Raw genomic sequence first — 71,681 nt, 5'->3', positions numbered from 1 at the left:
TTGAAATCGTAACAAGTAGGAGGAAAATTCTTTGCAAAAATATTTGTTTGCAAAAGAAGAGCATCTCCTGTTTATCATGGTGCATTAAACTGTCTCGTCGTACACAAAGGAGAGACACTGTGGTCTAGAAAATTAGATGAGATGCTTCAGTCTGAGCTAAGTAGTTGCTGCTCTTCACAATTTCAAAACAATAAAATACAAATCCAATCGAATATTAGGTCATAATCTGCTATGGCTCAGTGTGATAGGACACCCCCTAGTCTGCATTGCTCCGAGTGACACTCTTCAGTGGATCCCCAGCATCCACCCATAGCGAGGTAGGTGGGAGAGGATTGTTATTCGTCCTTGACAGAAGGAGAAACGAAGTCTGAGAAAGGAGCAGTGACTTGTCTTAGCTGATGCAGCCAGTCAGTAGCAGAGTTGCTCTCAAATGAGCTACAGACCAACAATTGTTCCTAGTAATTATTCAGCAATTATTTCAGAAGAATTGGAATGTTCGAGAGGATCATGAACTGCTCCGAGACAATGAATGGAGAGCAGCGTCCACATTGGTCAAACATCTAACTGGTTGTGACTTATTTGCTTGGTCATAAAAGAGAACAACAAAGACCAGAGTTTCCTCCCTGTTAATACCCCCCTCCTCAGCCAATCAAGGTTGGGACTTTGAGGGGTGGGAGGCTAAGAGTTCACATCAAATAGCCCAAAGAATGGCCCTGGTCACCACCGAGGGGATCACTCTCGGAGCACTAGTCCAGTCTCACCTCTCTGTGAGGGCCTCCCACAACCACCCCCCCGGACCCCGCCCCACCCACAGAGCTCCTGGTGGTGGCAGGAGAGCAGAGCAAAAGGACAAAGGAAGCAAGAAGAGAAAGGTAGGAGGGACAGAGGAAAAGGGAAAACAAAAAGGAGAAACCCCAATGTCCCTAGTAATTCTAAGGGACAAAGTCCTAGGTCGGAAATAAAATGCTGCCCCCACAAACTAGTGGTTTCCTTTCCTAAAAATCAGCCGGCACCTCATGGATCAGACTGAGCAGGTTCCAAACTTCTCCGAGGCTCTTACCTTCTATACAGGGACGTCTGTTTTTGAGCAAAACCACTAAAAGAATAGGAGAAAACTCCGAAGAGGGTCCTCCTTGCGCTCACGTACGTGCAAGTGAATGCTCTCTCAGTCCTCCAGGAGAGACCTCGAGAAGGAGATGTGCTGAAGCAAAGCCACAGGGATCTCCGAGGTTGCCCCTGTCCTGCACCCCTGTCCTGCCTGGCTGATGTCAAGATCTCTCTGTGAGGTCATCGCCTCCCCACCACCTTTGTCCAATAGGCTGAGGTCCTGCCAAAGGCCCTTGTGATGTCACTGCCACACCCACCCCTCCCCTGCAGTGCTGATGTCCTGCCCCTGTCCAGCCACATTGGATGTTTGAGCTGCTTCCCCTGGATCACCCCACTCAATGACTCTTCCTTGTGGGGATGACACCAACCACACAGTAAAACATCAGAGGCTTCTCCCCATGCTATGCTCAGTTTTTCATAAATTAGCAGACTTTATGGACAGAAGAGACAATTAGAGCATGTCATCTGACCCTCTGCATATCACATGCTTTCTGTAGCGCAAAGGAGCTAGTTTTTGACTACACACGTTCCAGAAAGGCATCTAGTCTTCATTAGAAGACATCAAGAGGTGGGGAATTCCCACCACTTCCCTTTCTAGTTTGTTCCTTTGGTGACTCATCCTCACGGTTGAATATGTGTACCCTCTTTTGAATACGAATTGGTCTCTTTTGAGTTTCCAGCCACTGGGTCTTGTTATGCTTTTCTCTGCTAGATTTATGAGTCCTTTAATACCTGATATTTTCTCTCCATGAAGTCACTTCAACACTTCAATGACGTCACCTCCTGATCTTTTTTATCATCTAAACAGGCTGAGCTCTTTCAATGGCTCACAAGCAGGCATTTTTCTCCAGCCCTTGAAATGTTTTATTGCTTTTTGCTGCCCCATCTCCAAGATTTCAAAATCGTTTTTCAAAGGTGGAAGCCAAAACTGGATGCAGTATTCCATGATCAGTCTTCCTCATGGTGTGTCACCTCCCTATGCTCCTCACTGCTCTTTTCATACATCTAATGATGGCGTTAGCCCTGTTCACCGCAGCATCACCCTGGGTGCTCATTTTGAATGGCTTGCCCAGCATGGCCCCTAAATCCTCTTCACAGTCAGTGCTTTCCTGGATACACTTCCCCACTCTGTAGGTGTGGCCTGCATGCTTTGCTGCTAGCTATATGACCCTTCCTTTGGTTATTTTCAAATGTGTTTTCTTTGAATGGGTCAAGCTTCTCAAGGGATCCAATTGCTCTGTGTCACTGCCCTGTCCTCATCATTAATTACCACGCTACTACTATTTCATCACCCATCAATGTTAGCAGCAGTGATTTTTTATTTGGGTTGCAGTTCATTGATATTTATTTTCAAGAATTAGTCCCCGAGAGCCTCTTCATATCCCTCGTGCCCAGAACCTGCTCCACACAGCACAGTAAGAAAAGGCCGCCCAGCCCAGCTGTGTCATAGGGGCTAAGCACAGAACAACCTTAGGAGCTTGTGTCATCCATAGCTTCTGAACAACATGTGGGGGTCATCAGCTTACAAATACACTCTGGACTGGTAGCGTAGACAGGCCCCAAATGTTTCTAAGTGTCCCGCCTTGAAAAAGAGGAGAGAAAAAAACAGAACCTTGATTAGCTTTATTTTATAGTTATGGAAACTGAGGCAGAGAGAAGCAAAGAGATTCGCTCATGGTCAAAAAGCCAGCAATAGAAAACGGCAGATCTGCTGATTGTCAGTCCTGGGCCCTAGCCGTGTTTGTCCTGGCGTCTCTGCTTCAACTCCAGCAACAACCCGAGTCGAGGTTTTCTTCGTCTCCATGTCCTTTAACTTCACGTCACTGCAGAAGAAAGATTGTTTCTGACCAGCTGGCTCGAATGCATGGAGATGTCTTTCCAGAAGACGTGCTCTGGCTCAGTCCCATGTCGTAGGTTTTCTGGAGGAAGCACTCGGTGACGTTCTAGGGCCTGTGTTGCACAGAAGATGGACAGAATGGTCCCTTCTGACCTTAATTCTTCTCTTTCGCTAGGAGGGTAACGCTGGACATTTTCTCTCATTCACTTTCCTTTGGAATAATTTCAATCCCGTCCAAAGGATTTCCTCTTCCATTGTGTCTTCAGCACCTTTCCTAGCAAACAGTTCCTGTTCGAGCACAGGTTTCCAGTTTCAGGCTGTCCCAGGGTGAGATGGCCATGAAAGGGGTAGTAGCTGAACTGAACCTATCCCCAGGTGAAGGGAATAAGTGCAGGGGCAGAAGGAGAGGCCCCGAGATAGGACAGATTCTTCTGCTGGGCTAAGGGTATAGTTGGATGCACTTCACTTCACTTCATCGGATGCATTCAGTGGAAAATACAGTGAGGAGATTTATATAGGTTTCAGAGTAACAGCAATGTTAGTCTGTATTCGCAAAAAGAAAAGGAGTACTTTTAGCACCTTAGAGACTAACCAATTTATTCGAGCATGAGCTTTCGTGAGCTACAGCTCACTTCATCGGATGCATACCATGGAAATATACACACATATATATACACACAGAACTTGAAAAAATGGGTGTTCTCATACACACTCACTTCAGATGAGCTATTACCAGCGGGGGCGGGGGGGGGGAAAGAAAACCTTTTGTAGTGATAATCAAGGTGGGCTATTTCCAGCAGTTAACAAGAACGTCTGAGGAATAGTGGGGGGTGGGGGTGGGGGAATAAACATGAGGAAATAGTTTTACTTTGTCTAATGACTCATCCATTCCCAGTCTTTATTCAAGCCTAAATTAATTGTATGCAGTTTGCAAATTAGCTCCAATTCAGCAGTCTCTCGTTGGAGTCTGTTTTTGAAGTCATTTTGTTGTAATATAGCAACTTTTAGGTCAGAGTGACCAGAGAGATTTGAAGTGTTCTCCAACTGGTTTATGAACGTTATAATTCTTGACATTGATTTGTGTCCATTTATTCTTTTACGGAGAGACTGTCCATTTTGGCCAATGTACATGGCAGGGGGCATTGCTGGCACATGATGGCATATATCACATTGGTAGATGTGCAGGTGAACGAGCCTCTGATAGTGTGGCTGATGTGATTAGGCCCTATGATGGTGTCCCCTGAATAGATATGTGGACACAGTTGGCAATGGGCTTTGTTGCAAGGATAGGTTCCTGGGTTAGTGGTTCTGTTGTGTGGTGTGTGTTTGCTGGTGAGTATTTGCTTCAGGTTGGGGGGCTGTCTGTAGTCAAGGACTGGCCTGTCTCCCAAGATTTGTGAGAGTGAAATGGCCCACCTTGATTATCACTACAAACGGTTTTCTTTCCCCTCCTCCACTCTCCTGCTGGTAATAGCTCATCTGAAGTGAGTGTGTATGATAACACCCATTTTTTCACGTTCTGTATGTATATAAATCTCCTCACTGTATTTTCCACTGAATGCATCCGATGAAGTGAGCTGTAGCTCACAAAAGCTTATGCTCAACTAAATTGGTTAGTCTCTAAGGTGCCACAAGTCCTCCTTTTCTTTTTGCTTAGATGAATGGGTCTGTAGTTGCCTGGATCACTTTTTTCCCTCTTGCTTTACTAGCATCGGACACTAGATGGGGAGGAAGAGCCTCACCAGCTCTATAAAACCAGCTGGGGGAAGGCTGGGAGCAACAGGTATCAGAATAAGCTAGACCCGGGCTTCTCAAACTTTTGGTTTTGCTGGCCCCACTTTGAAAGGCTATGACAAACCCCAACACCCAAACAGTCATAGCAAGTAACTGTACGGACTCATAGAAATATACGCATGGTATTGCCACCCCTACTTCTGGGCTGCTACGGGCGGGGCACTGCCCTCAGAGCTGGGCAGCTGGAGAGGGGCAGCTGTGGTAGCCCTCTTCCCCTCCTGCCCCCCTCCCCTGAGAATATTTTTGTGATCTCTTGACCCCTCCTCCCCGCTCCAAAGCCTTGCAACCCCCTTTTGGGTCAGGACTCCCAGTTGGACTAATGCCGAGCTAGACAATCTCAAACCATGAACTAGTTCCCAGGCGTCTCTGGGCCGATTCTCAGAGGAGGCAGCTCCCAGAATCAGGCCCTCGATGGCTCTCCCAGTGCAGCAGGCCCTGGGTGCAGCGATCCATTTGAAACAGGAACCCCTGCAAGATGCTCTCTGCCTTCCGTTCCTGACCCCTCCAGGGGCCGAATGCATCTCCCCCATCCTCAGGCAGAGCTCAGAGCAGAGTTAGCAGCAGCAGCCCCTCCCCGGCGAGAGCTCCAAGCGAAGGCAGGGGCCTGGCAGAGAGAGGAGAGGGGCACAGGCAGGTCAGCGGAGGGGTGGAAGGTGGATCCCACCTCAGGAGATTTAACAGAGAGAGGAAAGTGGGGCTGTGAGTGCGCAGAACAGAGACACCCCCCAGGAAATCCCCCCACCCCAGACACCGAGATCCCGGCCTGGCAGAGGGGTTCGCTCCCCAACACTTACTCACGACAGCTGCAGCAAGGGGTCCCTGTGGGGCGGGAGGAGCTTCCACCCCGCTCCGGCTGGCTGGATCTGGAAAGAGAGAGAGAGAACAGGGAGAGGAGAGTGTGGTGAGGAGTTGGTGCCCAAGGGTCCCCCTGCCCCGCTCCTAGCTCTGTAGCCCCATTGCAGGGGTATCTGTGGGTGTGTTCTGGGAAGGGCCGGGGGCTCTGCTCCACCAGGGCTGAGAGTGTCAGAGCAAAGTAACTGTAACACTGCTGAGTCCCCCACAGCTGCTGGGTTTGGGCCACTGCCAGGGCCCTCTACACTGGGGTTAACATCTGGATCCTGGCCAAGCTGGTTCTAGCCCATGTGGCCAACCCCCAGTGACCAAAAATCACAAGTCAGAGCCCCCCAAAACCATCAGATTGGCTTAAACAAGATGAGATTTTGAAAACAACTGTGGGTTCTGTTCTTGATCTCCTGGTGGTGCAGCCTTTAGGGGTCACCTTTTCAAGCTTTTCTCCCCATCCAGGAGGGCTAGAACAAGAAAAACTTCTGACAAAAATGGCCAACCCCACAAAAATCTTCTACCAGAATCAGAAAAAATTAGTCCAGAATGATTGAAAACAGAACAATTTTTGTTTTTTTTCCAAGAAGACAGTGAATGTTTTTTATTAAAGCCGACACTTTCCACAAAAGGTTGCCTTGAATCAAACACCCAATTTTTCCAAAAAAAAAAAAAAAAAAAATTGAACCATTTCAGTGGTTCTCAAACTTTTGTCCTGGTGACCCCTTCCACACAGCAAGCCTCTGAATGCAACCCCCCCGTTATAAATTAAAAACCACTTTAATATATTTAACACTGTTATAATGACTGGGGATGAAGCAGGGTTTGGGGGTGGAGGTTGACAGCTCATGACCCCCAGTTTGAGGACCCCTGGACTACACTGAGCATGCACAGACAGAGAGCCAGAGGGTTGAAAGGCTGCTGGGATGGACAAGACTTGTGGGGCTCTGAGAGACTGCCCCCCCCCGCCACCCCACAGCAGTGTGAATTCAGCTCCAACCAGGGGCAGGAATCTGAAATCAGTTAAACAGCAGAGACTTCATGCAGGCAGAGGTCCGGCTTGCCGGGCAGGGACAGCTCCTTCCCTTCCAGAACATGGGCATCAGCAAAACTCAAGCATCAGAAACCTGGGAATTAGAGGCGAGGGACAGAGGGCCCCCCCGCTCCCCCAGCCCGGAGAGGGGGAAGGGGAGGGGAGAGGGGAGACAGAGGCCCCTCCCAGCTCGAAGAGGGGGAGGGGGCCCCTCAGTGGGAGCGGTCGCCAAACGGCGATGCCCAGCCCATGAGTCGGGGTTCCGGCGGGGGGGGGCTCTGGAGGGGGGGGTTCCAGCCCCTGCCCCCCAGTGTCCCGGAGCTCCCCCAGTAAGCCCGGCATGGGTTGCACGTTTCTCACTGGCTCAAGACCCTGAGGGGAAAAGGACCCTGCCAGATTTACTTGGGGGTGGGTCTTTTGCTCATGGGTTGTGTTATGAATCCTGTGGGTGGTGTTTCCCCAGCACAATGCCGCATTGTTTCCCTCCTTTATTAAAAGGCTTTTGCTACACTCAGACTCTGTGCTTGCGAGAGGGGAAGTATTGCCTCTTGGAGGCACCCGGGGGTGGTTTGTAATTCTCCCAGGTCTCTGGGTGGGGGCTCGAGCTGGTTTTGTATTGCGTTATTGAAACCCCTAGATACTCAACCTGGCCCTTGTTGCTGCTAACTCTGACGTGCAGAAGGGTTACAGTTACATAGGAATTAGATACAGTGCTCCTGTCAGCTAATTTCCAAGTTATCTGCAAAAAAACCCTAGATTTTTCAGATGCCTAAGTAGTACCTGTTAAAGTTGCCCCCCACATCTCAAATGGCACCCCAGCACCCCCCCCCAGCATGTACTGAAAATTGTTCAGTCCCTGTCCCAACACATAACACCCCCCCCCCATGTATCTCTACTTTTCTCCAGCTCCCTCCATCCTACCCCCATTTTCCCTGCACCCCTGGGTCTCTCCCTGCCCCCAGATGTCTATGGGGCTGTCTCTCCGAGGCCCCATTCCGGAGAGAAGCGTGTGGCAGAGTTGAGAATGAATGCCAAGTGATAGTTACATTCCACAATTTCCAGGGAAACTTTGTTCCCTTGGGTTTGTGGCTGGCTGCTTCTTGGCTCTGTTCCCAGCACTGACATGCTCCCTGGGCTGCTTTTCTGGCCCCCCTGGCTGGCATGACCCTGTTCCCCAGCTCAGTTTGGACCCCTGCTTTCTCCTTAGCTCGGCCCCTCTCTCTCTGACCCAGGCAATTCTGGCTCACACAGAGGATGGGACACCACTGGCCTCCTGACTCCCTGAGTAACCTGCCCGCCCTGTCAATCAGGCTGACCTGGCGCATTGGCCTCTCCCCATTGTTCCTGGGGACTGGCAGTCTCAGGGTCCTGATTTCCCATTGACCCTTCCCCTTCCTTTTGGTACTGGGAGCTAGCTAACCCAAACACCCCCACTGAGTTTTAGGAAGTGGACAACAGTCGCCTTACATCAGGGAGACTTGTACCCCCAAAGGGAGCAATGTACCCCCAACTTCCTTAAACTGATGTGGCTCTCAGCCACTGTTGTAAAAGCAGGAGGGTTTATTAGCTGTCTGGAACACAGCGTAGAGAGTCCTTGGTTCGAACTGAGAGTTCCGGCATGGTCCATCCGCGTCAACCGAGAGCCCTTTGACCCCTTTGTTGTCCCAGTTCAGGAGAGCGTCCCCGATTCCAGTGGCCCCACACTGAACAACCCCCAACGTGGCTCCTCTTCAGCCCTTTCTTTTTGTTCCTGGGCAAACCTTGTCCCCTGGCCTTCCTCCTCAGCCCTTTGTTCTCCAGCTGGTCCCATCCCACTGGCTTCCTGCAGAGGATGGGCCATCCATGATCGTTAGTTGCTGGGTGCCAAATGTCTGGGCAATTGGAGTGGCCATTGTCTTCTGGGGGTCTCCATGGGCATGGGGCCCTGGGGCCCAGGCATCTAGGCGTCGGCCACGTCTGTATCTCTGGGTCTCTACAAAGGATAAACAACCTTTTCCCACCACCTACTTAACCATGCAGCACATAGGGGAAACTGAGGCACACAGGATTCATACAAAATAGTACAGAAAATTCCCACTCTGTCACAGTTCCAACCCTCCCCCAGTCTGTGCCCAGGGCAGAGAGGCCCTTCTTTGCCCCTTCTCTCCCCGTCCCACCAGTCTCTGCCCCTGCTCGCCCAAGGATCGCAGTGGCTCTCAACTTTTCCATACTACTGTACCCCTTTCAGGAGTCTGATTTACAGACCCCAAGTTACACCTCACTTAAAAACCATTCGATTACAAAGCCGGACATAAAAATACAAAAGTGTCACACAGCCACTATTATGCAAAAATTGCTGACTCTCTCCTTGTTACCATATAATTATAAAAGAAATCAGCTGGAAATGTACATGTCGGTGTACACTCCATAGAGCAAGACGAAGACGTCACTGTCTGGAATGTTGGTTTGCACTGACGTCACCAGTGCTTTTAGGCAGCCCCTTGTAAAACTAGGCCAATAGCGAGACGAGCAGAGGCGGATGAGGGTTTCCTGGGGCCGTGGGCCAGAGCAAGTGGACCCTCCTCCCCCTCCGGGGCTCCCGCCCCTTGTCCAATCAGAAGCAATATGCTAATAAGGCGTATGATCTCCCCCCTGCTGTGTAGTTTCATTCTCCTGGGGGCTGGCTTTTTCGGGCGCTTTCCCTTGCAAGAGCCATGGGGGAAGACATGATGTGTGTGAAGGGGGGAGTTGGGGTTCCCCCCTTCAGCTAATGCACAGAGAGGGGGAGATGGAGCAGGGACCTGCCTTGCAAAGGCTGCTGCAGCCATGGAGTCCCTGGAGGAGGTAAGCTGTGATCTTCCTCCAGAGCAGTGCCCTGGGAACCTGACTCCCACCCCCGCTCTGCAATGGAGGGACTGGGGTTAGGGTGGAGACGGGGGTTTATTCTGAAGATCCCAATGTCATCACAGCCCTGTGATTATTGTTACAGCTCCCACAGGCAGGCTGCAGGGCCCCGCAGTGTCTGTGGATGACATATGATTTGTACTGCAGCCGCTGTTGAATTGTGTGTCCATTCTTCAGCCACAAACTGAGATCGAATATTTTTGTTTCCCCCAAAGTGAGGTGTTGGGTTAAGGGGAGATTGGGGGTGGGGGGGTTTCCAGGAAATGAACAGTAGCTTTTAGACGTGCTAGAAAACCCAGTAAAAAACCCAGAATTGCTCCCAAGTCGGCGAGACGTCCTGCCTTTCAGAAAGGGCTCCTGTTCTCTGGGAAATCCTCCCTTCGGGGGACAAATCAACCCCGTGTGCAGACGTCACTTCTCCCTTCCCGAGGAGCCTGGCCCAGAGCGTGGCACGCATCGCTTGGCCTCCTGCCCCGGTCCCTCCAACCTCTGGGGTCCCATGCTCGTGGCTGGGGGCGGGGGTGTTACGGCAGCTGTGGGGGGGCAGGCTCCTGGGGGACAGGATAGCTGGGGTCTTTGCAGGAGCCTTCGCGAGAGAAGCTCACCCCTGAGCAACCCGACAGCTGTGCTCGCCCCTCGGGGGCTGCGATCAGGAGCCGCGAACAGGCCGTGTGGCCGAGGAGCTCTCCGGGTGAAGGGCAGACGGTGTCTGACCCTGCATTGGCCTGGCTGGGACGGGCAGGCTCGCTCTGCTCGTAACTACAGCGGGAGAACAAAGTTCCGCCACCAGGGTGATGTTTAAGTTGAGGGGGGGGGCGGGGGGAGAGACACCTTTAAATCTGCTTGAATGCTCTGGGTGCCGTTGTGATGCGCTGTCACCCCCAGCGCCCCTGTCTTCTTTCACTTCATCTCTCCCAGGTGGTGGGTGCAAGACCCAGGCTGTGGCTGCCTTTGTCTGTACCCCGATGGCCGGGTTCCTCTCCCTTCTCAGGGGCAGGGGTGTTGTGGCCGGGCTGGTCCCAGAATGTGAGAGAGACAAGGCGGGGAGCTGATAGCTTTTCTTGGACCAACTTCTGGTGGTGAAAGGTACAAACTCTGGAGCGCCACAGAGCTCTTCTTCGGGTTTCCTCTGATGTCCTCCCCCAGCCCTGAAGACGAGCTCTGTGGAGCTCCGAGTTTGTATCTTCCACCAGTGGAAGTTAGTCCAGGAACAGGAATTACCCGGCTGGTCTCTCTCTTGCCTTGTTGCCGTCCTACTGTTTCTCTCCACCTGTTTCACATCTGATGTTCAGGCTGGGAGCTCTTTGTGGCAGAGATTGTCTTACTATCTGTGCGCAGCATCCCCAGACCAACCCCTAACCCGATCCAGGACAGGAACCTCTCAGCTCTACCCTATTTCTTTCCACTGCAGTCCTGCCTCAGGGATGGAAGCCCCATTGTGCCAGATGCCATAAAAAACATATCACAAAAAGACAATTCTTTCCCCAGGGAGTGTGCAGGCGAAGCACAATAAGTAATTCTCAGCCGCTTGTGCAGAGGAGCAGCCGTGACCTCTAGTGGGAAGAGGAATTTCCATTGCTCGAGCACAGACAATCATAACAATAGTGTAATAAAGAATACAACTGCTCGAGAGGTTGGATCCCAAAGTGCTTTACCAACCACACCGTACTTATGGGACTCCTTTCCCCCCACTACTGACATGCAGCCACCTCTGGGGTGAAACTCCACAACTGTTCAGCAGCACACAACACGGGCAGACGATGTCTTAGGGGAATGGATGAAGCAGAATCCACTCACCTATTGGAATTTCAAAGGGCATTTGAGGGAGGCAAATTGTAGTCCCCCGAACTGTCATTTGAACCGACTCAGATCTCCCCCATTAAAGAAGAGCCATAGGATTTGTAATGACCATAATGGGACCTTGCTTTTAACTCCCAGCTGAATCCTGACACCAGCAGAGGTAACAGCACCCCCAGCGGCCAGGTTGAGTCTCTGAATCATAGAATCATGGAATATCAGGGTTGGAAGGGACCTCAGGAGGTCATCTAGTCCAACCCCCTGCTCAAGCAGGACCAATCCCCAACTAAATCATCACAGCCAGGGCTTTGTCAAGCCTGACTTTAAAATCTTCTGAGGAAGGAGATTCTACCACCTCCCTAGGTACATTTGAATGCACCAAGCCAGAGATTCCTCCCAGCCAGTGATTCCTACATCGAGCCCAGAACTTGTGACTGAGTTAGAGCAGATCATTCGTAAGAGAGCAACTCCGTGTAAAGACTTTGAGTGAATTCTCTCCTCTCCGGCCTCCCAGCACCTTGCTTTCCTGACCTACAGCGTGCCCGGCTGTTTGAGTGCTGACCCTGAGAAAAGCCCTCACTAGTACATTGGGCCTGAAGGCTTTTTACTAGGGCTGGCAAGCGATTAAAAAAAATAATTGCGCTTAATCGCACTGTTAAACAAAAAGAGACTATCATTTATTTAAATATTTTTGGATGGTTTCTACATTTTCAAATATATTGATTTCAATTACAACAGAATACAAAGTGTACGGTGCTCACTTTATATTTTTGGTTACAAATATTTGCACTGTAAAAAACAAAAGAAAGAGAATATTTCAATTCACCTAATACAAGTACTGGAGTGCAATCTCTTTATCATGAAGGTTGAACTTACAAATGTAGCATTATGTACAAAAAATAACTGCATTCAAAAATAAAACAATGTAAAACTTTCAAGCCTACAAGTCCACTCAGTCCTACTTCAGCCAATCGCTCAGACAAACAAGTTTGGTTACATTTTGCAGGAGATAATGTTGCCCACTTCTTATTTACAATATGACCTGAAAGTGGGAACAGACATTTGCATGGCACTGTTGTAGCCGGCATCACAAGATATTTATGTGCCAGATGCGCTAAAGATTCATATGTCACTCCATGCTTAAACCACCATTCCAGAGGCCATGCGTCCATGCTGATGACGGGTTCTGCTCGATAACGATCCATGGCAGAGCGGACTGAGGCATGTTCATTTTCATCATCTGAATCAGATGCCACCAGCAGAAGGTTGATTTTCTTTTTTGGTGGTTTGGGTTCTGTAGTTTCCGTATCAGAGTGTTGCTCTTTGAAGACATCTGACAGCATGCTCCACGCCTGTTAGCCGACGGCCAAGGATGTTTGGTGTGGTGCCAGCTATGCCCGTTTATACCATCCGTGACTTTAACCGCTAGGACGCACTGTCCCTTCGCGGCGGGCAGCCCGGGCTAGGCTGACGGATGCCCCAAGGTCCTAACCACCCGTGACTTTAACTGCTAGAGCTCAGAGCTCCTTCGCAGCGGGCAGTCAATACTGACTGACAGGTGCCCCAATGGCAGCACTAAGAGCCTCTCCACACCCGTGACTTTAACTGCTAGAGCTCAGAGCTCCTTCGCAGCGGGCAGCCAGGATTGACTGACAGGTGCCCCAAGAGTTTGCCCCGTGGAGGCAGCACTACTCAACGCTAGGCTCTTCGTACTCTCACCTACTGGCCAGGCTTTAGAGCCAAAACGGCTGAGGTTCTTTAATTGTGTTGGCTGCTTTACAGTAAACCAGAGAAAACAAGTCAGGCTTATGCATAAATGGTTACCAAAATTTATTAAGCTAGATTCTAATCATGTGGTTACAAAATTACTAGTGCCTACTTATTTAAATGTAGAGATGTTACACACACAAACAAGTTACAAAACTGAAGCCACAATCCCAAAGAAAGAAAACAAAGTATAGAGCTCTATTTCAAAATATGTGTACACTAAAGATAGGAGATCAGGTGTGGGTGCTTCTTACCCTCCTTGCATCTCTCAATTCCAGCAGTGCCAAGCCAGGATCGGTCACTCAATTCCGCGGAAAGACGAATAAGGGACAAGGCTTAGGGACCCTCTTAGCTGCAGAAGCCTTGGGAGGCTGTCACTTATCTGACCAGCAGATAGATAGTGAAAAGCACTCAAAAATCATGGTGCTGTAGGTCCCCTACTTATACCTCTGTACTCCTTTATTCTCTTTCTCCTTTCTTATGCCAAATTGAGGCTGGTCTGTCTGGTTGACGCCAGCTTTCCCAAGAGTAGTTTACACTTGCAAGGGAGAGAAACAATAAGTGTCGACTACTGGACATTTCTTTTATCAGGGTAAATATTTTCCCAACTAGGATGTTGGTGTGTGTGCATCACGCTATTTAGTAGGGGCTAAGAGCCATGTCTGTCACAGGGCCTCTGCCTGCTGTGAGCTTAATCGTTGTATCTGCTCCCAGAGGCACATTGTAGCAGCACACCTGTGCTTTTCACAGCTTCAAAGGCTGTGCTGGAATATATGTTAAGTGCCCTGTTCCGGCTTCCTCCTGTGTTTCCAGCAATGCTGGTCTGGGGGGGGGGGGGGGCTGTCTGTCTGGCTACATTCCAGCCCCTGATGCTCCACACTACATCCCAGATTGCAAGGTGGCGGAGATGCCAGCACCTCTTGCCCTCCTTGGGGAAATCTAGAAATACCCAACAACCAAATTAGAGGATGAGGGTTCGCGGAATTGGTTAGGATCCCTTTTTAGCTCTAGGTATCTGATTTGTGTGGAGGAAAGAGCAGTTTGAATCAAACGCTTCATAATACATAAAGTTACACAAAAAACAATTACAATAATTAAAATGGTTAAAACAATATTCACAACCGAATGTAAAAACGGGGAGAGGGAAAATCCCAAGTGTTGAGCTAACCATTGCATCCATGAGGTTTGTCCATTCTCAGCCACTGCATGTAAAATTTTAACTGCACCTTTAATAGCAAGAGGTACAAATTCAATTCCCAGTCCATTGGTTGAATCTAGCAAGGTGCACATCCAGCAATTTGTAGCACCAGCAGCTGAGGCGATGGTTTGGATTGCTCCCCGAAGAGGATGTTCTGGTATTGCCAAGGTGACTGGAGCCAACAGAAGGATCATGAGGGCTCGCAGGAAGATATCTCTGGTGGGTCGTGTTCTAGCTAAAAAAACTTATTTTAACACTAAAAGCAAAAATTACACCTGCTATTATAAGTAATGACAAATATATCAACAGTCCATAGTAGTCTCTAGTGATCAAACAGGTCTGCTGCATGGTCCATTTTGCTGACAGGTTAGCTGGCAGGTTGCTCGGAACCATGGGACCATTCCTGCAATAAATCACATGGTCAGCCGGTCTTGGATGCGATCCAAGCCTCTGTAATGGTTATTAGCCTTTTATCAGCATTTAAGGCACTCCATACACCTTTCTCTTTATAGGCGTGCAAAACACAGGTAAAGGTTCCCAGGGCTGGGTGTTTAATCACAACAGTATCTCCGGGAGCATACTTGGAACTGTGCAGTGGTGTTCTGGCAGGGGAGATAGCTTTCCCTGTAGGGAAGAATCCCCTGCTGATTGGACTTCCTGTAGGAGTCTGTCTGTTGTTTAATCTCTGCACCACTTCGTCCAGTCTGTCTCCCCATGTGCCATCAGTAGGCTTCAAGTGATTCTTTAGCAACCCATTCCAGTGCTCGACCATGCCATTAGATTGAGGTCGATATGGAAGGTGGAAGGTCCATTGGACTCCATGGTTAAGGGTCCATTCCCTTACAAGTTTATTCTTAAAATGCGAACCATTATCTGATTGGATTTCTTGAGGCATTGGGACAATTGCTGTTAAGCGGTTTAGTCCCATAACTGTGGACAACCCTGTTGCCAATCGGGTTGGATATGCAAAACCAATCCCTGAAACAATTTCTACCCCAGTCAAGATGTATTTCCACCTCTGCCTTGTAGTGGGCAGTGGTCCGACATAGTCCACCTGCCAGGTTGCCCATAGTGTTTTTCCATCTCTTAGCCTGGCAAACCTTTGTCCTTCTGCTATATGTTTTCTAGTCTCAGCACAAATAGTGCAGGCTTGCACCAGGTCTCTAGCCTGTCTGTGGGTGATAGGCCACCCCCTGATATGTGCTTGCTGCACTAACTCATCACTTCCTGTGTGTCCTAAATTATCATGTAACCATGAATATAAGCGTTCCCATTCTGCTTGTGTGGTAAAGAGCTGGGCAGCTGCATCGGCTAAATTGTTTAACTGTGCAGCTGGGGTATTATTCCTCTGATGAGCTGAGACATGTCCTATAGACAGGGGTTGTTGCAGGGCATGCTGATATAACCACTTCCAGTATTCCAGTCCCCAGACTGGTTTACCTCCTATTTCCCAGTGGTTATTTTTCCAGTTAGTGATCCACTGAGTGGCACCTGCCCAGACCGCATAGGAGTCCGTATATACTGCGGTGGCTCCTGCTTCACAGGCCAGTTTAATTGCAGCCAATTCTGCAAGTTGTGCTGACCCATCAATTTCAGCAGTTAGGGGTGCTGCAGAGGTGTCTGCAGGCACTGCTGCAGCTTTTCCCTTCCATTTTCCTTTAACCAGCCTGGCACTGCCATCAGTGAACCATACTCCCTCAGGCTTAGAAGGATCAAATGGGTCAGCATCCTTAATGGGAGACTGCTGTGGAGGTAGGCGGTATTCATCAGGCATTCCTACTTTCCACAGGGATTCCTGAATCATAGTGGGGTTTTGTGCAGTGTCTGCACTCCCTACCCTGTGGTGTATGTAAAGTGCCCATCTTTGGATAGTCATCTTTTGTGCTACACCAGGTGGTAACTCTTTCCCTTCCAATATAGGTTTAATGATTGGAAGAGGAGTGTGAATTGTGATGTCCTTATCCTGAGTTAATTCCTCAAGGCTGTGTAAGCTGCCAGAAGCACCTTCTCATAAGGCGTGTAGTTAGCCTGTGACCCTTGCCATGACTTGGAACCAAACTGAATTGGTCGTCTGGGAGCAGTGTCACTTTCTTGCCAGAGAGCATAAGACATTCCAGTGGCTCCCACAGTTAGGTACAAATGGAATGGGGCTTCAGGATGTATGGGACCCAGAGCCTGATAGGTGTGTATCTCCCCTATCAGTTGCCTGAGGGCTTCCTCATGGGCAGGAGCCCATTCCCAGGCAGCACTTTTCTTTAACAAATTGTACAATGGTCTGGCTATAATGGCAAAGCCAGGTACATGTTTTCTCCAAAACCCCAGGGTTCCCAAAATCTGTCTCAATTGATCTTTACTTTCAGGGGAAGGTGCCTGATTTAGCTCTTGCACAGTGTCATTAGGCACAGACCTCCTACCTCCCATCCATACAGTACCTAAGAATTTTATCTCTTGGGAGGGACCTTGGCATTTCTCAGCTGGTAACTCTAAATTAAGGGCTTCTAGTGCTCCTTTGATTTGATTCATAGCCTCCTGTACCTCTTCTGAGGTTTTCCCACCTATTAAGATGTCATCAATGTATTGCACAGTTTGTACATTGGGTGGCAATATAAGGTCATCTAGGACCTTTGCCAGTGCCCCATGGCAAATAGTGGGTGAGTGTTTAAACCCTTGTGGCATTCGGGTAAAAGTGTATTGTACACCTTTCCAAGTAAAAGCAAATCTTTCCTGGTCAGCTGGTTGCAAAGGGACCATGAAGAACATGTCCTTTACATCTAATACTGCTAGCCAGGGTTTATCCCAGGTTTGTATGGTGTTTACAATATCTGTTATGCTAGGGACTGCTGCAGTTAATGGTCCAGTGTTACTGTTTAGCTTCCTATAGTCTATAGTGAGTCTCCATTTGCCATTTGGTTTCTTGATGGGCCACACAGGAGAATTAAAGCGAGAGTGGGTACGAGTTAAAATTCCTCGCTGTTCCAAATCTTTGATCAGGTCAGTAACAGGGCTTATGGCCTCAGCTGGGACATTATACTGCTTTATGTTTGTTACTGTTGAGGGCAGGAGAGCAGGCGCGCTGCTAAGTAAGTTTACAGAATAGTGGGGAGGGCTTTCCTCTTCCAGGTGGGTGGCATGAGGAACAGAACTGACTCCAAAAGCCCATCTTTCCCCATTAATCCTTCCCTTCTTTCCTCTTAAAACGTCCATGCCCAGTATGTTGGCATTGCCCAAAATCACCTCATATTTTCGGGGCTGATGGTGGGGTTGCAAGGGGATATCCAGTTTTATCTTAACTAATGGGTAAGTTATGGTACTGCCATTTACTCCTGTAACAAGTACCTGCTTTCCGCCAGTAGGTGGCGAGCCCTGAAAACTTTCTCCTTTAATCATGGACCTTTGAGCCCCTGTGTCCATTAAGAAAGGAATAATGTGTTTGTCATTTACAGTTACATGTATCCGGGGGTCTTTTGCTGTTGCTTTCTCCTCTTTGGATTTAAGCTGGTTTATTAGGAGAGGAGACTGACCCCCGCAAGCTAGTTTCCCTGCTCTGGTAACTCTTGCAGTTGCTGCAGCAATGGAGTATACCGGGTGTCTGCAGGTGGGGAAAGAGGAGAGAGCTGCAGAGGTGCACTGGGAGTAGCATTAGTTGTCTCCCAGTCAGCTCTTTTAAAGGTGGTGAATAATTTTAGCTGCTCTGTGGGCAGTCCATTTATCACATCTCTGGGATAACCTAAAGCCAGACATTGTCTCCACAACTTGGCTCTAAGCTCCTTTTCCTCTTGGGTTGGCTCTCGCTTGTTTTTATGTCCTTTAGATGGTGCCCCCTTGTTTCCCTGAAGGGAACGTATCTTAGCTTTGCCTGTCAGTGCTCTGATGTCTCCGAATTCTCTAAAGTATGACACCAGAAGGTTTAGCAGTGCCCGAAAGGTACTGTTATGTGCTGCAGCTTCTGATCTAAGGGACAGTGCCATAGCCCTGTGGTTACTTGGAACTCCCTTAAGCAGGGGTCTGAGATCATCTACATCTACCTGACCCTCCCATGGGCTTTCATAGGCTAACTCTTGAGGGTTTTGGCCAAGCATGCTAATAACAGCCACAGTTAATAGAGCTGTTTTTACCTCATCTATGTTGGTCCAGTGCATTACTGTGGGTTCATCTCGGTCTGCTGGGTAAATTCCTCTTGCCCATCGACAAGCCAGAGACCAAAGTGTTTTAGGGGTGTTCCCCTCTGAATGTTCCAGGAATATTCCTGCACCTAAGTTAAGGCGCTCAGTTTCTTGGGCTGTCAGGCGTATATATCCACCCCCAGTGTCCCAGAGGCGGACCAGCCACTCTATTATACCTTCCTCAGGCTTTTTAGCAAAATCTCCCTGGATTGTTTTTAACTCCATGGGAGTATATTGGCGGGTGGTAATTTTGGTAAAGTGTGTTGGAGCTTTACTCCCTTTTCCCTTTTTACCTCCCTTTTTTGTTTTTGAAGAGGTGGATGGATAATTGTCATCCCCTTCTTCATCCAGCTCTGCCCCACTCAAATTTTCCTCGTGTTCTTCTGATTTGTGATGTGTGATAGCTGGTCTTAATTTTACAGAGGGACCTTCCTCCTCAGAGGAGGGGGACTCATCTGCTGAATCCCAAATGTCTCCATCCCATTCCTCAGGGTCTAGCCAGAGAGCAGTCTCAACTTTAGCCCGGTTGATTCTGCGTATTTTAGTCTCCAGCTTTTCCCTTCGTTCTATCCCTTCTTTCTCAATTAGGGAAAGTAATCTTTTCTGAAGATGTTCCATATCCCTATTCAGTGTTCTTACTCTGGTATCTAAATTCTGGCATTCCTTGCGCAGTGTGTCCCTTTCCTGTTGTAGCCTATTAAATTCTATTGCCAGACTATGATAATCCTTACAGGCAGCTTGCCAAATGTTAGTAAGCAGCCATATACAAGCACCTTTTCCTTTCCCTTTCTTCATCTTGCAGGCAGTTCTCCAGTTACAGAAATGCTGCCAGATCTCTGCTGGTTTTCCCCAATATTTCTCCAGCAGTTCTTTGCTCCACAGAGGATTTCCCCATCCCTCTTGGGTCAAACTTTTCTCTAGCTCAGGGAATTCTGTGGTGTTTATCATGACTGGTTTCATTGTGTTACTGTAGTGCAGCCTATATCACAATCCTGTTCGTGACGCCAATTTCTGTTAGCCGACGGCCAAGGATGTTTGGTGAGGTGCCAGCTATGCCCGTTTATACCATCCATGACTTTAACCGCTAGGACGCACTGTCCCTTCGCGGCGGGCAGCCCGGGCTAGGCTGACGGATGCCCCAAGGTCCTAACCACCCGTGACTTTAACTGCTAGAGCTCAGAGCTCCTTCGCAGCAGGCAGTCAATACTGACTGACAGGTGCCCCAATGGCAGCACTAAGAGCCTCTCCACACCCGTTACTTTAACTGCTAGAGCTCAGAGCTCCTTCGCAGCGGGCAGCCAGGATTGACTGACAGGTGCCCCAAGAGTTTGCCCCGTGGAGGCGGCACAACTCAACGCTAGGCTCTTCGTACTCTCACCTAATGGCCAGGCTTTAGAGCCAAAACGGCTGAGGTTCTTTAATTGTGTTGGCTGCTTTACAGTCAACCAGAGAAAACAAGTCAGGCTTATGCACAAATGGTTACCAAAATTTATTAAGCTAGATTCTAATCATATGGTTACAAAATTGCTAGTGCCTACTTATTTAAATGTAGAGATGTTACACACACAAACAAGTTACAAAACTGAAGCCACAATCCCAAAGAAAGAAAACAAAGTATAGAGCTCTATTTCAAAATATGTGTACACTAAAGATAGGAGATCAGGTGTGGGTGCTTCTTACCCTCCTTGCATCTCTCGATTCCAGCGGTGCCAAGCCAGGATCGGTCACTCAATTCCGCGGAAAGACGAATAAGGGACAAGGCTTAGGGACCCTCTTAGCTGCAGAAGCCTTGGGAGGCTGTCACTTATCTGACCAGCAGATAGATAGTGAAAAGCACTCAAAAATCATGGTGCTGTAGGTCCCCTACTTATACCTCTGTACTCCTTTATTCTCTTTCTCCTTTCTTATGCCAAATTGAGGCTGGTCTGTCTGGTTGACGCCAGCTTTCGCAAGAGTAGTTTACACTTGCAAGGGAGAGAAACAATAAGTGTTGACTACTGGACATTTCTTTTATCAGGGTAAATATTTTCCCACCTAGGATGTTGGTGTGTGTGCATCACGCTATTTAGTAGGGGCTAAGAGCCATGTCTGTCACAGGGCCTCTGCCTACTGTGAGCTTAATCGTTGTATCTGCTCCCAGAGGCACATTGTAGCAGCACACCTGTGCTTTCACAGCTTCAAAGGCTGTGCTGGAATATATGTTAAGTGCCCTGTTCCGGCTTCCTCCTGTGTTTCCAGCAATGCTGGTCTGAGGGGGGGGTGGGGGCTGGCTGTCTGGCTACAGGATGGCACAGTTCACAGCGACGTCCCCCAGGTGCACTGCGATGGCTTTCACCAGGCGGTTCTGGATGGCGTTGTGGTGCAGCTGCTAGGCTCTGGAGTGGGGCTTGCAGCTGCACAGGACATGGGGCAGGGTCTTGTTGGAGTAGCCGCACTTCCTGCAATGCTTGTCTCGGTTCCTGTGGTGGATGGCTCCGTTGAGTGGGACGCAGTTGAGCCGGGCATGGTGGATGAACCGCCAGTCAGTGAAATGGGTGAAGCCACCCCCGGTGAGGAAGTAGTTGGTGGTGTCCCATTTGCTGGTCAGCTCAAAGGCTTTACCCTGGTCCAGTTTACGCTTCAGGGTTTCCACATACAGTGAGTGGATGGCTGTCCCTTGGGGTGATGATGGTGTTGTCATCAGACCTCATCTGCAGCACCAGGACTCCCAGCTCCTGGCGCTCCTCGCACCACTCTGAGTGGCAGCCGATGCGCTTCCCCAGGTGACACGTGGCGTTGCAAGCGTGGGACCACAGTGAAGCAATGTCGCACCCATCCCGTCCAAATTCGCCATCCAGGGAGCCATTCAGGAAGGTGACAATGTCTTGGTTGGAGGGGGCTCTGCTGATCTGCTTCTTTGTCACGTCACGGAGGGCATTCACTGCAATGTTCCTTACTGTGGAGTCGGGACACGTCAGCAGGTGGAAGGTGTGGGTGATCATCGGAACGTCGCACAGGTCACCCTTAAGGGGGACGTTGGCACCTCCATGCCTGTGGGCTATGTAGACTAGCTCGTTGCTGGCTCTCTGGGGACGGAAAAGCCACTTCTTCACCAGCTGCCAGATGATCTTGTCTGCCTTGTTGAGGGGTACCTTCGCCACGGCAGATTCACTTAGGACAAACGAGATGCAGGGGATCAGAAAGGTGTTCAGCGTGTTTATCTTCTGCCACAGTGCCAGCAGGGAGGTGTCTATCTTGGCGGCATTCTGCAAGATCTCCTGGATGGCGTCCTCGGGTGTCTGCCGGATAGGGAAACCCGTCGGCAAGCCGAGGTGTTGGTATGGCTGCCCATCTACCAGGGGGATGACAGCCTCACCCTGGATCTGGAAACCCATCTCCCTTTTGCTGTCATCGATGTGGAGAGTTGTGCACTTCTTTGCATTGAAGTGGAGCCCCATCCAGTCAGCAGCTCGACTGGTGGCATCTAGCATACCGTGGAGGCTCTCTGGATTGTCTGCGGTCAGGACCGGGTCATCCGTGTAAGCCAGGATGCTCACCCTCTCATGGTGGAGGTTGAAGCCATCTGTACCATTGGAGATCGCTCACAGCAACGGCTCCATGTGAGGTTAAAGATGATGGGGCTGAGGGGACAGCCGTGCTTAACTCCACTCCAGATCAGGATCTCGGTGGTCTCCCCTTCGACTGAGCAAATGGTGGTGCTGCATCCCTCGTACAGCTCTCGGATCACATGAAGGAAGTTCTCTGGCATCCCAAATTCCTGGAGTGTGGCAAAGTTGTGATGGTGGGGCATGGACCCAAAGGTGTTAGCCAGGTCAAGCCACTCTACTGCGCACTGCCTCCACTGCCTTCTGGCCGTTTGGATGGCAGTTTGGAGGATGAAATTGTGTTCATAGCAGCCCTCGCAGGACATGAAGGCTTTCTGGATGGAGCTGATGGGTCCCCTGCCCACCGACCACTCCATGATCCTCGATGCCAGGCAACTGGCATACAGCTTGTACATTGTGGAGCAGAGGGAGATGGGCCTCCAGTTGCTGGGGTCATCCGGCTCGCCCTTCTTGTACACCAGCACCATCATGGCCTTCTTCCAGGTGCTGGGAGTCCAGCAGAATCGCTTGCACTGGTTGAAGAGCGTGGCGAGGACCAGGCAGCCAGAATCTTGCTTTTTCAGGAGGCTGTAGGGGACGCCGTCTTTCCCAGGAGTTGTGTTTTTTGTTTTGAGAGTCTGGCCATCACTTCCTTGGGCGTACGGTCAGGCTGCAGGACGCCTGCTTCGTCGACACGGGGCAGGGGGCAGAGGCACTCTGGGTGCTGCGTGTCACTCCGGGCTATGCGTCAAACACATCACTGAAGTCGCTGTAGAGACGCTCAGATGGGATCGTGCAGTAGGGCGAGGGCCCATCTAAGATCTCCCTCATGGCCTTGGAGTGGTTCGCCCGGTACAGCTTTCGGATCCTGGAAGCCGCTTCTGGATCGTAGCGGCGGCTGGTGTCTCTCCTTCTGGCTCCCCTGGTGGTGGTGGTGTTGTGGTTCACAGCTGGCATTCTGTGGGCAGGCGAGGCGTTCTCCTGGTTCATACTCCTCCCTGGGATCAATTTCCAAGGACAGTTCTCAGGTGAGCCTGTCTACAAGGAGGTCAAAGCCGTCAAAGGAAGCCGTTGCTTGTAGCTCCTCGGTCCAGGCAGTCTCCCATAGCGTGGCAGCCCTCACCATTGACCGCTGGTCCTCAGGGTCCTCGACCTCGTCCGGTGCAGGCTTTGAGCCTGCTGCATGGTTGGCCTGCGGTCTCTCTTGTGGGTCAGGATTCCCATCGGTTGGGTGCTGGGGCAGGATCTCTGGCGGGATACTGGTGTTGGTAGTGGTCAGAGAGATGCGGTCCGACTCGGGGGTTGCTGGGACACCGCCGGTCCTTCTATGAGTGGCTGCTGCCTGGGTGGTTGCTGCTGGAGCGTGAGATCTCCTGTAGGCCGTGTCCCGCAGAATAGACTTGGGGCCGTGCTGGTCCGTCTGCAATGAAGACCTGGTGCTTTGGTGTGGCAATGGGGCTGGTTCCTCCAGTGATGCCTGGAGTTTGTAGGGCAATCTGGGGCATGGCGCTGGCTCCTCCAGTGGCTGGAGTTCAAAGGGTGGTCTTAGGCGTGGCGCTGGCTCCTCTCTGATGGCTAGAGTTGGCAGGGCGGTCTGCGGGGGTGCTGGCTCCTCTGCCTGCTGGAGCTCAGGGCAGTCTGAGGCATGGCTCTGGCTGCTCCGGTGGTTGGAATTCACAGCGTGGTCCGAGGGGCGGCGCTGGCTCTTCCAGCGACAAGATCTCGAGCAGCTATGTGTGGTGGGGCGCTGATCCTTCTGGGGACGGAGACATACTGGACAGGTGGCGAGGCAGCACTGAGTCGTCTTAGCATGGAGATCTGCTTGGCGATATGCAAGGGTGAGACAGGCCTCCTGCTGGCAAGGACCTGGGTGATGTTCCCCGAGGCAGCAGGTACTTTCTCAATCACAGCATCCCGTTCTGTGGGCCTGGCGATGGGGCTTCTTGGTGGCAGCTTATGAGGTTGGCTTTCTTTGTTGAGGCTCAGGAGAAGCGGGTCAGCAGGCAACAGGAGGGCTGGGAGCTGGGGCAGGAGACTGTGTTCCCTTGAGGTGTTTCCTGCAGGTGACTTGGTGCATCTTGCATTGCTTCTGCGTCTCAAAGGGCAGGCTGCAGAGGGTACAGCTGAAGGCGACCCGCTTGCTGTGGCATCTCTTCAGGTACCTGGTGACGCCACCAAGGAGGTGGAAGCTTCAGGGCAGAGAGCAGATGGGGCAGATGAGCATGTCCGCAGCAAGGGGGTACAACAGGTAGATGGGGTGCTCAAAGTAGCAGTAGCTCCAGAGTAGCAGCAGTGGAATACATCTTCACAGCAACATCAGTCTTTTCAAAAATGGCAGCAGCAGAATCCATCTTCAGAGCAGGTGTTGTAGACTCCATCAAATAAAAAATTAAACTGATAAGAGCAGGTACTACACTCGATCTGAGCTCCAAGGAGCCGAGAAGCTTGAGAGAGGAGGTAGGCAGCCTGCCAGTGTATGCTCATATATTACACTCCCACCATACCCTGTAAAACTTTAGTTTTATCTCTTACCTCTTTCCATTATACTAACAAACCCATCTGGCCAGGCAGAAGCAACACACAAGTGTCTTGTCCTTTGGTCAAACATATTAGTATAATATAAGAATATCTAGATAAGAGTATCTAAAATCAAATGGGCAAACAAGATGCAAAATTCTATCTCAGGCAGGGCTGGCCTTACCATGAGGTGAACTGAGGTGGCCACCTCAGGTGCCAGACTGTGGGGGGAGAGGGGGAGCGCCACAAGGACCCAGAGTGTAGAAAATTGTCTGCTGCTGGTGCATCTGTATTCTCTCTGCTCTAGATGCACAGAGATGGTGGAGTGCTGTGCTGGGGGAAGGACGGCACAAGAGACATAACAGGCAGGTAGGAGAAAAGGTGAGACGGAATAACAGAAAGCAGCAGGGGCTGCAGGGAGAGAGAGGAGGGGGAGCAGGCTTGTCCCCTTGTCTGCCCCGGCCCAGCTCCTGGAGCAACAGCTTGGATGTACTTCCCTCACTACCTGATCCTGCACCGCAACCAGCACTATGGGGAAACTTTGGTTCCTGAGTTCCTACTAGCGCTATATTGCCTTCAAAATCAACTACACACGGGTTACAATTTAGCTGCATTTCAACTTTTTTATTTAACTGCATCAGTTTAATTAAGCATCACTCAATCTAATCTAGAGCAATTCATTTGTGTATCTGGCCGGTGGTCTTATTACTCCATCTTCAGAGGCAGTCCCATGGCCCCATGCTATTGTTTTCCGACTGACCACTTGAGATTCAGTTGTGGCGTCTGGTATTGTTAGCGTCTCTGGGTTGGATGTTGACACTCTTGCTGTTTGTATTGTCTTTTCAGGTTTTAGACTTCTTCTGTCAAGTGATGCACCACATATTTTATCTCTGTTAGAGCCCATTTGCATTTCCTTTTGTTCAGTTTCAGGTTCCTTTCACAACGCTTGTCAAGTAGTCTCTTGAGTCTTTCATCACGTTCTCATATGGTGTTCCCCCACACCAGAATGGCATCTGTATTATAACATTCAACACCCTCCAGATCTTCACAGGTCTGTTGGGTCACTGTTGGGTATTCTTCAGGAGCGGAACAGATGCCAGAAAGGAATTTGGGTAAATCTCTACCTGTCAAATGGTATGTCAAACATACAAAGTCTAGAACATTTTTTCATCCAGCTGTACTTGTCGAAATCTACTACGGCATCTAAAATAGTGAAAACGGTAGCTTTTACTAGCTTGCTGGCAATTTCTTCGACTTTAGGGAATTGAAAATGTTCCCTTCTTATTGTTTTGTTCATATCTACATGTCTACAACCCCCCGTCTCTTTCCCGATGCTCCCCCCACAAGCCGCCCCAGCAGCGCCAGGGGCCCGTTTCTCAGGGACTGTCTCGGCTTCGGTCACGCCGGGGGTGTCACTGGGCTCCGGACGGGGAGCAGGGCGAGGCTTGTGGCTGGTCTCTGGCAGCGGAGGGGTTAACCCTGTGGCTCGCTGCTGAGGGCGGGGAAGTTGCTCTGGCTCTTGCTGCTCCGCAGCTCCGGGGCTGAGCTTCCCGGGTCAGACGCCGCCGCCGCCTCCATCGTGAGCCGGAGCCCGGGCTGAGCCGCTGCTGCTCCCAGCGGGGTGTGTGCGGGGAGAGCCCTTCCCCAGCGCCCCTCGGGGCCCAGCCGGGGGGACTTTCTGCGGGGGCTGGAAGCAGCCCCTGGGCAGCCCCGGGCTCTGCCGACATCAGCCCCTGAGCCGGAGCCTGCAGGGGCGGGTGCAGGGCGGGTGGGATGTTACAGAAGCACAGAATCCCCGATCAGCTTGTGTGTCCGCACAAAGCGGCCTCAGATGTGCCCGAGCTGCTGTTCTCATGGCCTGGCTTGCGCTGCCTTCTTGTCCTGAGCCCTGTAAAGTCGTTTCGCTCCTTAAGTCACTTACTTTTCAAACTGTTTTTATTGCTCTGAGACCTTCATCCTTTCCCTTCATTAACATTGTGCAGAGGGCTGTTCTTATGCATCATTCTGTGTATTTTTAATAGCAAGAGATCACTGAAAATATTCTGGTGCTGGTCGTTACAGCAATCCCATCACACACTGTTTCTAGTGTAGCACTTCCTGTTGGTACTGCAATTGTAGTTTTTCATTATAATTTTTTGTTCTTTTTTTTCCTACACAAGTTTATTCTTTGGGACCACGTGATATCAAGGCTGACAGATTTCTTGGGTTAGTATCAGAACACTTCCCCCCCCCCCCCCGCTGATAATAGCTCACCTTAGCTCACTGATCACTCTCTTTATAGTGGGTATGGCAACACCCATTTTTTCATGTTCTCTGTGTGTGAATCATAGAATATCAGGGTTGGAAGGGACCTCAGGAGGTCATCTAGTCCAACCCCTGCTCAAAGCAGGACCAATACCCAACTAAATCATCTCAGCTAGGGCTTTGTTAAGCCTGACCTTAAAAACTTCTAAGGAAGGAGATTCCACCACCTCCCTAGGTAATGCATTCCAGTGTTTCACCACCCTTCTAGTGTGGGAAAAGTTTTTCCTAATATCCAACCTAAACCGTCCCCACTGCAACTTGAGACCATTACTCCTCGTTCTGTCATCTGCTACCACTGAGAACAGTCTAGACCCATCCTCTTTGGAACCCCCTTTCAGGTAGTTGAAAGCAGCTATCAAATCTCCCCCTCATTCTTCTCTTCCGCAGACTAAACAATCCCAGTTCGCTCAGCCTCTCCTCATAAGTCATGTGTTCCAGTCCCCTAATCATTTTTGTTCCCCTCCAGTGGACTCTTTCCAATTTATCCACATCCTTCTTGTAGTGTGGGGCCCAAAACTGGACACAGTACTCCAGAGGAGGGCCCACCAATGTCAAATAGAGGGGAACGATCATGTCCCTCTATCTGCTGGCAGTGCCCCTACTCATACATCCCAAAATGCCATTGGTCTTCTTGGCAACAAGGGCACACTGACTCATATCCAGCTTCTCGTCCACTGTAACCCCTAGGTCCTTTTCTGCAGAACTGCTGCCGAGCCATTCGGTCCTTAGTCTGTAGCGGTGCATGGGATTCTTTTGTCCTAAGTGCAGGACTCTGCACTTGTCCTTGTTGAACCTCATCAGATTTCTTTTGGCCCAATCCTCTAATTTGTCTAGGGCCCTCTGTATCCTATCTCTACCCTCCAGCGTATCTACCTCTCCTCCCAGTTTAGTGTCATCTACAAACTTGCTGAGAGTGCAATCCACACCATCCTCCAGATCATTAATGAAGATATTGAACAAAACCAGCCCGAGGACTGACCCTTGGGGCACTCCATTTGATACCGGCTGCCAACTAGACATGGAGCCATTGATCACTACCCGTTAAGCCCGACAATCTAGCCAGCTTTCTATCCATCTTATAGTGCATTCATCCAGCCTTTCTTGAACTTGCTGACAAGAATACTGTGGGAGACCATGTCAAAAGCTTTGCTAAAGTCAAGGAACAATACGTCCACCGCTTTCCCGTCATCCACAGAGCCAGTTATCTTGTCATACAAGGCAATTAGATTAGTCAGACGTGACTTGCCCTTGGTGAATCCATGCTGACTGTTCCTGATCACTTTCCTCTCCTCTAAGTGCTTCAGAATTGATTCCTTGAGGACCTGCTCCATGATTTTTCCAGGGACTGAAGTGAGGCTGACTGGCCTGTAGTTCCCAGGATCTTCCTTCTTCCCTTTTTTAAAGATGGGCACTACATTAGCCTTTTTCCAGTCATCCGGGACTTCCCCCAATTGCCATGAGTTTTCAAAGATAATGGCCAATGGCTCTGCAATCACAGCTGCCAACTCCTTTAGCACTCTCGGATGCAGCGCATCCAGCCCCATGGACTTGTGCTCATCCAGCTTTTCTAAATAGTCCCGAACCACCTCTTTCTCCACAGAGGGCTGGTCACCTCCTCCCCATGCTGTGATGCCCAGTGCAGTAGTCTGGGAGCTGACCTTGTTCGTGAAGACAGAGGCAAAAAAAGCATTGAGTACATTAGCTTTTTCCACATCCTCTGTCACTAGGTCACCTCCCTCATTCAGTAAGGGGTCCACACTTTCCTTGACTTTCTTCTTGTTGCTAATATACCTGAAGAAACCCTTCTTGTTACTCTTAACATCTCTTACTAGCTGCAACTCCAGGTGTGATTTGGCCTTCCTGATTTCACTCCTGCATGTCCGAGCAATATTTTTATACTCCTCCCTGGTCATTTGTCCAATCTTCCACTTCTTGTAAGCTTCTTTTTTGTGTTTAAGATCAGCAAGGATTTCACTGTTAAGCCAAGCTGGTCGCCTGCCATATTTACTATTCCGTCTACACATCGGGATGGTTTGTCCCTGTAACCTCAATAAGGATTCTTTAAAATACAGCCGGCTCTCCTGGACTCCTTTCCCTCTCATGCTAGTCTCCCAGGGGATCCTGCCCATCAGTTCCCTGAGGGAGTCAAAGTCTGCTTCTCTGAAGTCCAGGGTCCGTATTCTGCTGCTCTCCTTTCTCCCTTGTGTCAGGATCCTGAACTTGACCATCTCATGGTCACTGCCTCCCAGGCCTCCATTTGAGAAGCATTTCCAGCTGGGGGCAAGCCAACAGACAGTCTGTGCAGATGGAAACTACAGGCTTTTTCTTTGCCAGGATGTAGATTTTTGTCCCGCCCTGTTTCTTGCCAAAGAATGGCCATGTAGCAGGTAATGATCCATCAGCCTTGTTTTCACCTGGCGGAGGCATCAGTTTGCTCTTTGTCTCTGAGGAACTGGTTTGGCCATTTCAGACTTACTTGTAAAGCATATTTTTAGTTATGATTGCAGCTTATGTTTATAACTTCACATACAATGCAGCTACTTGCATTTTGCCATGATGATATTGATCAGCAAATGATGAGTTTTTCAATGATGCCTCACAAGGCATGCCTTGTCGTCAGTTGTTGGCTACGTGTATGTTCTCTCTGTGTGCTGCACCAGCTCTGTGCAGATATCTGACGCAGGAGACCTCGCTGAAACTGCCCAAAAACATCACAGACTCAGGTCATGGGAAGGTGCTCAGCCAGGTTTATTGCCAACAAAGCACTGTAGTATTGCCCTGGTTACATGTACACTAATACATGAATGCCCGTGACAATGGACCAGCTCAGTGAGTGTTGGGACTTTCTGCTTTCCCCTTGGCCAAAAACACCCCTTCTGTGACCTCTCTTTTATACACTGAGACAAACAAGCTATGTATTGCCCCTCTGCCATGGTTAGTTACCACCCTTTACCTGGCATCTGTAGGCTCAATCAAAACATCCCTATCCATCACCTTGTCATGCTGACCTTATTCTTAGGAGGGGTCAGTGTGTCCCTGTATCATCTTCAGGGAGTGTGTTTACACCATAACCTTGTATCTGAGCAGCAATAGTGAGTGCCAACTCCTCAGGGCTTGGAGGTCCCTCTTCTCCAGCAGCAGGGAGAGCACAGCCCACCTGCTTGACAGGAGGAGCACCATGCTGCCCAGGGGCTCTGCCCAGATGATGGCAAGGTCTGCAGCAAGGACATCCCAGGATGTGCAGTAAAACTGCATGGTCAGCCATTGATGCCTGCAGATTTGTTAGTGGGCATCAAACAGAGGGCTTCTGAGAGCTTGGCCAGAGTGAGAGGAAGCTGTAGTCAGTCTCGGTCACCCAGGCCGACCTTCAGGCGCTCATCCCACAGGGCCACTCCAATGTCAGTACTGGTTGATCCAGAGAGAAAATGTTGGTGTAGAAAGCTCTCACCCTTTATCACATGTGCTCCAGATCCACAAGAGGGGTGCCATCTTCTGCTAGGAGATAGGTGATGTGTTTTTTTTTGCTCTTCTGCTCTTCTAAAGAGCACAGAAGAAGCAGGAGCCACAATACATCTCCTAAAGGGGTCCGATACATGACCAGACAAAAGCAACTTGGACCTAGTGTTTCTCCCAACACACACTGTGCAGGGACAGATTTTCAGGGTTGGTAGCCATGCATCTCTCCACCTCCATGACCTTCCATTCCAACTTATCAATCACGGCTTCCATCACTGCTCCATCCCTCTTTCAGCTGCTTGTCAGTGGACCAGTTCATAGAAGGTCAGACCTTGTGGTCGGAATGGGAGTCAGGCCTAGTCATTGGAATCCAAGTGCCAGAGCCAAAGGTCAAGACGGTTGGAGTGAGGAATCAGAGCCGAGGAAGGCAGGACCAGGGCTGGTTCTGATCAGGAGAGGAACAAGACTGGGTGCAGGGTAGGAGATGGACTGGAGCTGTGGAGGAGTGAAGCAGGAGTAGGGCTTGGAGAGATGAGCACAAGGAGGCAGACAGTCCATGGCCATGTGCCTTGAGCAGCGAGTGAGATACTACTGCTGCTGTGCTTCAGAACCGGCTTTCTAGCTTCCTCAGCCAGTCAGGCAGGGCAGGTCATCAGGCAGCCTAGCCAACTCGTTAGGGTGTCAGGAGCACAGAGCAAGTGCAGCTGCAGGGCCCTACTCCTGACACTGGTCTGGTGGGGTAGTCTCAGCAAAACAGCTTGACACTCACCTTGACCACTTCCCAACATCTCCGTGCCTCTACAGTCACCAGTCCAGCCAAACCTCCCGGAAGGACTCCACAAAGCCAGCATCCTCTTACATGGTATTATTACAATGCCAGCAAGCCAGCCTGAGCTGCTCAGCTACGAGGGGGTGTCACCGTGCCTCAGGGGGTCACAACTGAGAATACCAAATTCAGGACAAACGGCTAAGCAATAGGGCAGACACACCCCAAAACTGGTGATTATTCTTCCATAAGATATACCAAACCAGCAACGAAAGTGAACTTCTGTCTCACCATGCTGGCTAACAAGAAGTCAGAAATGCAGCCTCCTTTGATATTCCAGTCCTTTTTTCAACACGCAGACTCTAGACTTATTGATGAGTGCTTATTTAAAACCAATTTAATCAACCAGAGGGTTCTTCTGATTCCCAAGGACAAGCCATGTACCCAGGTCAATATATAACTCAGATCTTACCCAATAGTCATGCTGTTGCCAATCCTTTAGTATCTAATATCTAAAGGTTTATTTATCAGAGAAGAGAAAGAGGGGAGAATTAAAATCGGTTAAAGGAATCAAATACATATGCACATTGCAAAGTTTTTGTATCAGGTTTGAGGCAGTAATGACATAAACTACTGGCTTGTTAAGTCTCTGCTTCCTTCCAAAAGATTGGAAGGTCAGAATGCTCCCAATAGTATAAGTCTATAGTCCAGAGATCAGAGCAGGGAAGACGCAAAATGGAGATGTTTCCATTGTGTTTGTTGATGGGCCATCAATTGAATACTCCATTCACAATGTGCAGACTAGACTAGATGTAAACTACCTTGAGGGTGTTACCACAGGAGCAAACATATTTGAAATACAGGTACATAGTCAATATTAATAACTGGAAGTACAAAAAATGATATACACATACAAACAGGATAAACATAGTCAGCAAATCATAACTTTTCCCTTGATACCTCACATGACATTTTGCACAAGATTTGGTAGCAACAATGATGTACATGGTCCTATTTTAATCATGTAATGTCACAGGGGGACCTTCCCAAGGACTAAATGATGGTCCAAGAAGGGGTCTGGCTGAATGTGTGAGGAATGGGCCCACAAAGATATAAAAATGTGAAAGGTAGATTCTTTCCAACCGAGGGGTGTGACTGAGCCACCTGCACCCAGAGAAAGGTGAAGGAGGTGGAGGACTGGGCACCCGAGGAAGGTTGGGAAACAACATAAAGAGGCTGCTGCTGGCAGAGTAGAACCAAGGCAGCAGAAGGAGAGCTCAGCTGTAGCCATAGCCACACACGCCCCCGGAGGATCAGCACAGCCAAATGCCACCATGGCCAGCTGCAGGAGCAGAAGCTAATTTGGGCAGCCTGAAGGCCCGCATAGGCAGTAAGGTATCAGGAGCGTCGAAAGGGCCTGAAGCAGCCAACCAAGGATTCACCTAGTTGCTCAGAGAACTTTCTCTGTCTCCTTCTGGATTAAGTAGTGCATCCAAGCCAAATAGTAAGGTTAGCCGTCGCCCCCACTCAGGAGCTTTGTGAACAGAGCCCTTGGGGAGCTACAACTTTGCTAGATCCTTTCTCTACAAGCTCTAAGTGACCTGCGAGGCGGCAGCTGAAATCTGAGCACTGCCTCTGGGCCTCGGTTTCAGACCTGCAAGCCCTCACAAGAGCTCACGTTTTAAGTAATGTGTTCCTGTTCTGGCGTGGGATGCGGGGAATGGAACTGGCCATGATGGAGATTTAGTTGTACCCTGGAGAGTGAAGCAGAATGCTCAACTCCCCTGGGCAATAATCTGGGCCATTCCCGAGGCAGAGGTAATGCACCTTTACTCCAGATGAGTGTCATGGGATCTTGTATAGTCTATAGCCCAGTCTCTGTAAGATTGGGAAGAAGCCTCTCTGGGTGGGTGTCAGGGTTCCCTCTCCATGCTGAACTCTAGGGTACAGATGTGGGGACCTGCATGAAAGACCCCCTAAGATTATTTCTACCAGCTTAGGTTAAAAACTTCCTCAAGGCACAAATCCTTCCTTGGACAGGTACTGCCGCCACCACCAAGTGATTTAACAAAGAATCAGGGAAAGGACCACTTGGAGTTCCTATTCCCACAAAATATCCCCCTAAGCTCTTACAACCCCCTTTCCTGGGGAGGCTTGAGAATAATATCCTAACCAATTGGTTACAAAGTGATCACAGACCCAAACCCCTGGGTCTTAGGACAATAGAGAAATCAGTCAGGTTCTTAAAAGAAGGATTTTATTTTATTTTCTTTAAAAGGTAAAAATCCCCTCTGTAAAATCAGGATGGAAAATAACTTTACAGGGTAACAAAAGATTCAAAAACACAGCAGAACTTCCTCTAGGCTTAGTTTCAAAGTTACAAAAAACAGGAATATACCTCCCTCTAGCAAAGGAAAAATTCACAAGCAAAACAAAAGATAATCTAAGACGCCTTGCCTTGCTTTTACTTACAATTTTTGTCATATGAGAGCCTTTTAGGATGGTTTATAGGAGAAGGAGTTTTCTGACCTGATGCTTCTCTGCTTCCCAAGAGAACACGCACCACAAAGCCTTCCCCCACCAAGATTTGAAAGTATCTTCTTTCCCCATTGGTCCTTTTGGTCAGGTGTCAGCCAGGTTATTTGAGTTTCTTAATCCCTTACAGGTAAGGAGGAATTCTAGGCTACCCTTAGCTGTATTGTTATGACAGTGGGTGACTCAGATCCTGGGTCCTGAAGTAGTAATAGGGCTGACCTTAATAAACAAGATCAACACATGATAAATTGTTTCCCAAGCAGGATTTCCAATTTCCAAACCTAATGTGAACTCTGGATGAAGCGAGGGGAGGAGCTGCACATCCCGAATCTCCAAGGCTATGAGGAAGAGGCGATCATCAACGACACCCACACAGGTGAGGAATCAGCTAAACTGACTCAGAAACCAATTACTGTATCCTCATAGCAGATGTCACTTAGACTTGATGAAAATGCCCATCTGACCCTTCAGCCTGTCTTCATCTCCAGTGAGAGGATGTGGAGGAAGGATGGATTCTCTCTTCTGGGGAGGGGTTGTGAGGAAGGAGGATGAACTCAGCTCATGATATTTCAACTTCCCCAGCTATTATATGGGTGTGTTTTCCCCTTTTCCTGTTCCCCTTTCTGAGTTTTCCTTTCCCCCCAGCACAGAAAATGGCTCCTGTCTGGATTATCTCTCTATCCCACAGGGGATGGGACGGTGAGTGAGAACAGCGAGAAGAGTCTTCAGCAGGAAGGTCCTGAGCAAATGGCACCACATGGGATGTTATGGGGAAGATCTGAAGGGAATGTTTCCCAGAATCCTGAGCAGAGAGAAACTTGTGAGAGTCAGCACAGGCCAGATAGGCAGCAGGGAAACCATCCAGGAGAGGGACATGGTAAATCCACCCACAGGAGCAGAGTGGTCAAAAGAAACAAAGAAACTGATCAACAGAGAATACATGATCAAGAGGGAGCCTACACTTGCAGTGACTGTGGGAAAAGCTTCCAATGGAGACCAGTCCTTATCTTACACCATAGAATCAACACAGGCAAGAAACCCTTCAACTGCTGTGATTGTGGGAAGAACTTCAATGAGAACTCAAATCTTATTATCCATCAGGGAATACATACAACTGAGAATCTGTAACTGCCCTGACTGCGGGAAAAGCTTCCCTTGGTGCTTAAGTCTTATTGAACATCAGAGAATCCACACAGGAGAGAAGCCCTTCAACTGCTGTGACTGTGGGAAAAGCTTCAATCGGTGCTCAAATCTTAACATTCATCATGGAATCCACACAGGAGAAAAACTCTTTAACTACTCTGACTGCAGGAAATGCTTCAGGGAAAGCTCACACCTTGTCACACATCAGAGAATTCATACAGGAAAGAAACCCTGTAAGTGCTCTAACTGCGGGAAAAGCTTCAGTCAGAGCTCAGACCTTATTAAACATACAAGAAAGAGACCCTATAACTGCTCTGATTGCGGAAAAAGCTTCCATCGGCGCTCAAGGCTTATTGATCATCAGAGAATCCACACAGGAGAGAAGCCCTTCAACTGCTCTGACTGCAGGAAAAGATTCAGTCAGAGTTCATACCTTATTAAACATCAGATACTACAAACGAGAGACACCCTATAACTGCCCTGAATGCAGGAAAAGCTTCCGTCAGAGCTCAGACCTTGTTAGACATAGGAGAATCCACACAGGAGAGAAACCCTTCAACTGCTCTGATTGCAGGAAAAGCTTCAGGGAATGCTCAAACCTTAATGCACATCAGAGAATTCACACAGGAGAGAAACCCTATAACTGCTCTGACTGCGGGAAAAGTTCGGTCAGAGTTCATACCTGTGACAAAGTGGGACTGTTCTTAATGTTTCCTCTGAATAGTGTGGGGGTGCCTCAGTTTCCCCTAGGCAGCTCTTAAGTATCTAGGTGGTGGGATAAGGGTGTATGATCATTGCAGAGCCCTAGAGGGCACGTGTGTGCAGGGGTCTGGACACAGAGAATGGCCGACACCCTGTTTCCTGGCAACTGATGGCCTGGGCCCTTTTCCCCCTGCAAGGTGAGAGCTAAAGGGTTGGAGAACAAAGGAATCAGGTGACCTCATGGCCCGGGAAAGGGACAAAGCCCAGGGGAGGAGGGGCTGGAGGGAGTTTCAGTTTTGGGGCTGGCTGGAGACATGGAGTGAAGGGCAGACTTGGTTGTCTGTCTCACAGCCCCCCAAAATGGACCCAGCTGAGGGGTCCGGTTCTCTGCACCTACAAGCTCTGTGTTAGACCATGTTCCTGTTGTCTAATAAACCTTCTGTTTTACTGGCTGGCTGAGAGTCACGTCTGACTGCGAAGTTGGGGTGCAGGACCCTCTGCCTTCCCCAGGAGCCCCGCCTGAGTGGACTTGCTGTGGGAAGCGCACGGAGAGGCAGAGGATGCTGAATGCCCCGAGGTCAGACCAAGGAAGGTGGAAGCTGTGTGAGCTTTGTGTCCTGAAGACAGGCTGTTCACAGAAAGGCAACTGCCCCAGAGTCCTGACTGGCTTCATAGGGAGCAGTTCCGGAGCATCGCCCAGGGACTCCGTAACAATACCTTATTAAACATCAGATACTACATGCAAGAGAGAGACCCGATAATTGCTCTGACTGTGGGAAAAGCTTCCCTCGGCACTCAAATCTTCACAATCATCATAGAATCCACACAGGAGAGAAACTCTTTAACTGCTCTGATGGGACTTGATTATGACTTCTTGGCAAATGTGAATGTTTTGTGTTCAGCCACTTCACTTCATTTAAGTGTGATGTTGTACACCTAACCCCCTCTTTTTCTTGTCTGCTGTGACTTCTCATTCATCCCTGATAATGTTTTTAGGCTAGAATCCATCAAAGGACTTAAGAGTTGTGACAAAGTGTTCCAAATGCCAAACTTTTGGGTACATAGACTATCAGAGGAACAGCAGTGGGATCCACAAAGACTGAGTTATGTGACCAAGCCCCTTATAAAATGAATGAGGAGAGATGGGTGCCTTAGAATGGAATCCCCAAATCCCCACACATTACATGGGGAGCCATGTAAGCTACCTAGTGTGGCATCCTGACAAGAGTGTATGACCTAAGCCCGTTCCTTTTATGGGAATAGGCGTATATCTCTGCTTCCAGTTCATGAGTCATGGAAGTGAGACGATGCTATGATGATAGGGCCCAGTCCAATAGACATTTTCAGAGGCTGCCTAACTCTGCAGTGAGGGAATCTCCCTCATAATCTTTTGGTCAGAGGTTAGGGTACTCACCTAGGATGTGGGAGACCAATTCAAGTCCCCTCCGCACCTAATAAAGCCAAGAGTTTAGAACAGGGATCTGCCACCTCTCAGGGGAGTGCCCTAACCTCTCAGCTCTCAGATATTCTGAGGTGGGTGTCTCAATATATCCTAGAACCAAGAGTTGGGTCAAGACAGACAGTGAAAATGACAATATAGACTGGTGGTTAGGGCACCCATGTGTGAGGTGGATATCTCTGAGTCCAGTCCCCTGGCTCCAATTACTCTTTAAGTGTGCCTGAAGACAAAATCCTAAATCCTGCCACGAAGAAGATTGTGAACTTCATGGCAGCTGGAATTTCTGTAAAGGTTTAAGAAATCAATTGTTGTTGCTAAAATTCTATAGGGAATTTCTGTTCTTCAGGGAAGTTGGAATTTGGCCTTGGAGAGCATAATTATTGCTTCCCATTGGAGTTCAGTTCTGTTCCCTAAAACTGGACTCTTGGGCTGGTAGGTGCTGCTAACTGAAAAGTACCCAGTTCATATAAACCCAACAACTTCCATCCAATTCTGAAAAAGATCCTAATTTCAAATGGTATGAAAGAAAAGAATTCTGCTAGAAATAGTAAAAAGTAAGCCTTAAAACTGCTTCAGATTGCGGAAAATTCTTCTAAAACAAAACTGGAATGGGTTATAGGATTTGAATGTGACACTATTGTAACTAAAACTGACTTAGTGCTGATTGAAACTGCATGCTTTCACATGTAACGTCCACATCCTGGGTAAGCACCCTAACCACTGGGCTAAAAGCTATGAGGGAAACCATCTCCTTTCACCCTCCCCCAGCCTCCTGCCTGTTTTGTGTGGAGCAAGGCAGCCTCTGATCATGCTTACCAGATTGGGCCTCCACCTACCTTCCCCTGGTTTGTGAGTTGCACTGGGGCTTAGAGGAGAGACAAGGGCTTGGGTGCCTAGAATGAGGCAGCTGGGTGCATGCCTAGAAGCAGGAACATAGGCATCTAGAGGATTTTTACCACAAAAACGTAGGTGCTGAGTGAGGTTAAGAGCCTACAGGGATAGATGGAACCTGAGTGGGAGTGCTGTTACCACAGGGGTGCCTAGTAAGGAGTCTAAGAACCTTTGTGAATCCCCCACCCCACCCCACCCTTAGTACAATGGATACATACAGATAGGCTCCTTTGGATTGTCAGTGTGATGTCCTGACTTGTCTCTGGGCACTGAGGTAGGAGAATGGTTTATTTGTGACTTTCTTGCTTTGAACCAGGAAGAATTGGTGATTCATGTACCCCAACTTTTGTATGTATTATTCTAACCATTTTCAGCTAGAGACATGTCTAAATGCTGCTGCATTTCAAGCTGTAGTAATCATATGACTCTGAATTTAATTAAGAATCATGCTATGCCTAAGATTGATTCTTTCTTAAGACAAAGTAAGAGAAGTATTAAAGATTTTGCTAGATTTTGTTAATTTGACACTGATTTAAACTTGATTGTCCCATCCAACCTATTAGATTTGTCTAATTTCATTTTTTGTTTGAAAGTTTTAATACCAAGTCAAATTATAGTTTTAAATCGAGTTACTACATTGAATTTATAGTTGGTCATTTGATACTAAAGCCATGTTTACATTAAAAACTTTCATCAGTGCAAGTTATATCAACAGAAAGATGCCCCAGTTAGCATATCACTTGCACACATGCAAACTTGGCTCCCTGCATCAGTGCTGCACATATTCACCAACATGGCACTTTTCACTATCCACCATCTTTGACAGAAGCATGGAGCTTGCACAGCTCCGCACTGTTGTCATGAATGTTGCAAGCACAGGATGACTAATCCTATAGTATTTGCAGACCCACAAGAAGAACTGCAGCAATGGGGGCCATGACGATTTCCAATACCTCCTGTCTACTCTAGGCAGGATCATGTCTAGTTTATGTAATTAGCATGAGCAGTTGCATACAACGACTGAGAGCTGCTAGGAGTGTTTATCAATCTGGGCAATTAGAAAAAAGCATTTCAAAAATATGTGGGGTTTTAAAAGGTTATGTCTGGCATCTGGTCTCCAAGATTCCTGGGCCGTGGAGTTCACAACTGTGACCAGAGAAGTCAGTGTTGGACATTATGGGATTGCTGATGGAGGACTCTTAGGATGGACATGGGTAACACGGTGTCTACACTCGCACTGCATCGACCAAACCGGGTCGCCCATGGCTCAACACCATACAAGGAGATGGTGTTATTGTGTCCCTGTAATTACTCCTGGGGGAATTCTGTGCTACTGCGCATGCGTATAATTATTGAGTTGCACATATTTTTAATTTTTTAAGCAGAAAAAAGCTTCTGCTAGAAGCTGCCATAATCGGAGCAAGACCTCTGTATGGATACTACGTAAGGAGCTGTGTCTCCAGACTGACAATGATGCCCTTAAGGTCTTGGAGTTAAGGCAGGTCACGGGAGGTGATGTACCTCAGATCCTCCTTTCAGACAGGAGGCAACTGCGGTTACCTCCCTGTCTGGCCATCTGTGTATTGTGTGCCTGATGTTGGATGTCTCTTTGCGCACTGAGCCAGGTGCAAAATTAGATTGCAAAATCCACAAAAAAGGGAAATCTACAGGAAGAAACTAACAGCAGGGGGCTGTGTGTGTGTCCATCTGTCGTGTTTAAGCATAAAGACAAAGGATTGGTCTGATCTCTCTCGGTGTGCAGAGACATACTGGATCCTTGCCCTTCGAGACAAACTGACAGTATGCATGTCTCATGAAAGAAGGGTCCGAGCCTGCCTGGCTGTGAAGTGCTGCAAGGATTTCGGGTGAGCTGTACTTGGTTAGACAGGAGAATATCTTGTTAGTTCAGTCTCGGCTCTAGAATGCATGTTATGACTTTGTTATATGTAACCATTTGTTTCCAACACTTCCACTTGACTCTTGGCTTTGTTAAACCGAGGCATGATTTCGCTGTGAGCCTATGGCAGCGCTGTGTGTTAAGTGGAGCAGTGATCTGAGCTGGACCTGGTAAGCTGGGGCAGAGGATGTTAACTGTTCCTTTGGAAATAGTGAATCTGTGAATCCTGCCAGTGCCTAGGGGACCAGGGGCTGGAAGCTCCAGACTGATGCTCAGAGGGCTTGAGGGCAGAGTGGGCCTGTTCCTACCCTGCAGTGACTGCAGGCCCAGCAGCAAGTGCGTGTGGCCAGTGGAATTGGGGAGCTGACCCCTGGCAGGCACAGACAAGGCTCCCTCAGGCAAAGGGCAGGTGGTGGCGAGGTGCCTCCCAGCCCTGGGTATCCTGGGAAGCATTGCAGGGTATTAACTTACTGCAGGTTTCAGGCAGTTAAAAATTACACCCCAAGGCCCCAGCCCAGTGAGAAGGACCGAGGAGAGGAACTGTGACTGCGCGGGGCACCTGAGTCCCAGCACCTCCCAGAGTTGGCTCTGCCTAAAGCCCCAGTCCCGCCCCGTGAGTAGGGCTTTACCAAATTCATGACCATGAAAAATGCATCACAGCCTGTGAAATCTGGTCTCCCCTGTGAAATCTGGCCGGGGGAGGAGGGGATATGTCCCAGAACTGCCCCCCTTATGTCTACCCCGCCTTCAGAGCTGGGCGGCCAGAGAGCAGCAGCTGCTGGTCTGGTGCCCAGCTCTGAAGGCAGCGCTGCTGCCAGCAACAGTGCAGAAGTGAGGGTGGCATGGTGGATTGGCGGGGGGGAGGGCCAACCTTATGCGTGGGTGATGCGGGCAACTGCCCCGAGAGCGGTGGTCAGGAGGGAACCCCGCCACCCACCAGCTCCAGGCCCTTTTAACCTCTGAGTGCTGGACCCTGGAACGGGGGAGGGGCAGGGCTGGGAGTGTCCCGGGCAGGGGCTCCTACCGTGTGCCAGGCTCTAGCTGCAAGTTCGGGCTGGGCTGGGGAGGAACAGGACCTCGTCCCTTGCATGGGCTGCTCCCAGGGCCAGATCAGAACCTCCCCCAGCAGCAGAAAGCTCCGTGGCTGTCGGCCGGGAGCCCAGCTCTGAAGGTCGCACCACTGCCAGGAGCAGTGCCGAAGTCAGGGTTGCAATACCATGACACCCCTCCCCCAATAGCCTTGAGACCCCCCATGACCCTCTTCTGGGATGGGATCCACACAGTTACAACAGGGTGACATTTCAGATTGAAATAGCTAAAACTGTGAATTTTAAAAGACTTTCAAAAATCTCATGACCATGAAATTTACCAAAGTGGATGGGTGAATTTGATAGGGCCGTACCCAGGAAACTAAACAGGGGGTACTTCACATTACAGCTACACAAATGTGGATCCTCAGTTGCACTGTTTCTATCACGGCCGCTTCTTTCTGGCAGATCCATTTGAGCTCCACGGCACACGTCTCAGACAGAACCTGGCTGCCTTTTATCCACCCGCAGCTTTTCCCAGCAGCAGAGCCTGAGAAGCTGCAGAGTGAGAGAGAGTCCGTGTCACTGTGGGTCCCTGTAACAAGGAAAGGCCCAGGGGTGAGTCTTTCCTCCCCCTCCCCGTAATGGGAAGCTGGGCTCTGGTGTTCTCCTTCATCTCTAACTTCCCTGCGGAGCGTCAGTCGAGAAGACGTCCCAGGCTGTGAGATGACTTAGGGCAGTGGCTCTCAACCTTTCCAGACCACTGCACCCCTTTCAGGAGTCTGATTTGTCTTGCGTACCCCAAGTTTCTCCTGACTTAAAAATGACTTGCTTAGGGTATGTCTATACTATGGAATAAGGTCGAATTTACAGAAGACGGTTTTTTAGAAATCGGTTTTATATATTCGAGTGTGTGTGTCCCCACAGAAAATGCTCTAAGTGCATTAACGCGGCGGAGCGCTTCCACAGGACCGAGGCTAGAGTCGACTTCCGGAGCGTTGCACTGTGGGTAGCTGTCCCACAGTCCCCACAGTCTCCGCTGCCCATTGGAATTCTGGGTTGAGATCCCAATGCCTGATGGGGCTAAAACATTGCCGCGGGTGGTTCTGGGTACATATCGTCAGGCCCCCTTCCCTCCCTCTCTCCGTGAAAGCAAGGGCAGACAATCGTTTCGCGCCTTTTTTCCTGAGTTACCTGTGCAGACGCCATACCACGGCAAGCATGGAGCCCGCTCAGGTAACCGTCACCATATTTCTCCTGGGTGCTGGCAGACGCGGTACGGCATTGCTACACAGTAGCAGCAACCCATTGCCTTATGGCAGCAGACGGTACAGTACGACTGGTAGCCGTCCTCATCATGTCCGAGGTGCTCCTGGCCACGTCGGCTGGGAGTGCCTGGGCAGACATGGGCGCAGGGACTAAATTTGGAGTGACTTGACCAGGTCATTCTCTTTAGTCCTGCTATCAGTCCTATTGAACTGTCTTATGGTGAGCAGGCAGGCGATATGGATTGCTAGCAGTCCTATTGCATCATCTTCTGCCGGGCAGGCAAGAGAAGAGGATGGCTAGCAGTCCTACTGCACCATCTTCTGCTGAGCAGCCATGAGATGTGGCTGGCATGCAGTCCTTCTCCACCGTCTGCTGCCAGCCAAAGATGTAAAAGATAGATGGAGCGGATCAAAACAAGAAATAGACCAGATTTGTTTTGTACTCATTGCTTCCCCCCCTCCCCTGTCTAGGGGACTCATTCCTCTAGGTCACACTGCAGTCACTCACAGAGAAGGTGCAGCGAGGTAAATCTAGCCATGTATCAATCAGAGGCTAGGCTAACCTCCTTATTACAAGAACAATAACTTAGGTGCACCATTTCTTATTGGAACCCTCCGTGAAGTCCTGCCTGAAATACTCCTTGATGTAAAGCCACCCCCTTTGTTGATTTTAGCTCCCTGAAGCCAACCCTGTAAGCCGTGTCGTCAGTCGCCCGTCCCTCCGTCAGAGCAACGGCAGACAATCGTTCCGCGCCTTTTTTCTGTGCGGACGCCATACCAAGGCAAGCATGGAAGCCGCTCAGCTCACTTTGGCAATTAGGAGCACATTAAACACCACACGCATTATCCAGCAGTATATGCAGCACCAGAACCTGGCAAAGCGATACCGGGCGAGGAGGCGATGTCAGCGCGGTCACGTGAGTGATCAGGACATGGACACAGATTTCTCTGAAAGCATGGGCCCTGCCAATGCATGCATCATGGTGCTAATGGGGCAGGTTCATGCTGTGGAACGCCGATTCTGGGCTCGGGAAACAAGCACAGACTGGTGGGACCGCATAGTGTTGCAGGTCTGGGACGATTCCCAGTGGCTGCAAAACTTTCACATGCGTAAGGGCACTTTCATGGAACTTTGTGACTTGCTTTCCCCTGCCCTGAGGTGCATGAATACCAAGATGAGAGCAGCCCTCACAGTTGAGAAGCAAGTGGCGATAGCCCTGTGGAAGCTTGCAACGCCAGACAGCTACCGGTCAGTTGGGAATCAATTTGGAGTGGGCAAATCTACTGTTGGGGCTGCTGTGATGCAAGTAGCCCACGCAATCAAAGATCTGCTGATATCAAGGGTAGTGACCCTGGGAAAAGTGCAGGTCATAGTGGATGGTTTTGCTGCAATGGGATTCCCTAACTGTGGTGGGGCCATAGACAGAACCCATATCCCTATCTTGGCACCGGAGCACCAAGCCGCCGAGTACATAAACCGCAAGGGGTACTTTTCAATAGTGCTGCAAGCTCTGGTGGATCACAAGGGACATTTCACCAACATCAACGTGGGATGGCCGGGAAAGGTACATGACGCTCGCATCTTCAGGAACTCTGGTCTGTTTCAAAAGCTGCAGGAAGGGACTTTATTCCCAGACCAGAAAATAACTGTTGGGGATGTTGAAATGCCTATATGTATCCTTGGGGACCCAGCCTACCCCTTAATGCCATGGCTCATGAAGCCATACACAGGCAGCCTGGACAGTAGTCAGGAGCTGTTCAACTACAGGCTGAGCAAGTGCAGAATGGTGGTAGAATGTGCATTTGGATGTTTAAAGGCGCGCTGGCGCAGTTTACTGACTCGCTTAGACCTCAGCGAAACCAATATTCCCACTGTTATTACTGCTTGCTGTGTGCTCCACGATATCTGTGAGAGTAAGGGGGAGACGTTTATGGCGAGGTGGGAGGTTGAGGCAAATCGCCTGGCTTCTGGTTACGCGCAGCCAGACACCAGGGTGGTTAGAAGAGTACAGGAGGGCGCGGTACGCATCAGAGAAGCTTTGAAAACCAGTTTCATGACTGGCCAGGCTACTGTGTGAAAGTTCTGTTTGTTTCTCCTTGATGAAACCCCCCGCCCCTTGGTTCACTCTACTTCCCTGTAAGCTAACCACCCTCCCCTCCTCCCTTCGATCACCGCTTGCAGAGGCAATAAAGTCACTGATGCTTCACATTCATGCATTCTTTATTCATTCATCACACAAATAGGGGGATGACTACCAAGGTAGCCCAGGAGGGGTGGTGGAGGAGGGAAGGAAAATGCCACACAGCACTTTAAAAGTTTACAACTTTAAAATTTATTGAAGGCCAGCCTTCTTTTTTTGGGGCAATCTTCTGTGACGGAGTGGCTGGTTGGCCGGTGGCCCCCCCACCCGCGTTCTTGGGTGTCTGGGTGTGGAGGCTATGGAACTTGGGGAGGAGGGCGGTTGGTTACACAGGGGCTGTAGTGGCAGTCTGTGCTCCAGCTGCCTTTGCTGCAGCTCAACCATACACTGTAGCATACTGGTTTGGTCCTCCAGCAGCCTCAGCATTGAATCCTGCCTCCTCTCATCACGCTGCCGCCACATTTGAGCTTCAGCCCTGTCTTCAGCCCGCCACTTACTCTCTTCAGCCTGCCACCTCTCCTCCCGGTCATTTTGTGCTTTCCTGCACTCTGACATTATTTGCCTCCATGCATTCGTCTGTGCTCTATCAGTGTGGGAGGACAGCGTGAGCTCGGAGAACATTTCATCTCGAGTGTGTGTTTTTTTTTCTTTCTAAGCTTCACTAGCCTCTGGGAAGGAGAAGATCCTGTGATCATTGAAACACATGCAGCTGGTGGAGAAAAAAAAAGGGACAGCGGTATTTAAAAAGACACATTTTATAAAACAGTGGCTACACTCTTTCAGGGTAAACCTTGCTGTTAACATTACATACATAGCACATGTGCTTTCGTTACAAGGTCGCATTTTGCCTCCTCCGACTGCATGGCTACCCTCTCAACCCTCCCCACTCCCTGTGGCTAACAGCAGGGAACATTTCTGTTTAGCCACAGGCAAACAGCCCAGCAGGAATGGGCTCCTCTGAGTGTCCCCTGAAGAAAAGCACTCTATTTCAACCAGGTGACCATGAATTATATCTCACTCTCCTGAGGATAACACAGAGAGATAAAGAACGGATGTTGTCTGAACGCCAGCAAACATACACTGCAATGCTTTGTTGTACAATGATTCCCGAGTACGTGTTATTGGCCTGGAGTGGTAAAGTGTCCTACCATGAAGGACGCAATAAGGCTGCCCTCCCCAGAAACCTTTTGCAAAGGCTTTGGGAGTACATCCAGGAGGACCGTGAATGCCAGGGCAAAGTAATCCTTTCACATGCTTGCTTTTAAACCATGTATAGTATTTTAAAAGGTACACTCACTGGAGGTCCCTTCTCCACCTGCTGGGTCCAGGAGGCAACCTTGGGTGGGTTCAGAGGGTACTGGCTCCAGGTCCAGAGTGAGAAACAGTTCCTGGCTGTCGGAAAACCGGTTTCTCCGCTTGCTTGCTGTGAGCTATTTACAATCTCATCATCATCATCTTCTTCGTCCCCAAAACCTGCTTCCGTATTGCCTCCATCTCTGTTGAAGGAGTCAAACAACACGGCTGGGGTAGTGGTGGCTGAACCCCCTAAAATGGCATGCAGCTCATCATAGAAGCGGCATGTTTGGGGCTCTGACCTGGAGCGGCCGTTCGCCTCTCTGGTTTTCTGGTAGGCTTGCCTCGGCTCCTTCAGTTTCACGTGGCACTGCTTCGGGCCTCTTTCCTTCGTGCCCTGGGAGATTTTGACAAAGGTTTTGGCATTTCGAAAACTGGAACGGAGTTCTGATAGCACGGATTCCTCTCCCCAAACAGCGATCAGATCCCGTACCTCCCGTTCGGTCCATGCTGGAGCTCTTTTGCGATTCTGGGACTCCATCATGGTCACCTCTGCTGATGAGCTCTGCATGGTCACCTGCAGCTTGCCACGCTGGCCAAACAGGAAATGAGATTCAAAAGTTTGCGGTTCTTTTCCTGTCTACCTGGCTAGTGCATCTGAGTTGAGAGTGCTGTCCAGAGCGGTCACAATGGAGCACTCTGGGATAGCTCCCGGAGCCCAATACCGTCGAATTGTGTCCACAGTACCCCAAATTCGAGCCGGCAAGGCCGATTTAAGCACTAATCCACTTGTCAGGGGTGGAGTAAGGAAATCGATTTTAAGAGCCCTTTAAGTCGAAATAAAGGGCTTCATCGTGTGGACGGGTGCAGGTTTACATTGATTTAATGCTGCTAAATTCGACCTAAAGTCCTAGTGTAGACCAGGGCTAAGACATTTCAGTGTAGACCAGGCCTCGAACAGACGTTGGACATTTAACATGAGCAAGTTATACAATGGGAGCTTTTCCCAAACATCTCAAAGAGTAAACGTCAAGCAGCACTCACCGCACTGGATCTAATGGGGAACCGTCCACCCAGGTCCATTTCCCCCCTGGGGGTGTCACTTTAAGGCCAATCCAGATGTAGTTTGCATCTTGTACAACATCTTGTATGAAATCCTGTGATGTGCAAAGCAGAGGGGGTGGGGATGAGTATCCTGTAACATGCTAGAATTCCCTTAGTGATCCCTGTCACGGAGTGTGGGGGAGTCCAGGCCCTGCACCCCTCTTCTTGGGATTCACTGAGACTCTCAGCCAGCCAGTAAAACAGAAGGTTTATTGGACAACAGGAACACAGTCCAAAACAGAGCTTGTGGGTACAACTAGGACCCCTCAGTCAAGTCCTTCTGGGGGAGCAGGGAGCTTTGACCCCAGCCCTGGGGTTCCCTGTTTTCCTCCACCCAGCCCCAAACTGAAAACTAAACCCTCCTAGCAGCTCTCTCCTGCAGCCTGTCTTCACATTCCTGGGCAGAGGTGTTACCTCCCCCTCACACTCCTGGCTCAGGTTACAGGCTCTCAGGTCTCCCATCCTCAGGGCACATTCCCAGGTCAACACTTCACCCCTCCCTGCTGCGTCACATCCTCACAATCCCATGAAGTGCCTGCTCTCTCCTTCAGTAGCTCCGCCCATAATGCCAGCAGGAGACCCCACCAGCCCCTGAGTTAGTTCACCCTCTCCCCTGGGTGGGCAGGGTCCCAGTGCAGGTAAACATGGCTCTCTCTATGCAGACATGGTAACATCAGCACCAGTCCTTGGTGGCACAGGGTGAGCTGGCCCTTTAAGTGAGTCCTGGATTGAGCCTCACCTGTGACTAGGTGCCCCTGGACTCAGAGGCAAAGGTGATGGAAGCAGGTGACCAGGAGCCAGGCCTGGTGGGGCTACAAGGGCAGTCAGGCTGGGCAGGGAGAGATTTGATGGGGTAGGAGGTTTGTGTGAGTAGCTCTATGCAGAAGGGCTCTGCTGAGCTCTCAGACAGAGAGCCTGAGAGTGAAACGCCTACAGGAGCCAGCTGGGCAGAATGGGGTGGGAAAGCTGTGGGGTTCTTGTTCTGAGCTGTATGTTAATAAGCCAGACCCCTAGAAGGGGAGAAAACACCCCAGTGTGGAGTTTCATTTGCGGGGGGGTGGTAGAGTCAGGCTACACTGGGATTGTAACTAGTGACACACGTCTTTCTCCAGCTGGAGTTGGATGAGCCTGTATTTTATGTTACCATCTCCTCCCAGTTCTGGATCACGAGCATGCGAGAGCTCTTCCCCGAGCAGTCGTCACGGCTCCCAGTCCAGTCTTTACGCTCCTTAGACAGCCAGTAGCACTTGTCCCCATGCAGCAGCCAGTCCCTGGGGCAGAGTTTGCACCCGGATCCCTCTGGAGGGAGAGATGGGAACCGAGGTGTCATTAATTCTGAACCTTCAAACTACAGCTGGATGAAAACTCTTGTTCAAAGTTGTTTTTTAATGGAAAATGCCATTTTGAGCCAAATGAAAGGTTTTATTTTGATTGCCATTTTTCATTTTTTGATGGGGGAGTGGAGTTAGAATGGAAATACTGGTTTTGAGGGTGGGAGGGAGGATTTCATTCAGTTTTGGAGGGGAAATAAACATTTACTCTTAACAGTTCCCTCCATTTGAAAAGTGGGGGAGGACTTTCACTTTTCTACTTCCTTCAAAGGACATCAAACTGTCATTTCTTTTCACCTTTTTCATGACCTAGGCTTACACTGTATCAGCTCTAGTTCTAGACATTGCTGAAGTTTCCCCTACAGTTGTGTAAAAAGCAGGGCTGTCAATTAATCGCCGTTAACTCACGTGATTAACTGAAAAAATTAACTGTGATTAAAAAAATTAATCGTGATTAATCACACTGTTAAACAATAGAATACCAATTGAAATTGATTAAATATTTTTGGGTGTTTTTCTACATTTGCAAATATATTGATTGCTATTACAACACAGAACACAAAGGGCACAGTGCTCACTTTACATGATTATTTTTGATTACAAATATTTGCACTGTAAAAATGATAAAAGAAATAGTATTTTTCAATTCACCTCATACAAGTCCTGTAGTGCAATCTCTTTATCGTGAAAGTGTAACTTACAGATGTAGATTTTTTTCTTACATAACTGCACTCAAAAACGAAACAATGTAAAACTTTAGAGTCTATAAGTCCAGTCAGTCCTATTCTTGTTCAGCCAATCGCTAAGACAAACAAGTTTTGTTTACGTTGACGGGAGATACTGCTGCCCCCTTCTTATTTACAATGTCAACTGAAAGTGAGAACAGGCATTCGCATGGCACTTTTGTAGCCGGCATTGCAAGGTATTTATGTGCCAGATATGCTAAACATTCATCTGCCCCTTCATGCTTCGGCCACCATTCCAGAGGACATGCTTCCATGCTGATAATGCTCGTTAAAAAAAATAAACGCGTTAATTACATTTGTGACTGAACTCCTTGGGGGAGAATTGTAGGTCTCCTGTTCTGTTTTACCCACATTCTGCCCTATATTTCATGCTATAGCAGTCTCGGATGATGATCCAACACATGTTCATTTTAAGAACACTTTCACAGCAGATTTGACAAAACCCAAGGTTTAAGAATCTGAAGTACCTTCCAAAATCTGATCGGGACGGGGTGTGGAGCATGCTGTCAGATGTCTTCAAAGAGCAACACTCTGATACGGAAACTACAGAACCCAAACCACCAAAAAAGAAAATCAACCCTCTGCTGGTGGCACCTGACTCAGATGATGAAAATGAACATGCCTCGTCCGCTCTGCCATGGATCGTTATTGAGCAGAACCCGTCATCAGCATGGACGCATGGCCTCCGGAATGGTGGTTTAAGCATGGAGGGACATATGAATCTTTAGCGCATCTGGCACATAAATATCTTGTGATGCCGGCTGCAACAGTGCCATGTGAACGTCTGTTCCCACTTTCAGGTCATATTGTAAATAAGAAGTGGGCAACATTATCTCCTGCAAATTGTAACCAAACTTGTTTGTCTGAGCGATTGGCTGAAGTAGGACTGAGTGGACTTGTAGGCTTGAAAGTTTTACATTGTTTTATTTTTGAATGCAGTTATTTTTTGTACATAATGCTACATTTGTAAGTTCAACTTTCATGATAAAGAGATTGCACTCCAGTACTTGTATTAGGTGAATTGAAATATTCTCTTTCTTTTGTTTTTTACAGTACAAATATTTATAACCAAAAATATGAAGTGAGCACTGTACACTTTGTATTCTGTTGTAATTGAAATCAATATATTTGAAAATGTAGAAACCATCCAAAAACATTTAAATAAATGATATTCTCTTATTGTTTAACAGTGCGATTAAGCGCGATTATTTTTTTTAATCACTTGCCAGCCCTAGTAAAAAGCCTTCAGGCTCAATGTACTAGTGAGGGCTTTTCTCAGGGTCAGCACTCAAACAGCCGGGCATGCTGTAGGTCAGGAAAGCAAGGTGCTGGGAGGCCAGAGAGGAGAGAATTCACTCCAAGTCTTTACATGGAGTTGCTCTCTTACGAATGATCTGCTCTAACTCAGTCACAAGTTCTGGGCTCGATGTAGGAATCACTGGCGGGAGAAATCTCTGGCTTGGTGCATTCCAATGTAATTCCTTGAGGTTTGACGGTGTGAGCTTATAAAAGCTGAACAGGGACAGACCCAGGCTGTTTCCCAATGGGAAACCTCAAGGGAAACTCAGTGTTGAAACAAATAAGACGGATGACACCCCCGACTAAGGCAGAACTGAACCCAGAGACTCAACCTGGCCGCTGGGGACGCTGTACCTCTGCTGGTGTCAGGATTCAGCTGGGAGTTAAAAGCAAGGTCCCATTATGGTCATTACAAATCCTATGGCTCTTCTTTAATGGGGGAGATCTGAGTCGGTTCAAATGACAGTTCGGGGGACTACAATTTGCCTCCCTCAAATGCCCTGTGAAATTCCAATAGGTGAGTGGATTCTGCTTCAACCATTCCCCTAAGACATCGTCTGCCCGTGTTGTGTGCTGCTGAACAGTTGTGGAGTTTCACTCCAGAGGTGGCTGCATGTCAGTAGTGGGGGGAAAGGATTCCCATAAGTACGACGTGGTTGGTAAAGACCTTTGGGATCCAACCTCTAGAGCAGTTGTATTCTTTATTACACTATTGTCATGATTGTCTGTGCTCCAGCAATGGGAATTCCTCTTCCCACTAGAGGTCACTGCTGGTCCTCTGCACAAGCGGCTGAGAATTACTTATTGTGCTTCGCCTGCACACTCCCTAGGGAAAGGATTGTCTTTTTGTGATGTGTTTTTTATGGCATCTGGCACAATGCGGCCTCCATCCCTGAGGCAGGACTGCAGTGGAAAGAAATAGGGTAGAGCTGAGAGGTTCCTGTCCTGGATCGGGTTAGGGGTTGGTCTAGGGATGCTGCACACAGATAGTAAGACAATCTCTGCTGTGAAACGGGTGGAGAGAAAGAGGAGGACGGCAACAAGGAAAGAGAGAGACCAGCCGGGTAATTCCTGTTCCTGGACTAACTTCCACTGGTGGAAGATACAAACTTGGAGCTCCACAGAGCTCGTCTTCAGGGCTGAGGGAGGACATCAGAGGAAACCCGAAGAAGAGCTCTGTGGAGCTCCAGAGTTTGTACCTTTCACCACCAGAAGTTGGTCCAAGAAAAGCTATCAGCTCCCTGCCTTGTCTCTCTCACATTCTGGGACCAGCCCGGCCACAACACCGCTGCCCCCGAGAAGGGAGAGGAACCCGGCCATCGGGGTACAGACAAAGGCAGCCACAGCCTGAGTCTTGCACCCACCACCTGGAAGAGATGAAGTGAAAGAAGACAGGGGCGCTGGGGGTGTACAGCGCATCACAACGGCACCCAGAGCATTCAAGCAGATTTAAAGGTGTCTCTCCCCCCGCCCCCCCACCTCAACTTTAACATCACCCTGGCGGCGGAACATTGTTCTCCCGCTGGAGTTACGAGCCGGGCGAGCCTGCCCGTCCCAGCCAGGCCAATGCAGGGTCAGACACCGTCTGCCCTTCACCCGGAGAGCTCCCCGGCCACACGGCCTGTTCGCGGCTCCTGCTCACAGCCCCCGAGGGGCTGAGCTTCTCTCGCGAAGGCTCCTGCAAAGACCCCGGCTACCCTGTCCCCCAGGAGCCTGCCCCCCCCAGCTGCCGTAACACCCCTGCCCCCAGCCACGAGCATGGGACCCCAGAGGTTGGAGGGGCCGGGGCAGGAGGCCAAGCGATGTGCGCCGCGCTCTGGGCCAGGCTCCTCGGGAAGGGAGAAGTGACGTCTGCCCACGGGGTTGATTTGTCCCCCGAAGGGAGGATTTCCCAGAGAACAGGAGCCCTTTCTGAAAGGCAGGACGTCTCGCCGACTTGGGAACAATTCTGTGTGTTTTACTGGGTTTTCTGGCACGTCTAAAAGCTACTGTTCATTTCCTGGACCACCCCCCCCAGTCTCTCCTTTACCCAACACCTCATTTTGGGGGAAACGAAAATATTCAAGCTCAATTTGTGGCCGAAGAATGGACACACAATTCAACAGCGGCTGCTGTACAAATCGTACGTCATTCACAGACATTGAGACGCCCTGCAGCCTGCCTGTGGGGGCTGTAACAATAATCACAGGGCTGCGATGACACTGGGATCTTCAGAATAACCCCCCGTCTCCACCCTAACCCCAGTCCCCCATTGCAGAGCCGGGGTGGGAGTCAGGTTCCCAGGGCACTGCTCTGGAGGAAGATCACAGCTTACCTCCTCCAGGGACTCCAAGGCTGCAGCATCCTTTGCAAGGCAGGTCCCTGCTCCATCTCCCCCTCTCTGCGCATTAGCTGAGCGGGGAGCCCCAACTCCCCCCTTCACACACATCATGTCTTCCCCCATTGCTCGTGCAAGGGAAAGCGCCCGAAAAAGCCAGCCCCCAGGAGAATGAAACTACACAGCAGGGGGGAGATCATACGCCTTATTAGCATATTGCTTCTGATTGGACAAGGGGCGGGAGCCCCGGAGTGGGAGGAGGGTCCACTTGCTCTGGCCCACGGCCCCAGGAAACCCTCATCCGCCTCTGCTCGTCTCGCTATTGGCCTAGTTTTACCAGGGGCTGCCTGAAAGCACTGGTGACATCAGTGCAAACCAACATTCCAGACAGTGACGTCTTCATCTTGCTCTATGGAGTGTACACCGACATGTATATTTCCAGCTGATTTCTTTTATAATTATATGGTAACAAGGAGAGAGTCAGCAATTTTTGCATAATAGTGGCTGTGTGACACTTGTATTTTTATGTCCGGCTTTGTAAGCGAATGGTTTTTAAGTGAGGTGTAACTTGGGGTCTGTAAATCAGACTCCTGAAAGGAGTACAGCAGTATGGAAAAGTTGAGAGCTACTGCAATCCTTGGGCGAGCAGGGGCAGAGACTTGTGGGACGGGGGGAGAAGGGGCAAAGAAGGGCCTCTCTGCCCCGGGCACAGACTGGGGGAGGGTTGGAACTGTGACAGAGTGGGAATTTTCTGTACTATTTTGTATGAATACTGTGTGCCTCAGTTTCCCCTATGTGCTGCATGGTTAAGTAGGTGGTGGGAAAAGGTTGTTTATCCTTTGTAGAGACCCAGAGATACAGACGTGGCCGACGCCTAGATGCCTGGGCCCTGGGGCCCCATGCCCATGGAGACCCCCAGAAGACAATGGCCACTCCAATTGCCCAGACATTTGGCACCCAGCAACTGACGATCATGGATGGCCCACCCTCTGCAGGAAGCCAGTGGGATGGGACCAGCTGGAGAACAAAGGGCTGAGGATGAAGGCCAGGGGACAAGGTTTGCCCAGGAACAAAAAGGAAGGGCTGAAGAGGAGCCACGTTGGGGGTTGTTCAGTGTGGGGCCACTGGAATTGGGGACGCTCTCCTGAACTGGGACAACAAAGGGGTCAAAGAGCTCTCGGATGACGCGGATGGACCATGCTGGAACTCTCTGTTCTAACTAGGGACTCTCTACGCTGTGTTCCAGACAGCTAATAAACCCTCCTGCTTTTACAACAGTGGCTGAGAGCCACATCAGTTTAAGGAAGTTGGGGGTACATTGCTCCCTTTGGGGGTACAAGTCTCCCTGATGTAAGGCGACTGTTGTCCACTTCCTAAAACTCAGTGGGGGTGTTTGGGTTAGCCTAGCTCCCAGTACCAAAAGGAAGGGGAAGGGTCAATGGGAAATCAGGACCTTGAGACTGCCAGTCCCCAGGAACAATGGGGAGAGGCCAATGCGCCAGGTCAGCCTGATTGACAGGGCGGGCAGGCTAATCCGGGAGTCAGGAGGCCAGGGGGGTCCCATCCTCTGTGTAAGCCAGAATTGCCTAGGTCAGAGAGAGAAGGGCCGAGCTAAGGAGAAAGCAAGGGTCCAAGCTGAGCTGGGGAACAGGGTCGTGCCAGCCAGGGGGGCCAGAAAAGCAGCCCAGGGAGCACGTCAGTGCTGGGAACAGAGCCAAGAAGCAGCCAGCCACAAACCCAAGGGAACAAAGTTTTCCTGGAAAATTGTGGAATGTAACTATCACTTGCCATTCATTCTCAACTCTGCCACACGCTTCTCTCCGGAATGGGGCCTCGGAGAGACAGTCCCATAGAGATCTGGGGGCAGGGAGAGACCCAGGGGTGCAGGGAAAATGGGGGTAGGATGGAGGGAGCTGGAGAAAAGTAGAGATACATGGGTGGGTGGATGTTATGTGTTGGGACAGGGACTGACCAACTCTCAGTACATGCTGGGGGGCGGTGCTGGGGTGCCATTTCAGATAGGGGGGCAACTTTAACAGGTACTACTTAGGCATCTGAAAAATCTAGGGGTTTTTTTGCAGACAACTTGGAAATTAGCTGACAGGAGCACTGTATCTAATACCTATGTAACTGTAACCCTTCTGCATGTCAGAGTTAGCAGCAACAAGGGCCAGGTTGAGTATCTAGGGGTTTCAATAACGCAATACAAAACCAGCTGGAGCCCCCACCCAGAGACCAGGGACAATTACAAACCACCCCCGGGTGCCTCCAAGAGGCAATACTTCGCCTCTCGCAAGCACAGAGTCTGAATGTAGCAAAAGCCTTTTAATAAAGGAGGGAAACAATGCGGCATTATGCTGGGGAAACACCACCCACGGGATTCATAACACAACCCATGAGCAAAAGACCCACCCCCAAGTAAATCTGGCAGGGTCCTTTTCCCCTCAGGGTCTTGAGCCAGTGAGAAACATGCAACCCACACCGGGCTCGCTGGGGGAGCTCCGGGACACTGGGGGGCAGGGGCTGGAACACCCCTCCAGAGCCCCCCCGCCGGAACCCCGACTCATGGGCTGGGCATCGCTGTTTGGTGACCGCTCCCCCTAAGGGGTCCCTTCCCCCTCTCCGGGCTGCGGGGGTCCCATAAAAGATTTTTGCGGGGCTGGCCATTTTTGACAGAAGTTTTTCTTGTTCTAGCCCTCCTGGATGGGGAGAAAAACTTGAAAAGGTGACCCCTAAAGGCTGCACCACCAGGAGATCAAGAGCAGAACCTACAGTTGTTTTCAAAATCTCATCTTGTTTAAGCCAATCTGATGGTTTTCGGGGGCTCTGACTTGTGATTTTTGGTCACTGGGGGTTGGCCACATGGGCTAGAACCAGCTTGGCCAGGATCCAGATGTTAACCCCAGTGTAGAGGGCCCTGGCAGTGGCCCAAACCCAGCAGCTGTGGGGGACAGGAGAGAGATTTGATGTGTTCCCTGAGGTTCACATTAGCAAGAGAAGCGGCCGGGGAGACGCATTCTAAACTGGGGGATCAGTGACATTCAGGGTGAGGCAACATTGAAAATACTCCACAGTGTTACAGTTACTTTGCTCTGACACTCTCAGCCCTAGTGGAGCAGAGCCCCCGGCCCTTCCCTGAACACACCCACAGATACCCCTGCATGGGGGTCCAGAGCTAGGAGCGGGGCAGGGGGACCCCTGGGCACCAACTCCTCACCGCACTCTCCTCTCCCTGTTCTCTCTCTCTCTTTCCAGATCCAGCCAGCCGGAGCGGGGTGGAAGCTCCTCCCGCCCCACAGGGACCCCTTGCTGCAGCTGTCGTGAGTAAGTGTTGGGGAGCGAACCCCTCTCCCAGGCCGGGATCTCGGTGTCTGGGGTTGGGGGATTTGCTGGGGGGTGTCTCTGTTCTGCGCTCTCACAGCCCCGCTTTCCTCTCTCTGTTAAATCTCCTGAGGTGGGATCCACCTTCCACCCCTCCGCTGACCTGCTTGTGCCCCTCTCCTCTCTCTGCCAGGCCCCTGCCTTCGCTGGGAGCTCTCGCTGGGGAGGGGCTGCTGCTGCTGACTCTGCTCTGAGCTCTGCCTGAGGATGGGGGAGATGCACTTGGCCCCTGGAGGGGTCAGGAACCGAAGGTAGAGAGCATAGAATCATAGAATCATAGAATATCAGGGTTGGAAGGGACCCCTGAAGGTCATCTAGTCCAACCCCCTGCTCGAAGCAGGACCAATTCCCAGTTAAATCATCCCAGCCAGGGCTTTGTCAAGCCTGACCTTAAAAACCTCTAAGGAAGGAGATTCCACCACCTCCCTAGGTAACGCATTCCAGTGTTTCACCACCCTCTTAGTGAAAAAGTTTTTCCTAATATCCAATCTAAACCTCCCCCACTGCTACTTGAGACCATTACTCCTCGTTCTGTCATCTGCTACCATTGAGAACAGTCTAGAGCCATCCTCTTTGGAACCCCCTTTCAGGTAGTTGAAAGCAGCTATCAAATCCCCCCTCATTCTTCTCTTCTGCAGGCTAAACAATCCCAGCTCCCTCAGCCTCTCCTCATAAGTCATGTGTTCTAGACCCCTAATCATTTTTGTTGCCCTTCGCTGGACTCTCTCCAATTTATCCACAATTGGATAAATTTTGCATCTTGCAGGGGTTCCTGTTTCAAACCGATCGCTGCACCCAGGGCCTGCTGCACTGGGAGAGCCATCGAGGGCCTGATTCTGGGAGCTGCCTGTTAGCCGACGGCCAAGGATGTTTGGTGAGGTGCCAGCTATGCCCGTTTATACCATCCGTGACTTTAACCGCTAGGACGCATTGTCCCTTCATGGCGGGCAGCCCGGGCTAGGCTGACGGATGCCCCAAGGTCCTAACCACCCGTGACTTTAACTGCTAGAGCTCAGAGCTCCTTCACAGCGGGCAGCCAGGATTGACTGACAGGTGCCCCAAGAGTTTGCCCCGTGGAGGCGGCACAACTCAACGCTAGGCTCTTCGTACTCTCACCTAATGGCCAGGCTTTAGAGCCAAAATGGCTGAGGTTCTTTAATTGTGTTGGCTGCTTTACAGTAAACCAGAGAAAACAAGTCAGGCTTATGCATAAATGGTTACCAAAATTTTATTAAGCTAGATTCTAATCATGTGGTTACAAAATTGCTAGTGCCTACTTATTTAAATGTAGAGATGTTACACACACAAACAAGTTACAAAACTGAAGCCACAATCCCAAAGAAAGAAAACAAAGTATAGAGCTCTATTTCAAAATATGTGTACACTAAAGATAGGAGATCAGGTGTGGGTGCTTCTTACCCTCCTTGCATCTCTCGATTCCAGCGGTGCCAAGCCAGGATCGGTCACTCAATTCCGCGGAAAGACGAATAAGGGACAAGGCTTAGGGACCCTCTTAGCTGCAGAAGCCTTGGGAGGCTGTCACTTATCTGACCAGCAGATAGATAGTGAAAAGCACTCAAAAATCATGGTGCTGTAGGTCCCCTACTTATACCTCTGTACTCCTTTATTCTCTTTCTCCTTTCTTATGCCAAATTGAGGCTGGTCTGTCTGGGTGACGCCAGCTTTCGCAAGAGTAGTTTACACTTGCAAGGGAGAGAAACAATAAATGTCGACTACTGGACATTTCTTTTATCAGGGTAAATATTTTCCCACCTAGGATGTTGGTGTGTGTGCATCACGCTATTTAGTAGGGGCTAAGAGCCATGTCTGTCACAGGGCCTCTGCCTGCTGTGAGCTTAATCGTTGTATATGTTCCCAGAGGCACATATTAGCAGCACACCTGTGCTTTTCACAGCTTCAAAGGCTGTGCTGGAATATATATTAAGTGCCCTGTTCCGGCTTCCTCCTGTGTTTCCAGCAATGCTAGTCTGAGGGGGGTGGGTGGGGGCTGGCTGTCTGGCTACATTCCACCCCCTGATGCACCACACTACGTCCCAGTTTGCAAGGTGGCGGTGATGCCAGCACCTCTTGCCCTCCTTGGGAAAATCTAGAAATACCCAACAACCAAATTAGAGGATGAGGGTTCGCGGAATTGGTTAGGATCCCTTTTTAGCTCTAGGTATCTGATTTGCGTGGAGGAAAGAGCAGTTTGAATCAAACGCTTCATAATACATAAAGTTACACAAAAAACAATTACAATAATTAAAATGGTTAAAACAATATTTACAACCGAATGTAAAAACGGGGAGAGGGAAAATCCCAAGTGTTGAGCTAACCATTGCATCCATGAGGTTTGTCCATTCTCAGCCACTGCATGTAGCGGTACAAATTCAATTCCCAGTCCATTGGTTGAATCTAGCAAGGTGCACATCCAGCAATTTGTAGCACCAGCAGCTGAGGCGATGGTTTGGATAGCTCCCCGAAGAGGATGTTCTGGTACTGCCAAGGTGACTGGAGCCAACAGAAGGATCATGAGGGCTTGCAGGAACATATCTCTGGTGGGTCGTGTTCTAGCTAAAAAACTTATTTTAACACTAAAAGCAAAAATTACATCTGCTATTATAAGTAATGGCAAACATATCAACAGTCCATAGTAGTCTCTAGTGATCAAACAGGTCTGCTGCATGGTCCATTTTGCTGACAGGTTAGCTGGCAGGTTGCTCGGAACCATGGGACCATTCCTGCAATAAATCACATGGTCAGCCGGTCTTGGATGCGATCCAAGCCTCTGTAATGGTTATTAGCCTTTTATCAGCATTTAAGGCACTCCATACACCTTTCTCTTTATAGGCGTGCAAAACACAGGTAAAGGTTCCCAGGGCTGGGTGTTTAATCACAACAGTATCTCCGGGAGCATACTTGGAACTGTGCAGTGGTGTTCTGGCAGGGGAGATAGCTTTCCCTGTAGGGAAGAATCCCCTGCTGATTGGACTTCCTGTAGGAGTCTGTCTGTGGTTTAATCTCTGCACCACTTCGTCCAGTCTGTCTCCCCATGTGCCATCAGTAGGCTTCAAGTGATTCTTTAGCAATCCATTCCAGCGCTCGACCCTGCCATTAGATTGAGGTCGATATGGAAGGTGGAAGGTCCATTGGACTCCATGGTTAAGGGTCCATTCCCTTACAAGTTTATTCTTAAAATGCGAACCATTATCTGATTGGATTTCTTGAGGCATTGGGACAATTGCTGTTAAGCGGTTTAGTCCCATAACTGTGGACAACCCTGTTGCCAATCGGGTTGGATATGCAAAACCAATCCCTGAAACAATTTCTACCCCAGTCAAGATGTATTTCCACCTCTGCCTTGTAGTGGGCAGTGGTCCGACATAGTCCACCTGCCAGGTTGCCCATAGTGTTGTTCCATCTCTTAGCCTGGCAAACCTTTGTCCTTCTGCTATATGTTTTCTAGTCTCAGCACAAATAGTGCAGGCTTGCACCAGGTCTCTAGCCTGTCTGTGGGTGATAGGCCACCCCCTGATATGTGCTTGCCGCACTAACTCATCACTTCCTGTGTGTCCTAAATTATCATGTAACCATGAATATAAGCGTTCCCATTCTACTTGTGTGGTAAAGAGCTGGGCAGCTGCATCGGCTAAATTGTTTAACTGTGCAGCTGGGGTATTATTCCTCTGATGAGCTGAGACATGTCCTATAGACAGGGGTTGTTGCAGGGCATGCTGATATAACCACTTCCAATATTCCAGTCCCCAGACTGGTTTACCTCCTATTTCCCAGTGGTTATTTTTCCAGTTAGTGATCCACTGAGTGGCACCTGCCCAGACCGCATAGGAGTCCATATATACTGCGGTGGCTCCTGCTTCACAGGCCAGTTTAATTGCAGCCAATTCTGCAAGTTGTGCTGACCCATCAATTTCAGCAGTTAGGGGTGCTGCAGAGGTGTCTGCAGGCACTGCTGCAGCTTTTCCCTTCCATTTTCCTTTAACCAGCCTGGCACTGCCATCAGTGAACCACACTCCCTCAGGCTTAGAAGGATCAAATGGGGCAGCATCCTTAATGGGAGACTGCTGTGGAGATAGGCCGTATTCATCAGGCATTCCTACTTTCCACAGGGATTCCTGAATCATAGTGGGGTTTTGTGCAGTGTCTGCACTCCCTACCCTGTGGTGTATGTAAAGTGCCCATCTTTGGATAGCCCACCAGGTGGTAACTCTTTCCCTTCCAATATAGGTTTAATGATTGGAAGAGGAGTGTGAATTGTGATGTCCTTATCCTGAGTTAATTCCTCAGTTTCTCTCAAGGCTGTGTAAGCTGCCAGAAGCACCTTCTCGTAAGGTGTGTAGTTAGCCAGGAGGGGAAGAGGGCTACAACAGCTGCCCCTCTCCAGCTGCCCAGCTCTGAGGGCAGTGCCCCACCCATAGCAGCCCAGAAGTAAGGGTGGCAATACCATGTGTATGTTTCTATGAGTCCGTACAGTAACTTGCTATGACTGTTTGGGTGTTGGGGTTTGTCATAGCCTTTCAAAGTGGGCCAGCAAAACCAAAAGTTTGAGAAGCCCGGGTCTAGCTTATTCTGATACCTGTTGCTCCCAGCCTTCCCTCAGCTGGTTTTATAGAGCTGGTGAGGCTCTTCCTCCCCATCTAGTGTCCGATGATAGTAAAGCAAGAGGGAAAAAAGTGATCCAGGCCACTACAGATCCATTCATCTAAGCAAAAAGAAAAGGAGGACTTGTGGCACCTTAGAGACGAACCAATTTAGTTGAGCATAAGCTTTCGTGAGCTACAGCTCACTTCATCGGATGCATTCAGTGGAAAATACAGTGAGGAGATTTATATACACACAGAATGTGAAAAAATGGGTGTTATCATACACACTCACTTCAGATGAGCTATTACCAGCAGGAGTGGAGGAAGGGAAAGAAAACCTTTTGTAGTGATAATCAAGGTGGGCCATTTCACTCTCACAAATCTTGGGAGACAGGCCAGTCCTTGACTACAGACAGCCCCCCAACCTGAAGCAAATACTCACCAGCAACCACACACCACACAACAGAACCACTAACCCAGGAACCTATCCTTGCAACAAAGCCCGTTGCCAACTGTGTCCACATATCTATTCAGGGGACACCATCATTGGACCTAATCACATCAGCCACACTATCAGAGGCTCGTTCACCTGCACAGCTACCAATGTGATCTATGCCATCATGTGCCAGCAATACCCCCTGCCATGTACATTGGCCAAACCGGACAGTCTCTACGTAAAAGAATAAATGGACACAAATCAGATGTCAAGAATTATAACGTTCATAAACCAGTCGGAGAACACTTCAATCTCTCTGGTCACTCGATCTCTGACCTAAAAGTTGCTATATTGCAAGAAAAAGACTTCAAAAACAGACTCCAATGAGAGACTGCTGAATTGGAGTTAATTTGCAAACTGGATACAATTAATTAAGGCTTGAATAAAGACTGGGAATGGATGAGTCATTACACAAAGGAAAACTATTTCCCCATGTTTATTCCCCCACCCCCACCCCCCACTGTTCCTCAGACGTTCTTGTTAACTGCAGGAAATGGCCCACCTTGATTATCACTACAAAAGGTTTTCTTCCTCCCCCCCTCCCCCCCCGCTGGTAATAGCTCATCTGAAGTGAGTGTGTATGAGAACACCCATTTTTTCACATTCTGTGCGTATATACATCTCCTCACTGTATTTTCCACTGAATGCATCCGATGAAGTGAAGTGAAGTGCATCCAACTATACTCTTAGCCCAGCAGAAGAATCTGTCCTATCTCGGGGCCTCTCCTTCTGCCCCTGCACTTATTCCCTTCACCTGGGGATAGGTTCAGTTCAGCTACTACCCCTTTCATGGCCATCTCACCCTGGGACAGCCTGAAACTGGAAACCTGTGCTCGAACAGGAACTGTTTGCTAGGAAAGGTGCTGAAGACACAATGGAAGAGGAAATCCTTTGGACTGGATTGAAATTATTCCAAAGGAAAGTGAATGAGAGAAAATGTCCAGCGTTACCCTCCTAGCGAAAGAAAAGAATTAAGGTCAGAAAGGACCATTCTGTCCATCTTCTGTGTAACACAGGCCCTAGAACGTCACCGAGCACTTCCTCCAGAAAACCTACGGCATGGGACTGAGCCAGAGCACGTCTTCTGGAAAGACATCTCCGTGCATTAGAGCCAGCTGGTCAGAAACAATCTTTCTTCCGTAGTGATGTGAAGTTAAAGGACATGGAGACGAAGAAAACCTCGACTCGGGTTGTTGCTGGAGCTGAAGCAGAGAGGCCAGGACAAACACGGCTAGGGCCCAGGACTGACTATAAGCAGATCTGCCGTTTTCTATTCCTGGCTTTTTGACCATGAGCGAATCTCTTTGCTTCTCCGTGCCTCAGTTTCCACGACTATAAAATAAAGCTAATCAAGGTTCTGTTTTTTTCTCTCCTCTTTTTCAAGGTGGGACACTTATATATGTTTGGGGCCTGTCTACGCTACCGGTCTAGAATGTATTTGTAAGCTGATGACCCCCACATGTTGTTCAGAAGCTATGGATGACACAAGCTCCTAAGGTTGTTCTGTGCTTAGCCCCTATGGCACAGCTGGGCTGGGCGGCCTTTTCTCACTGTGCTGTGTGGAGCAGGTTCTAGGCACGAGGGATATGAAGAGGCTCTCAAGGACAAATTCTTGAAAATCAATATCAATGTACTGCAACCCAAATAAAAAATCACTGCTGCTAACATTGGTGGGTGATAAAATAGTAGCAGAGTGGTAACTAATGATGAGGACAGGGCAGTGACACAGAGCAATTGGATCCCCTGATAAGCTGGACCCATTCAAAGAAAACAAGTTTGAAAATAACCAAAGGAAGGGTCCTATAGCTAGCAACAAAGCATTCAGGCCACACCTACAGAGTGGGGAAGTGTATCCAGGAAAGCACTGACTGTGAAGAGGATTTCGGGGCCATGCTGGGCAAGCCATTCAACATGAGCACCCAGGGTGATGCTGTGGTGAAGGGGGCTAAAGCCATCATTAGATGTATGAAAAGAGCAGTGAGGAGCATAGGGAGGTGACACACCATGAGGAAGACTGATCATGGAATACTGCATCCAGTTTTGGCTTCCACCTTTGAAAAAAGATTTTGAAATATTGGAGATGGGGCAGCAAAAAGCAATGAAACATATCGAGGGCTGGAGAAAAATGCCTGCGAATGAGCTATTGAAAGAGCTCAGCCTGTTTAGATGATAAAAAAGATCGGGAGGTGATGTCATTGAAGTGTTGAAGTGACTTCATGGAGAGAAAATATCGGGTATTAAAGGGCTCATTAATCTAGCAGAGAAAAGCATAACAAGACCCAGTGGCTGGAAACTCAAAAGAGACCAATTCATATTCGAAAGAGGGCACACATATTCAACCGTGAGGATGAATCACCAAAGGAACAAACTAGAAAGGGAAGTGGTGGGAATTCCGCACCTCTTGATGTCTTGTAATGAAGACTAGATGCCTTTCTGGAACGTGTGTAGTCAAATATAATTGTATAAGTAGGGGCATAGCGAGCAGATCGAGGGACGTGATCGTCCCCCTCTATTCGACATTGGTGAGGCCTCATCTGGAGTACTGTGTCCAGTTTTGGGCCCCACACTACAAGAAGGATGTGGATAAATTGGAGAGAGTCCAGTGAAGGACAACAAAAATGATTAGGGGTCTGGAACACATGACTTATGAGGAGAGGCTGAGGGAACTGGGATTGTTTAGTCTGCAGAAGAGAAGAATGAGGGGGGATTTGATAGCTGCTTTCAACTACCTGAGAGGTGGTTCCAGAAAGGATGGTTCTAGACTATTCTCAGTGGTAGAAGAGGACAGGACAAGGAGTAATGGTCTCAAGTTGCAGTGGGGGAGGTTTAGGTTGGATATTAGGAAAAACTTTTTCACTAGGATGATGGTGAAACTCTGGAATGTGTTACCTAGGGAGGTGGTAGAATCTCCTTCCTTAGAAGTTTTTAAGGTCAGGCTTGACAAAGCCCTGGCTGGGATGATTTAATTGGGGATTGGTCCTGCTTTGAGCAGGGGGTTGGACTAGATGATCTCCTGAGGTCCCTTCCAACCCTGATATTCTATGATTCTATGAAAAACTAGGTCGTATGCTCTACAGAAAGCATGTGATATGCAGGGGGTCGGATGACATGCTCTAATTGTGTCTTCTGTCCATAAAGTCTGCTAATTTATGAAAAACTGAGCGTAGCATGGGGAGAAGCCTCTGATGTTTTACTGTGTTCGGCTTGAGACCAGAATGAACACTCACTGAGAGGGGTGATCCAGGGGAAGCAGCTCAAACATCCAATGTAGCTGGACAAGGGCAGGACATCAGCACTGCAAGGGAGGGGTGGGTGTGGCAGTGACATCACAAGGGCTTTTGGCAGGACCTCAGCCTATTGGACAAAGGTGGCGGGGAGGCGATGATCTCACAGAGAGATCTTGACATCAGCCAGGCAGGACAGGGGTGCAGGACAGGGGCAAGCTCGGAGATCCCTGTGGCTTTGCTTCAGCACGTCTCCTTCTCGAGGTCTCTCCTGGAGGACTGAGAGAGCATTCACTTTCACATTTGTGAGCGCAAGGAGGACCCTCTTCGGAGTTTTCTCCTTTTCTTTTGGTGGTTTTGCTTGAAAACAGACGTCCCTGTATAGAAGGTAAGATCCTCGGAGAGGTTTGGAACCTGTTCAGTCTGATCCATCAGGTGCCGGCTGATTTTTAGGAATGGAAAACACTAGATTGTGGGGGCAGCATTTTATTTCCGACCTAGGACTTTGTCCCTTAGAATTACTGGGGACATTGGGGTTTCTCCTTTTTGTTTTCCCTTTCCTGTCTCTTCCTCCTTTCTTGTCTTCTCTTGAATCTTTGTCCTTTTCCCCTGCTTTCCTTTCACCACCAGGACCTGTCTGTGCGTCTCGAGTTGGGGACGGAGGGGGGGCGGGGGGGGTTGCACTCCAACTCTCATTGCGGGAGGCCCTCCCAAAGACATGTGGCTGGAATGGTGCTCTAAGAGTGACTTCTTCCGGTGGTGACCCAGGACATCTGGTGAGAACTCTTAGCTTTCTGCTTCTCAGAGTCTCAATGATGATTGGGGGAGCTTGGGGCTATTGTGAGGGAGGAGGCTCAGGTCCTTGTTACCCTCTTTTAAGACCAAGAAAATAGGCCGTAACCAAATATGTATTTGATTGCTCTTGCCGCTTTTCTCCATTCATTGTCTTTGAGTAATTCACGATTCTCTCTCTAATGGGCTAGTTCTTCTAAAATACTTTCTAAAGAATTAGGTTTTAATCAAGCCAAATGCAACCCCATACTTCCAGTAACAAAGGATTCAGGCGGCACCCTATAGAATGGGGGACAATCCGCTGGAAAGCAGCGACCCTGAAAAGGATTTTGGGGCCATAGTGGATGAGCTGCTCAACATGAGCTGTCAATGTGAAACTGTGTTAAAAAAGGTTAAAACCATTCTTGACTGGATAGAGTAGTGAGGATGGAAAGGGAAGTGAAAGAGCATTGGTGAGACTGATGTTGGAATGTTGAATCCAGTTCTTGTGTCCACATTTTGAATATTATGTTAAAACAATTGGAGAGGGTGCAGAAAAGATTCATAAGTGAGTGATGGGGATGATGGCCTATAATGAGACATTGAAAAAGCTCAATCTGTTTAATATATACAAGAGAAGAATGAGAAGTGAGTTGCTTGACTTCATGGAGAGAAAATGTTGAGTATAAAAGGGCTCTTTTATGTCGCAGAGAAAGGTATGACAAGACCCCATGGATGGAAGCAGAAATCAGAAAAAGTATAATGACAATAAGACCCAGATTTGTAAGAGGGTGGTTCATCATTGGCACAAAGAACCAAGAGAAATGATGGCTTCTCCATCTCTTGATCTCTTCGAATAAAGACTAGATGCCTTTCTGGAAAATGTTTGAGTAAAAGAAAAGCCCAGCTCTTCTGACATACAGGAGGCCTTAGGATACGCAGGGGATCAGATTAAATGCTCGAACGGTTCCTTCTGGCCATAAAGTCGACTAACTTGTGAAACCTAATTGCGGCCTGGGAAAGAACCTCTGTGTTCTACTGTGTAGTCGGTGTCATCCCCACAAGGAAGAGTCATTGAGTGGGGTGATGCAGGGGAAGCAGGTCAAACATCCAATGTAGCTGGACAGGGGCAGGACATCAGCACTGCAGGGGAGGGGTGGGTGTGGCAGTGACATCACAAGGGCCTTTGGCAGGACCTCAGCCTATTGGACAAAGGTGGTGGGGAGGCGATGACCTCACAGAGATCTTGACATCAGCCAGGCAGGACAGGGGCGCAGGATAGGGGCAACCTCGGAGATCCCTGTGGCTTTGCTTAAGCACGTCTCCTTCTCAAGGTCTCTCCTGGTGGACTGAGAGAGCATTCACTTGCACGTACGTGAGCGTGAGGAGGACCCTCTTCGGAGTTTTCTCCTTTTCTTTTAGTAGTTTTGCTAGAAAACAGACGTCCCTGTATAGAAGGTAAGAGCCTCGGAGAGGTTTGGAACCTCTTCAGTCTGAACCATCAGGTGCCGGCTGATTTTTAGGAAAGGAAAACATTAGATTGTGGGGGCAGTATTTTATTTCCGACCTAGGACATTGTCCCTTAGAATTACTGGGGACACTGGGGTTTCTCCTTTTTGTTTTCCCTTTTCCTCTGTCCCTCCTACCTTTCTCTTCTTGCTTCCTTTGTCCTTTTCCTCTGCTCTCCTCCCACCACCAGAAGCTCTGTGGGTGGAGCGGGGGCCGGGGTGGGGGGGTGGGAGGCCCTCACAGAGACATGAGACTGGACTAGTGCTGCGAGAGTGATCCCGTCGGTGGTGACCAGGGCCATTCTTTGGGCTATTTGATGAGAACCCTTAGCCTCCCACCCCTCAAAGTCTCAACCTTGATTGGCTGAGGAGAGGGCTATTGACAGGGAGGAAACTCTGGTCTTTGTTGTTCTCTTTTATGACCAAGCAAATAAGTCACAACCAGTTAGATGTCTGACCAATGTTGATGCTGCTCTCCATTCATTGTCGTGGAGTAGTTCATGATCCTCTCGAACATTCCAATTCTTCTGAAACAATTGCTGAATAATTTCTATGAACAATCGTAGGTGTGTAGCTCATTTGACAGCAACTCTGCCACTGACTGGCTGCATCAGCTAAGACAAGTCACTGCTCCTTTCTAGCCTTCGTTTCTCCTTCGGTCAAGTATGAATAACAATCCTCTCCCACCTACCTCGCCATGGGTAGATGCTGGGGATCCACTGAAGAGTGTCATTCAGAGCAGTGCAGACTAGGGGGTGTCCTATCACAATGAGTCATAGCAGATTATGACCTAATATTCTATTTGATTTGTATTTTATTGTTTTGAAATTGTGAAGAGCAGCAACTACTTAGCTCAGACTGAAGCATCTTGTCTAATTTTCTAGAGCACAGTGTCTCCCCTTTGTGTACGACGAGACAGTTTAATGCACTGTGATGGACAGGAGATGCTCTTTTTTTGCAAACAAATATTTTTGCAAAGAATTTTCATCCTACTTATTATGATTTCAAGAAACAAAGTGGTTTCGTGTGAATGGATTTTCTGACAGAAAATGGTTTCCATGCAAATGTTCACACCTTATTTCCTGGGCTTTATCCCTGCCTCCAGGGGGTTGTTGTCTGTTAGTTAGAACAGGAGTCAGGACTGTTGTCTTCTCTTTCTGGCTCCATCCCCATTTTGCTGTGTGACATCTTGGGTAGGTCCAATGGGAACAGGGTCAATTCTCTAACTCCAGGCAGCAGGGAGCCTGGGTGAGATAAGGGATGTTAAGGCTGTCTGCGAAGGAGAAAGGGATGTTTCCAGGTGCTGAATGTCAAGAACTATAAACTTTGCTAAAATGGCTAGACTCGAGAAACAAGAATTAGTTGGGGCCAAACTTTAACCATTGTCTTTTTTAAAGCCCATTCAGGGATGTGAGTCCCAGAGAGCCATAGAGAGGGGGAGCAACTTACCCAAAGTCCCACAGATCAATAGGCAGCAATGGAAGCAGGAGTGACCCTCCCTCTCAAAGGCAGGGGGACCAGCCATTAGGGCCTGGTTGCAATTGCCAGCTGTTGGAGGGAGTGTGCGGCAGTGGTTAGTGAAGGGGTCTATCCATGACTCTGACACCCAGTGTGACCCTGAGCTGGTAGCTGAGTCCCGTTTGCTGTCAGTAGGGTTGGGGTCCCATTGCTACAGCCCAGCGGGGTTGGGAGGCTCCAGGAAGGTGTGTAAAGTGCTGGGATGTCAGGATCCTGGAGGCGCTGTCACCTCCGCCCTAGGGCAGTGTTCTGCACCCCCTGCTGCTGGCTGAGTTTCTCCATCCCTTGGCAATCAGACAGACTTGTTTTCACAGCCAGTCGATCGCCCTCGTGTCATCACCCTGCCTGCTGGCTGGGCAGGGTAACTCCTGAGGTCACCACCCTCTCCAGCCTGCCTTGGGCTTGGAGAGTGAGGAGGAGGGCGAGGGACGTCTGCTGACCCTGAACATCCGCCATCCATCATCCCATCACTGAGAGCAAGTGAGTGGCATTCGGGTTCCTCGGTGTCTTCCCCTGTCTGTCTGGGGAGAGGCAGAAACAGGGGGAGAGACTTTCTCCAAAGGGGGATTTCATTTGCAAACAGCCCCCAAGAGCCTCTCACTCTTAGACCGGGCAGGGGCTTCTCCAGAGCCGTCTCCAGTGTGTTTGGAAAGGTTCCAGCAATGGTGCTCCCAGCCCTTCCCTTGTGGAACACTGTTCACCAGGCTGAGAGTCTCTGAGCTGGGCCAGACCCTGTGAGCTGCTGAGCCTGGAAATCAATGGGGAACGAGGAGGGCCCTGGTCTTCCTGTGCCTAGGGTCTCTGTGACTTTGACATGGGGAATGGTTTCCCAGGAGAAGTCTGGGCTCCTGGGTTCTGTTCCTTCTCTAGCCTGGGCGGGAGAGTGGCCTGGGAGAACAGGAGGGTGCTGCTTGTCCAGAGTAACCAATGGTCTTTGGGACTGACCCCATTGCTGGAAAAGGATGAGACTTCCTGGCTATTGCAGCAGCAGGGATTACGAGGGGGAACGTTGGGAGCAGATCATGCAATGAACTCCTGCCCGTGTGTGTAGATGGCACTCCCTGCACTCCTGTGGGGGCAGAGGGGGCGGCTGTGGTTGGAGCAGGGAGGAGGAGGGACGGAAAAGGGCCAGGAGTGAAAGGCTGCCTTGAGCCCAGACTCACCCCTGCTCCCCTCTCGGTTCCAGGATGGCCAGGCTCCTGCGGATGTTGCGGAGGAAGGCTCTGCAGGTGGCCCCAGAGCCTGAGGGAAGCAGCTGCCGTCTTCCCAAGGGGCAGAGCAAGCCCTGCGTCCCCGCTGGCGGGGAAGCAGCTCCCGTCCAGGCCAGACGGCGGAAGTGCCCGGCCTTCTGGAAAAGGACCCCGGATCCCGGCGCAGGCGCCGAGCTGGGAGAGGCCCCGACCAGGCCCCAGTGGAGCTGGCCCAGGCTGTGGTTTGGCAGACAGGACCCAGCCCAGGAGGGGCGCCGGGCAGGGTGGCTCTGGGGCTTGTTGTGTGGGCAGCAGCGGCCCCAGGAGCCCAGCCCTCCTTCCCATCGGGAGGCCTCGCCCTCCCCATTCTCTGAGGCCCTTCCAGCCCCCGCCGGCCAGGAGGGGGAAGGTCCCTGTCCCAGCACCGGCAGCTCAGCCTGGGACAGCGGCAGCACCTGGGCCTCTGGCAGCACCTGGGCCTCTGGCAGCAGCCAGGCCGACGGGCGCCACTGCTTTGTTCCAGGTGAGGAGCCAGGCTGGGCTGAGGGAGGGCTGAGGACGGGATGTGAACACCCTGGGCCCAGACGCTCTCCCAGGGATACGGGGGGGGGGGTGGTCCCCAGCCCAGGTGTCTGGCCTGAGCCCCGCGAACCCCACGGACAGCAGCAGCCGTCACACAGCTGCCCCTTCCGCACGGGGACCTGGGGGTGGGGGCGTGAAGAGCTGCTGCGAGTTGGTGCTTGCTGCTCCGGGCGGGGGGAACAGGCACCACCCCTGGAGTCCTAGGCAGGGGAGGGGGCTCTTCTCTGGGCTTCGGCAGCTGTTGCGGGCTGAAGGCATCCCTGAGTGGGAGGTTTGGGGCCCGATCTTCCCTGGGGGCCTGAGGTGGGAAGGGGGGTCTTGAATCCTGCTCTGCCCACCACGCCCCTGTCCTTCCCTCCCTGGTGCAGGGACCCCCCTGGATTCGGAGCAGAAGGAAGGGGTGGACATGGCCAAAGATGAAGCTGCTCTCAAGGTCATCCGAGAGCAGCTCCAGTGCAGAGATAAGGTACAAATGTTCCCCACCTGGGCTGGAACAAAGATTGCCCTGTCCCTTCCCAGCATCCCCACCCCCTGCCGAGGGTCTTGTCCCTCCTGATCCACCAACCCTAATGGGGCCCTTTTACATCCATTATGTGGGAACCCCAAGATGGGGGTGTTTATCCCACAACAGCCGAGGTCGTCTCCCCCGACAGGCACTGTCCCAGTTCCTGATCCTGCTTGTGTAGGAGGGGTGGGGGATTTGGAGAATAGGCAGGTCCCCACAATCCCCCATTGAGGCCTGAGCCCTGGAGCTGGTGTGGGTGGGGCAGGAAGGTTCCTCACTAACAGGTTCTCTCTCGCTATACCCTACTGCTGGTGGGTCCAGGATGAGGGGCAGCAGCTCCTGTTCCTTCAGGCCATCTACCCCGCATGTCTGGCTCCACGGGAGAGAGGGGAGGACACGCTGGAGCCGCACTGCTGCAAGGTGGCTGTGGTGAAGAGGATCGTGGTGAGTGAGACACGCCATACGGCAGCTGGAGGGAGAGGGGGAATTGTGGGGCTGGGGGGCAGCTGAGAGTGGGGGACAAGGAATCACATGGTCCCAGCTCGGTCGTCGGGATGGGGCTGAATGGGGACAGTTTTAACAGGGAGGAGGAGAGAAGGGGATTGGGAGTGAGCTGGGCAGGAATCCGGGAAGGGGGACAAGTCAGATGGGCAGGAAGGAATCGGGGGAGTGGGAGGTGGTGGGGGATCCTGCTGGCCATGTGGGGCACTGGCTGTGTCATCTCCTCACTGGGAGGTGTCAGTCGGGCCTGAATCTCACATGCTCCTTTGTCTCCTTTGTGTCTCACAGGAGCTCATCGAGGAGCTTCCCGATGACTCGTCACCCAGCGCCGTCCTCGCCCACTCCCTGGCTGCAGTGGGCATCCTCTGGTACCGAAACAGCCCCACCCCCCACCCCGCCGGCTCCCCTCACCCCAGTGCTGCTCAGGCCCGAGGCTGGGAGTCACCGTCCCTGTCCCTCCCAGGTCACCTCCCAAAAGTGGTGCCTCTGGCAGAGATGGTGGGGTGGGAAGGGTCACTCTCTCCTGGCAGGGCTCTTCTTTTCACTCCCATAACATGACAGGGGCCTTTGGGAGGGGCTCACTCCCGGGCTCAGATACAGGAGGGGCAGCAGGCTCCAGGGAACAGGAGCTATTCCTGTCCTGCCACTGTCTGTCTGGGACACCTTGGCCTTGTCATTCCCAAGCTCAGTGCCTCAGTTTCCATTCTCGCCAGCCTGTGCCTCTATCCCTGTGGCTTGGTGTCTGTGTTGGCGACAGTCCCACCCCCGTACTTCACAGTCTAATACCAGCTCCTCTCTCTTGCCAGCACCATGAAACCTGCCCTGGAGCCAGCCCTAGAGACCCACCTCTTGCGAGCTGCCCTTCACTCCGTCTTCACCCTGGGCACGGAGAAGGACACCACCGACATCCAGGTACCTCCTCCTCCTCCATCCTCTTACTTTTCCAGAGTGGTCCTTGGTCCCTGCTCCCTTGATTCGCTGGAGCTCCAGATTTAGGGGTGGGGTAACAGAGTTGGAACAAGCTGCAGGGTTGGATCCTTGCCTCCAGCAGGGAAGAGATTGCCCCTGCCTGGAGGATTTCTTTCTTTCTTTCTTTCTTTCTTTCTTTCTTTCTTTCTTTCTTTCTTTCTTTCTTTCTTTCTTTCTTTCTTTCTTTCTTTCATAAGCCCTGTTTTGCCCAGAAGCCCAGCTTCCATCCATAGCA

At 49.9% G+C, this 71,681-nt stretch overlaps 1 pseudogene; it reads left to right on the top strand.

Annotated features, from left to right (window-relative positions):
* The first annotated feature begins 29,640 nt into the window (after window positions 1–29,640).
* On the top strand, window positions 29,641–36,290 carry LOC144273982 (uncharacterized; annotated as a pseudogene).
* Window positions 36,291–71,681: the final 35,391 nt, after the last annotated feature.

Source organism: Eretmochelys imbricata, chromosome 14, assembly GCF_965152235.1.
Source record: "Eretmochelys imbricata isolate rEreImb1 chromosome 14, rEreImb1.hap1, whole genome shotgun sequence".
NCBI classification, from domain to species: Eukaryota; Metazoa; Chordata; order Testudines; family Cheloniidae; genus Eretmochelys; species Eretmochelys imbricata.
The sequence above is the reverse complement of the archived record's forward strand: the minus strand, read 5'-3'. Positions and strand labels throughout refer to the sequence as shown.